Genomic DNA, 72,089 nt, shown 5'->3' with positions numbered 1-72,089 from the left:
GCCTCAGCTATACAAGGCAAGGAATCTGACATTGCTAAACCTAGGGTGACCCACAGTGGCCAGCACACATTGGTGAATGCTGAGAGGGAGTGGAGAAGCCTCCAGCACAGGAGTATCCTGTGGTTTTTGGGGGGACCCATGAAACTGCATTTCAGCACCAAAGGAACTTTTCCCATATAGCGAATAAAAGACAACTTTGGTCAATCCAGCAAACGACAAGAATTTCATGAAAGATTGTGGGATACGGATAATGACCTGGGAGTAAATTTTACTGGATCTTGTGTAATTGAACAGCAGAGCTCTTCAAAAAGTGAGGGTGAATGCTGGAACACTGTAGATGCAAGCAGCATGGAAGAACGGGATACAAGCAAAGAAGACAGAAAAGGCAAAAGAATGAAAATACTGCCTCCAAAGGGAGACAGTCCTCCCCTTCCATGAAACCTCTATATGTTCCCGGAAGTCTTCAGGCTGAGAAAGACAAAGACTGCAAAGAGGACAAAAACAAAAGCACTGCAGAGGGAGAACAGGCTAGCACTGTCACCAGAAACACAACTTCAGACTTGTAGTGAACCAGCCCCGGGAACTAACCACGCTGGTGAACACTAAATTTAAAGAAGCCACAGAAAGGTTGTGCACTTGCTTGTCTCTTGTTCTCAGATTTGATAGGAACCAACACGGTCCTTGTCGTCTCTGACTTAACCCCAGTTGCTATGGACTGATTAAGGTAGCCCTTCCGTGTTTTAAGAATGGGAAAAAAAAAAAAAAAAAAAACATTTTTAACCCCTGTTTAAGTCATTGATATCGGGCAGATGTGTGGGGCAGGCCTCTATTTTCCAGGCCCGCTGCACCCCGTGCATGCCCTGTGCCCACCCGGAATTCCCTCTTTCCCTTTCATCAACCAGCATTTTCGGAGCAACCAAGGATGACCTGGAAGGGGAGCAATCTGCATGGCGAGTCCACAGCTTTGGCAGTACTGGGCAGGTGATCGGGTCCTTGCGAAGTTAAGCGCTACCCGCACTGCCCAGCACACATTGGTGAATGCCCAGAGGGAGCTGAGAAGCCTCCAGCAAAGGAGTATCCTGTGTTCTTTTTTGGGACCCATGAATCTGCATTCCTGGACCCTTTTCCCATATAGCAAATAAAAAGACAACTTGGGAAAGTCCAGCAAACGAAAAGGATTTAATGAAGGATTGTGGGAAAGAGAAAATAACCCATCACCCTGGGCACACTCTGTGCCCACCTGGCATTCCCTCTTTCATCGGGGTCTGACAGCGTCTTTGGGGCGACCAAGGATGACCTGCATAGCTACCCACACTGGCCAACACACATTGGTGAACTCCCAGAGGGAACTGAGTAGCCTCTAGCAAAGGAGAATCTTATGTTCTTTTTTGGGACCCATGACTCTGCATTTCTGCACCAAAATTCCTGGAAACATACAATCTTCCAAAACTCAACCAAAAAGTAGCTGTGTTTTCCCTCTTAAGAGGACAGGGTTGAGAAGAGTTTTCCACTTGGTTGAACAGCAAGGAACACAACACAGCCAGAAACTGTTTCAGAGTGGGACATGTGTAAAATGATTTTATTTGGTGCAAAATTTCACCAGCACGAGGAGCAGCAAGTGAAAGAGAAGGCTTTCATAAAAGGTGTGGATAGGGTCTCACTTGCAAAGGGCTACAGTTTCAGTGTCCCAGAAGTGTTTTACCTGTGGTGCAGTTGCGGAGTATGGCCTTATCAGCTCAGAACATATCTAACAATAGGCTACTCATACTAGGGACAGGACAGATGAAGTCTTGATGTCTGGGATGACTTTTCAGAGGGCAAAATGTTATTACACTAGGAGAGAATGTAAGAAAGTTGTTGGCTGCAACCAGCATTTCTGGCCTCCATTATCATCAGAGTCCATTAATGCAATGAATGTGGGAAATCTTTTATCAGGAATTATGACCTTTATTGTCATCACAGAGTTCACACTGGAGAAAGGCCTTAGAAGTGCAATGAATGTGGAAATTCCTTTACCAGTAGTAGTAGCCTTCTTAATCACCAGAGAGTTCACACTGGAGAAAGGCCTTAGAAGTGCAATGAATGTGGAAATTCCTTTACCAGTAGTAGTAGCCTTCTTAATCACCAGAGAGTTCACACTGGAGAAAGGCCTTAGAAGTGCAATGAATGTGGAAATTCCTTTACCAGTAGTAGTAGCCTTCTTAATCACCAGAGAGTTCACACTGGAGAAAGGCCTTAGAAGTGCAATGAATGTGGAAATTCCTTTACCAGTAGTAGTAGCCTTCTTAATCACCAGAGAGTTCACACTGGAGAAAGGCCTTAGAAGTGCAATGAATGTGGAAATTCCTTTACCAGTAGTAGTAGCCTTCTTAATCACCAGAGAGTTCACACTGGAGAAAGGCCTTAGAAGTGCAATGAATGTGGAAATTCCTTTACCAGTAGTAGTAGCCTTCTTAATCACCAGAGAGTTCACACTGGAGAAAGGCCTTAGAAGTGCAATGAATGTGGAATTCCTTTACCAGTAGTAGTAGCCTTCTTAATCACCAGAGAGTTCACACTGGAGAAAGGCCTTAGAAGTGCAATGAATGTGGAAATTCCTTTACCAGTAGTAGTAGCCTTCTTAATCACCAGAGAGTTCACACTGGAGAAAGGCCTTAGAAGTGCAATGAATGTGGAAATTCCTTTACCAGTAGTAGTAGCCTTCTTAATCACCAGAGAGTTCACACTGGAGAAAGGCCTTAGAAGTGCAATGAATGTGGAATTCCTTTACCAGTAGTAGTAGCCTTCTTAATCACCAGAGAGTTCACACTGGAGAAAGGCCTTAGAAGTGCAATGAATGTGGAAATTCCTTTACCAGTAGTAGTAGCCTTCTTAATCACCAGAGAGTTCACACTGGAGAAAGGCCTTAGAAGTGCAATGAATGTGGAAATTCCTTTACCAGTAGTAGTAGCCTTCATAATCATCAGAGAGATCATGCAGGAGAAAGACCTTAGAAGTGCAATGAATGTGGGAAACACTTTACCCAAATAATTCAGAAAAAAACAGAGTAATAAACAAGTTTAGCTGGAGAGAGCCCTAATACCAAAGATGAAAAATGGGGACCATAGAGATTGATAGGAAGGGCAGAGGTGCAAGAAGGCTGACCAGGCTCTTCCTGACAGCAGATAAAGTTCCGAAGGGATATCTAAGCTGCAGGGGGTTCCCACTGAGAACTCTGGGGTCTAAACACCAAGCTAGGTTCCACAACACAGAGCACCAGAACTGAGAACGATGCCAATATAACATCTGGCTTTGAAAAGCAGCAGAGTTTGTCTGTCAGGGAGAAGCAGCTAGAAAAGCAGATACCCTCTTAAAGGACCAATGCATAAAATTTTGTGTGCAGCCACTCACTTTGGGCTCCAGCAGAGGTGAGTACTGTTTGAGTAGAATTCAGGATTGGGGGCTCTGTGGATACAGCTCAGAGGGCCTTCAACCTGGTATCCTAGGCTGATACCCCACCCCCTCCATACCTCAGATCCAAGCACCCAGCGTGCTCCCCCTCTGCTGCCTTGGAGAGCCAGGCACTCTAGCCTCATGTCCTGGTGAAGAATTATGCAATCAAGTTCAACTCCAGGCAGATGGCAGGGCCCGACTGTTCTGTCCTTCCTGACCTTACTATCATCCAGCACCTTACCCTGAATAAATGGAGCCAAGGACACTGTCAGATCAAAGACAGTGTCATCTCACTGATGAACCCTGCAATTCTCCTGCCTGACCCCTACCTGGATGCCCCACTACATGACTACGCCAGGATCTTGGAACAGGTGCATGGACTCCGGAAGGACCTGACAGACCGGCCCCTCTCAGGTGCAGAGGCCACATGGTTCACCCACGGGAGCAGCTTCATGAGAACCGGAAACAGGTACGTGGGCGCGGCAGTAGTAACTGAGACTGACACCTTATGAGTAGAGGCTCTGCCATCTGGAACGTCAGCCCAGCGGGCAGAACTCATCGCTCTAACAAAGGCATTGACGCTAGGGGCCGGGAAACGACTCAACATCTTTACAGAGCCGATACGCGTTTGCTACGGCTCACATTCATGGGGCAATCTATCAGGAGAGGGTGCTGTTGACTGCAGAAGAAAAGACTATAAAAAATAAAAATAAAAAACTCGACTTGCTAGCTGCCTTATGGCTCCCAGCCAAGTTAGCCATCATCCATTGCCCAGGACACCAGAAAGCCAACAATCCTGTAGCCAGGGGCAACCAGAGGGCTGACCAGGTGTCCAAGGAAGTAGCCCTCACTGCAGTCCCCGCACTGGCCCTGCAATTGCCAGACCCAGAGAACCCAGTTCTGCCGGATCAGCCCGGATACTCCCAGGAAGAATTACAGCGAATCAAAAGCCACCCCACGAACAAGGAAGTCAGAGGCTGGTGGTATGCTCCGGACAGGAAGCTCCTGCTACCAGACCAGCTAAGGATCCCTATGAAGAAACACATACCGTATTCCGGCGTATAAGACGACTTTTGAAACGAAAAAAAGTCAACCAAAAATCAGGCTCGTCTTATACGCCAAGTATATCCCGAAAAACGTCTTGATATGCCGCTAAACGAATTTTCCAACTCGATCCCGAAAATCGTCTGGATATGCCCCTAAACGAATTTTCCAACTCGATCACGCACCAATCACTGCAAGGCTGCTCGGACCGCCTCTCTAACTCAGCCAATCCAAGCAGGCTTTTTATGCATGCAAATTATACATGTTCTGTACCCGAAGCTACACTGTGTTCTAGTAAAAAGCCTGCTCAGATTGGCCAGAGTCAGAGAGGCGGTCTATTATAACCTTTGAACCTTTGCTTGTTGTGATTGGTTCACCGTGGTACATACAGTTGCAGCAAGGAACGTTCTGTGTAGCCAAAGCTGCTGTATCAGGACACATGCAGCGAGTTAAAAGGTACCGTAATAGAACATTCTGTGTGTAGCTGAAGCTACAGTACTGTATAACCCCGGCCTAAAAGATTAGTGGGTGTACAACAAATGGCTGGTAGAAAAGAACCCATCATGGCTCCAGCAAGAAGAAGGAAATTTGAAGCCAGTTTCAAACTGAAAGTTGTAAACTTTGCCAAGGAACACAATAACTGTGCTGCGGCAAGACAATATGGAGTAACAGAAAAGATGGTCCGAGACTGGAAAGCAAATGAAGATGCATTAAAGAGTATGCCAAGGAGTAAGTGTGCATTAAGAAGAGGCACCCCTTATTGGCCAGAACTCGAAAAGCATGTAGCAGACATGGTTTTTGAGCATCGTCAAAATGGTTATGTAGTGACACGAAACAAAATACGTATGTTTGCACTTCAGTGGGCCAAATCTAACCCAGATAACAGCAAAGGATTGAAGGCCACTGTATCCTGGAGTACTAGGTTCTTGGAAAGGCACAATCTGGTACTGAGGCAAAAGACCAAAACTGCACAAAAATTACCTGCAGATCTTGACAGCAAAGTAAGTCTTTTCCATCAATATGTAATACAACAGCGCAAAAAACATGGCTATGCATTAAGTCAGATCAGAAATATGGATGAAACTCCTATGAATTTCGATATGGTTGGAAATAAAACTGTTAATCCAAAAGATGCAAAAACAGTGTTAATTAAAACAACAGGACATGAGAAATCCAGTTTTACAGTGGTACTAGCATGTACAGCTGATGGTGCCAAACTAAGACCAATGATTATTTTTAAAAGAAAAACAAAATCAAGTTCCCTGTTGGAGTTTTTGTACATGTGAATGAAAAAGGATGGATGGATGAAGAAGGGGTAAAGCTATGGCTTGATAATGTATGGAGTAGGCGACAGGTGGACTTCGTCAAGAACATAGCCTACTGGTCTGGGATATGTTCAGGGCTCATTCAACTACCAGCACAAAGAACAGGCTGGCAAGAATAAACACAGATGCGGCAGTTATTCCTGGAGGATTGACATCATTGGTACAGCCACTGGATGTGTGCTTAAACAAGCCATTTAAAGATCGCATTAGAGAACAGTGGAATGAGTGGATGGTTAGCGGCGAAAAGTTATTCACAAAAGGAGGAAATATGCGTGCGCCACAATTGGATGTTTTGTGTAACTTTGTCATAAAAGCCTGGAATGATATTACTGAAGAAACAGTAATCAGGTCTTTCAAGAAGTGTGGCATATCAAATTCTTTGGACGGAATGGAGGATGACTTCTTGTGGCAAGATGAAGGGGAAGCCGGAGCTGAAGCTACACCATCTGATTCGGAATTTGATCCATATGATGACTGTCTTACAAATGTACCACAAGAGGTCATTGATGAACTTATGATGTCAGAAGAACATGATGAGCATTTTAAAGGATTTTAAGCTCACAATGGTCCTCTGCCTAGAAAAACCTCTTATAATCCCAGTCAGTCACAAACAAGCGTTTTCTGCAAGTTCTTCATGTAATTTTCTTTCCAGATGATGCCATCATTGTTAATGTTCTCTTTTGGATTTCTTGTTTCTCTGTCAAGTTCATGGCATTGCCATTTGTGAAGAGACCTTCCATTTATCATATCAATGTACGGTATATTACGGTATGTTCGAAAAATGTCATTCATTAAAAATTTAATTTAAAATGAACTGGTGTTGCCTCGGAAGTGGGGGGTAGTCTTATACAGCGAATATAGGCCTAAACCTATGTTTTAACTGTAAAATTAGGGGGTCGTCTTATACGCCGGAAAATACGGTACACCAATCGACTCACCTAGGGCCCAGGAAACTAAAGTATCTGGTCCGGCATGCTAAGATCAAAATTCACCAGCTGGATGCCAGAATAGATCAAATTGTATCAGCCTGTAAAACTTGCCAGCTTACAAATGCAAGGGCCGGGTCAAGTGAAAAAGGAACCCGGCTCAGAGGAACTAAGCCAGGGGTGCACTGGGAGATTGACTTCACTGAGGTAAGACAGGGAAAGTATGGCTATAAATATCTTCCAGTTTTTGTAGACACCTTTTCTGGATGGGTAGAAGCATACCCAACTAAACATGAAACAGCCCAGACGGTCGCTAAGAAGCTACTGGAGGACATTCTACCCAGGTACGGTTTCCCAGCTATGATAGGATCGGACAACGGCCCGGCTTTCATCTCACAGGTAACACAGGCAGTAGCCAAGGCTATGGGGCAAATTGGAAATTACATTGTGCGTATAGGCCCCAGAACTCAGGACAGGTAGAAAGAATGAACAGAACATTAAAAGAGACCCTTTCTAAATTAACCATGGAGACTGGCGGGGACTGGGTGGCTCTCCTTCCCTATGCTCTTTACCAGGTAAGGAATTCACCCTATACACTAGGCTTCACTCCCTATGAAATTATTGATATGTTTGGTAGGCCCCTGCCTATCATCCCCAATTTTAAGGCAGAACTGCTAACTGAATTTGAAAACCAAGAAATACCTTTTTCTTTAAGAAGGCTCCAGAGGGCGCACGAGGACATTTGGCCATGCCTACAGGCCATCTATGAGGCCGGAGACTGGGTCTTTGTCAAAAGACAACGCCGGGAGACTGTTGAACCACGTTGGAAAGGACCATACATCATGGTGCTGACTAGGCCCACCGCCCTCAAAGTGGACAGCATTACGACCTGGGTCCACCACACCATGTTCGGCCAGCTGACTCCTCTGCGATCCGGGAAGACTTCACCAACCGATGGAGCATCGACCAGGACCGAGACAACCCCCTCAAGCTCAAGCTATGGAGTACTCAACCTGCCTGATACTGGAAATTCTGTTTGCGGCCGCTCCGGCTGCTGGGGGTCCCCACACTCCATACACTGGTTCGGAAGGAAAGACTCACTTCTGCATGTGCCCTGGATGCTCCCGACCCCGCCATGTAGTCTTGTGTCTCCACTGGACACATCTGGTGGACTCCCCCAAAATGTCAGATCAGGGTACCGGGAAGAAGGGACTTTATTCACCCTTCAGAAGTGCAAACGGTTCCATGATTGGGCCCATAAGTCTCAAGACAAGGGGGAAATGAGAGGGCAGGGCGGGGCTAACTCCTGACTCCATTTTGTACTGTGAGGCAGGGCAGGGCTAACTCCTGATCCTCCATTTTGTATATCACCGTGTAAGTGGACCCTAGCCCTTACCCAACATATTGGGGTCAGCCAAAGCAGTGATATCACCACCCCTCCCCCAGACCTCTATAACACTCTTTAATCTGTTGAAGCTCGATCTCTTCCGCCATGCCGCTGTTAGTGTAAGTGGGACAGAGCTCGGACTGGTCCGAATACAGGCTTTTTGCTATTGCATCGGACTCGGCTACCTGGTGGTCTTTGGGGATCACGAAATCTGGGCATAACACCACCAATGCTGGGTAGGTCTACAGGCATCTTTCTCTGTCCTGTCTGCCTCCACCACTGCCCTGGTCAGAACTTCAAGAGAACTTCAATTATGTCACATGACTGATATTAAGCAGATTCCCACCATGAGGAGAAAAAGAAAAAGGCAAGATAAACCCCAGTGTAAGAAGCACCAAGAGCTTCTGACCCCGTTCTGTGAGAAGGACCTGGAACAGCTGTGTCCCCAGTACAGGGTCTCATCAGACCATCAGGATCAGCCCGATACCCACTGAAGAAGCTGCAGCTACTCACAGGAGGAAGCTCAAAAGGTACATTGAGCTCCTGATGATATACCTTAAAGATAATGAAATGGTATATGAAAACCAAATTGTAAAATCTTTGAAAGTGAAGAGAAATATGGAAAAATGGTGGGAGTAATTGGATTATGAACATAAAGTGTTCCTTGGAAACAGAGAGACATGAAATTAATGGCAATCTACTTTATAGAAGAGAAGGATGTTGGAAAAAATCTAACTGAAAATGAAAGGCAAATTTCATACTATATGTTCAGGCTCAACAATCTGTTAAGGCAAATAACAAAGAAGTATTTGCAGACAGATGTGGATTTACTCACAGGTACTAAATGTGGAGAGTGGCTACAGAGTTTGGACAGGTTCAAGCCACGAACTGATGACAGGGCACGGTCCTCTTGTGGCAAAGCCACATACAAATCCCAGTGTGGAGGCCTCCCAGCACAATTACAGACAAAACCTATGGTTATATGTAAGCTTGATCTTATAGTATGACCTTGTAGTCCTAAGTGGCTGAGGGATGTGGGCTCCGGGAGGTGCAGCAAGCGCTGCCAAACTAGAGTTCAGAGAATTGCAACAACAGGAAAGAAGTAGACTTGAAACTGGTAAGAACATTGTACCTACTGGTGTGTTGTTGCCATGGTAATCCTGCTCAGTCCCAGAGGAACAGCAGGTTCAGACATTTGGTGTGTGTGCTTGGCTGGGGAGCCAATGGGGCGAAGCTACCGTCTGTGGCAGGGGTCTTCAAACTACGGCCCGTGGGCCACATGCGGCCCGCAGAGGAGTCTGATCCGGCCCGCCAGGTTTTTTGGGCAGTGAGCGCAGCCGAGGTGTTACAGTTCGGCCGCCAGGACCTGCATATACACTTTCACTGCACGGCCGCTCTGACCCCTCTGCCTCTTTAAGAGCACAGTGCCTGCTGAGGCTCATTGCGTGCGACGTGCCGCCGCACAGGCACGTCTGTGCTGTGCTGCGCGGCAATGATGTAAAAAGGCGCCCGCTTCACCCCCAGGCAACGTGGTGTCTGTGTGCTGTGCCTGCCTGTCAGTGAGGTTCTCCTCCTCTCCCTCCACTGCCTTCACCAAAGGTCGGTCGAAAGTGCCATAGAAAGAAATTTTTGCCAGATGGGGGGTTTCTGCCCGATTGGGGGGTGGGGGGTTGGTGACTCATATGAAAATTCCCCTTTGGGGGGGGAGGTGGTGGGGTGTTCGGTGCTGAAATCAAAATTCTGCCAGTTGGGGGGTGGGCGGTGGGGGGTGGTTGGGAGGTCAGGGCTTCGGTGCTGAATTGCCCATATGGAAAATTCTGCCAGTTTTGGGGGGAAGGTGTTCGGTGCTGATATGAGAAATCAAAATTCTGCCAGGTGGGGGGGGACGGGGGGGGGGGGGGACTTGGACCAAGTCTCTTTGTGGAAGAATTGAGACTGACAGCATGCCGCCCCAGCCAACAGCCTTTTTTTTTCCATGAGGCAACCCTGATCGCATCTTCCTACTAATATAGCCAGGCCCATTCCAAACCAGAAAGTCAACTCCAGTGTAAAAAGACGATTAAAGCCTTTTAAAGGGGTTTACATTAAAAATTTTATATGCATTTTGCATTTCCTTTTCAGTGTTCACATGCTGATTCCGAACATATCAATTTGGCCGTTATATAGGGAGATATAACCGAACCCCATCAGGGACTGAGCTGGTCTGCTTAGAAAAGCCTGCAAGAGGTAAGTGTCCACATCGGGGGCAGAGACCTACTAATGGGAGTTCATACACTGTGTGTGTGTGCATATATATATATATATATATATATATATATATATACACACACACACACACACATATTAGTATTTTACTAATAGCAATTTGGAATCCCTAGGAAACAATGATGTCAAGAAAAAGAAAAATGGACTCCGAGTGTAGGATATTCAAAGAACAGTGGACTTATGATTACTTTTTCACGCGGTACAAAGAAAAAGCTGTGTGTCTGATATGCCAGAATATAGTTGCTGTGTTCAAAGAATACAATTTGCGACGCCACTATCAAACTCAACATAAAGATAAATATGATTGTTTGGTAGGAGAAGTGAGAAAAGATAAAATATTAAAACTGAAACATACACTGACAACTCAGCAAAACACTTTTGTGGAGCAGAAGCAGCTAAATATTTCATCACTGCGGGCAAGTTTTCAAGTTGCCAAGCTAATAGCGCGCAATGGCAGACCATTTGTGGAGGGAGAATTTGTTAAAGAATGCCTTCTTTCTGTTGCCAAAGAGATGTGTCCAGAGAAGGCCGATTTATTTAGTACAGTGAGTCTTTCAGGAGCTACAATGACACGAAGGATTGAAGAAATGGGAGACAATTTGCAGCACCATTTGCAAAACTCTGCAAAAAAAACTTTGCTATTTTTCCTTGGCACTCGACGAAAGCAATGATGTTCGTGATTCTGCCCAACTTCTCATTTTTATGCGTGGGACAAATGAGTATTTTGAAGTCACAGAAGAGCTTGCTGCACTGCAAAGTATCAAAGGTACAACCACAGGAGTGGATATATATGAAAAGGTTTGCCAAACTGTGAATGGTTTGGAGCTGGACTGGGCTAAACTAGCCAGTGTGACAACTGATGGTGCTCCTAGCATGGTGGGGTCTAAGAGAGGAGTAATTGCTCACATTAAACAAGAGATGGACAAACATAACCATCCTCATCCAATTGCCATACACTGCCTCATCCACCAACAAGCGCTGTGTTTTAAATCACTGAAGTGGGACTCTGTTATGAAAATTGTGGTATCTTGTGTTAATTTCATTAGAGTTCATGCACTAAACCACAGACAATTTCAGGAATTTCTGTCTGAGCTAAATGTTGCCTATGAGGATGTTCTGTACTACACAGAAGTCCGTTGGCTGAGTAGAGGGAGAGCTTTGAAATGTTTCTATGACTTACTTCCGCAGATTACAGCTTTTCTACTTTCAAAAAACAAAGCAGTACCAGAGCTCAATGATGCAGAATGGAAATGGCACCTTGCCTTTCTGACAGATATAACAGAGCTACTCAACAGTTTCAATCTGCAACTTCAAGGAAAGGGGAAGCTCATCTGTGATATGGCATCGCATGTGAAAGCATTTGAAGTAAAATTAGGCCTTCTCATCAAACAAGTAAAGGAGGAAAACTTCAGCCATCTCCCAACAATTCAAAACCTGTCAGCGGACAAACCATTGGTTGCATTCCCAAAGAAAACATGTGTGGATTCACTGGAATTGTTGCAAAAGGAGTTTCAATTTAGATTCAAAGAGCTTCATCTCCATGAACAGGACATACAGCTTTTTCGTAACCCATTTTCTGTTGAGATTGAAAATGTCCTTATAATTTACCAAATGGAACTGGCTGAACTGCAGAATTGTGACTCTCTGAAAGACGCATTCAAGTAGCCTTCTGAATTTCTATGCATCTCTCCCCTCTGAGACATATCCAAATATCAGGAACCATGCACTCAAAATGGTAACCATCTTTGGTAGCACTTATGTCTGTGAACAGACTTTTTCAAGAATGAAACATCGGTAATCTCCAACCAGATCAAGATTAACTGATGCCCATTTGCATCACTTGTTACGACTAGCAGTGACAAATATGGAACCGGACATTGACCATCTCATTAGCCAAAAGCAGGCCCACAGTTCCCATTGAAATACTGGTAAGTGATCTGTTTATTTATAAATGTTCTTCATTTTATTTATATTGTATTTGTTACCTTTTTGCGAAATAAGATATGTGCAGTGTGGGTAGGAATTAGTAGTTCATATATTCCGGCCCTCCAGCTCTCTGAGGGACCGTGATCTGGCCCCCACTTTAAAAAGTTTGAGGACCCCTGGTCTGTGGGATTATGACTGAGAGTCTCCAAGTCAGAATCCCAACCCGGCGGAACTATAAGGCAGCGCTGCAGGCCTCCATTGGCCTCACTGGCCTTGGATAGCCAGCCTCCCACGGTCCACGCTGGCGGAGAGCGTCACTGATTGGGTGGCACAGCGCACATGCAGGAATTGGGGCCTCTGCCTAGCCACGTCCCAGCAGAAATTGCACTCTTGCAGCAACAAGGGGCCGGGAATGTCCACTGCTTTAGGTCAACAACTTTTCACAGATCGTTTTCCTGGCAAATCACCAAAGGATACTGGAGTGTGGGCAAAACTACCAACTGTGGGATTCTGAATGAATGCCTCTAAGTTAGAATCGCGCCATGGCAGAACTACAATATAAGGCAGCACCATTGACCTTGGCTAGCTGGTCCCCCTCCCGCATCTCCGCTGCGAGTCTCTGACCTGGGAAATGGGGTGCGGATGGAAAGGGGGCCACCCCATCTTTCATGCAACACACGTTTGTGGGGAACCTGGTGCTAAAACATTCATAGACGACCTGCTTCTGGGTCAGGGTTTCGTATGTAGCAGAGCAGCTCCCTTGCTGCAATCTATTGAAAGTCAACACTCGACACAAGAGTTTGTGTAAAAAACAAACAAATAAAAACATTGTAAACATCTTGACTACTCCCTTGTTTTGCTGTGTGTAATCTGACTATAAAATAAAGATTCAGCTTACAGGCTGTGTTGCTATGTCCTCATCCAGGTGCAGTGATCCACCTGGTCCCAATTATATTTTGTTGGAGGTTTTCCTTCATCCTTTTCCGCCCCTCCTGAGGTTCACCGATGGCTGTGCTGGATGCGATTCATGTGGGACCCAATGTGGGGCTTGAGTACAGGGGAACTACAATTATCAAGCGAAAGGATGCGCCAGTGAAACGCGCAGAAAGCGAAAGTAAGGTAAGGAGCAAAATTTTAATAGCAGATGGGTGTAAAACATGGGTTATTCAGGATTGCAGGAAAAGAACTTATACGTATCTATGCTTAAGGTTATGCTCCGAACGCAGGGCAGTTCTATAAGGCATCACCAGCTTCTTGGTTTGGTAGATTGTAAATAAAACTTGTCCATGGGTTACTGAGGAGGGGACAGTAAATGTGGAGACATGGGAGAAGGTAGGGAAGCAACTAACAGATCGTTATATAGCTGGAGTTCCAGAGAAAATTCCTATCCCTGCTTTCAGTCTGTGGTCCCTGGTTCGGGACTGCCTAGAGCTCACTCCCGGAAGGGAGTGGGTGAATGTGACCAGGGAACTAAGACAGATAGTGGAGGGTTACCAGAGGCTTGCGACCATCGACCATCAGTGCCTCCGCCACCTCCTCCGGTCCCTGGGGCTACAGCTTCTGTGGGGGAGAGTCCTCCGGACAATGTGCTTCCTCCCAAATATGCACGAGCGTTGGAGGAGGAGGCCGCAAGGGAACAACTTTGGCAGGATTGGAATGGTGGGGGTCTGATGCAAGCATTCGGCGGGTTTAACTGTTTCTCATAAGCCTCTCCAATTAACCAAGCAGAGACAAGAACTGTACCTTTGTCCCCACTCCAGCAGACTCTGTATAAGGCTAGGCAGGCTAGGGAAGATACCTCAGGATTCAGTCTATACTCTATATTTGAGCAGCCTGATCTTCAGAATCCAGGTCAGATGCTCCGTGGTCATCAGTCTATACCTTTTTTAGACTTTAAAGGAGTTGGAAACTTCTTGTTCTACATATGGACCAATTTCCCCTTTTGTGCTGGGGTTACCAGATAGAGTATCAGAGGAAGCTATGGCTCCCAGTGACTACTGTTGCAAAGGCTTGTCTCTCACCTGGAGATTACTTATAATGAAAGTCTATTTGGGCAGAACTTAGTGTGGAACTCAGGAGGTACCCATTATATTTGATATGCTCATGGGCACCGGACCTCCTGGGGCTTCGCAGGCTCAGTATACCCCATGCAAGCTTACCGACAAATAAATATCTGTGCCACCAAAGCCTGGAGGCAGCTGCCAACAAAAGGGGGAAAGTCTTTAGACATAAGTAAAATTAGTCGGGGCCCTGAGGAGCCACGTCAGGATGTTGTGGCTCACTTGCTGCAAGCCCTCAGCAGGCTTGTGGCAGACCCTGAGGCTGGAATGGAACTCATGAAAGAATTAGCTATTGAGAATGCAAATAGAATATGTCAAGAGGCTTTACGACTCTACAGGAAGATCGGTACTGTACATGCTTTTATCTGTGTTTGTGGTGACATTGGACCAGTTTACGTGCAAGGAGTGACATTAGCTACCGCATTTAAAGGAGTTATTGCTTGTTGATCATCGGAAAAAGAGGGATGTTTTAGCTGTGGTAAACTAGGGCATTTTTCTAAGGACTGTCAAGTTAAAAATGGAAGTCAAAAGGCTACAGGGAATGCAAACAAGCTACCTGGACTATGTCCAAAATGCAGGAGATGAAAGCATTGGGCAGGCGAATGCCACTCCAAGTCTGATGTTTATGATAATCCATTGACCCCTAGGCAGGGCAACTCCGAGCCGGGCCAGCCCCAGCCCCACCAAACAGTAGGGGCCTTATCCTTGACCCCCCACTGCAGTCTTTCCAGCCTGCTCAGGTCCAAAGCCAACAGTCCAAGACCTCTAGCACGCCACCCCAGGAAACGTGAAGCGCAGGATTGGACCTCTGTCCCACCTCCCTATAAGTACTAACCCCAAAGATGGGCCTCAGGCTGCTGCCATAGGAGTGTATGGTACTAATTTTAGGGAGGAGCAGTTTAACACTGAAAGGGTTTCGAGTTCTCCCCGGGTGATAGATCAGGACTATACTGGAGAGACTAAAGTAATGGCACAATTAATACTATAATTCAGGTCTTACCAGAACCAAAAATAGCACAAATTCTCCTTCTGCCCTACTATCCAGAAGGCGACCTTTGACTATTCAGCCCCGAGGTGCAGCGGGTGTTGGGTCCAGCAGTGGACAAAAAGAGTCAAAAGGGCCAGCCTGAGTTAGAAATAAGAATTAATGGGAAGCCTTTTGAAGGGGTTATAGATACCAGAGCTGATGTGTCAGTCTCTGCCTTCAGACAGTGGTAACAGGCCTGACCCTAAAACCCCACGACTTCAGAATTGCAAGGCATGGGGCATGTTGCTCAACCCTTGCAGAGTGCTCAATTCCTTCAATGGGAAGATCCAGATAGCAGTATAAGCTATTTTCAACCTTATGGGTTACAACATCTACCTGCTGACTTATGGGGTCGGGATATGCTAGAGCTGATGAAGGTATTAATAACAAGTCCCAGATCCATTGTTACTTCTCAAACGCTTAATTTATAAATCAAACGCCCTTTTCCAATATAATGTCTGAAAAGACAGCTTTGGAAAGTCAAGCAAACGAAAAGGATTTAATGAAGTATGTGGGGAACAGAAAACAGCCAGGCACCCTTGGCACACTCGGCTCCCAGCTGTCATTTCCTCTATTCCCGCCATCAGAAAGCGTCTTTGGGGTGACCTAAAATGACCTGGAAGGCAGTGGCCTGCATGGCTAGTCCAGGGCCTCAGCAGTACAAGGCAGGTCGTCCGGTTGTGGCTGAACATAGGGTGACCCACACTGGCCAGCACACAGTGGTGAATGCTCAGGGGGAGTGGAGAAACCTCCAGCACAGGAGTATGCAGTCTTCTTCTTTGGGACACATGAATATGCACTCTGAACGAAATGCCCTTTTCCCACATAATGTCCGAAAAGACAGCTTTGGAAAGTCAGGCAAACGAAAAGGATTTAATGAAGTATGTGGAGAACAGAAAAAATCATGCACCCCGGGCACACTCTACACCCCAAAGTCATTTCCTCTATTCCCTGGTAAGGAAAGCGTCTTAGTGGCAACCAAAAATGACCTGGAAAGGGGCAGCCTACATGGCTAGCCAAGGGCCTCAGCAGTACAAGGCAGGATATCTGGTCATTGTTACACCTAGGGTGCCCCACAGTGGCCAGCACACAGTGGTGAATGATCAGAGGGAGTGGAGAAGCTTCCAGCACACGAGTATCCAAGTATTCTTCTTTGGGACACATGAATCTGCACTCTGGACCAAATGCCCTTTTCCCACATAACGTCAGAAAAGACAGCTTTGGAAAGTCAAGCAAACGAAAAGGATTTAATGAAGTATGTGGGGAACAGAAAGTAGCCAGGCACGAGGGCACACTCTGTGCCCAGCTGTCATTTCCTTTATTCCCCGGGCGAGGAAGCATCATTGGGCAACCAAAAATGACCTGAAGGGGACGGCCTGAATGGCTACTCCAGGGCCTCAGCTGTACAAGACAAGTAACCTGTCATTGCTAAACATAGGGTGACCCACAGTGGCCAGCACACATTGCTGAATGCTCAGACAGAGTGGAGAAGCCTCCAGCACAGGAGTATCCCGTTTTCTTTTTGGGGAAACCTGACTCTTAATTTATGGATCAAACGCCCTTTTACAATATAATGTCTAAAAAGACACCTTTGGAAAGTCAAGCAAACGAAAAGGATTTAGTGAAGTATGTGGGAAACACGAAGTAGCCAGGCGCCCTGGGCACACACGGCTCCCAGGTGACATTTCCTTTTTTCCCGGGATCAGAAAGCGTCTCTGGGGTGACCAAAAATGTCCTGGAAGGCAGTGGCCTGCATGGCTAATCCAGGGCCTCAGCAGTGCAAGGCAGGTCTTCTTGTTGTTTGTAAACCTAGGGGGACCCCCAGTGGCGAGAGCACATTGGTGAACGCTCAGAAGGAATGGAGAAGCCTCCCACAAAGGAGTACCCTGTGTTCAATTTTGGGAAACCTGATTTAATTTATGCATCAAATACTATTTTCCCACAAAATGTCTGAAAAGCTAGCTTTTGAAAGTCAAGCAAACCAAAAGGACTTAATGAAACAGAAAGTAGCCAGATACCCCGGCCACAATCCTGGCCCAGCTGTCATTTCCTTTATTCCCTGGGCAAGGAAGCATCATTGGGCAACCAAAAATGACCTGAAGGGGACGGCCTGAATGGCTCGCCAAGGGCCTCAGCAGTACAAGGCAGGTCATTGTAAACCTAGGGTGACCCACAGTGGCCAGCACACATTGGTGAATGCTCAGAGGGAGTGGAGAAGCCTCCAGCACAGGAGAATCCTGTGTTCTTTTTTGAGAAACCTCTTAATTTATGGATCAAACGCCCTTTTACAATATAATGTCTGAAAAGACAGCTTTGGAAAGTCAAGCAAACATAAAGGATTTAGTGAAGTATGTGGGAAACACAAAATAGCCAGGCGCCCTGGGCACACTCAGCTCCCAGCTGACATTTCCTCTATTCCCGCCATCAGAAAGGGTCTTTAGGGTGACCGAAAATGACCTGGAAGGCGGTGGCCTGCATGGCTAGTCCAGGGCCTCAGCAGTACAAGGCAGGTCGTCTGGTTGTGGCTAAACATACGGTGACCCACATTGGCCAGCACACATTAGTGAATGCTCAGAGGGAGTGGAGAAGCCTCAAGCGCAGGAGTATCAAGATATTCTTTTTCGGGACTCACGTACCTGCACTCTGGACCAAATGCCCTTTTCCCACATAACGTCAGAAAAGACAGCTTTGGAAAGTCAAGCAAACGAAAAGGATTTAATGAAGTATGTGGGGAACAGAAAGTAGCCAGGCACCCAGGCACACTCTGTGCCCAGCTGTCATTTCCTTTATTCCCCGGGCGAGGAAGCATCATTGGGCAACCAAAAATGACCTGGAAGTGGGCGGCCTGAATGGCTAGCCAAGGGCCTCAGCAGTACAAGGCAGGATATCTGGTCATTGCAAACCTAGGGTGACCCACAGTGGCCAGCACACATTGGTGAATGCTCAGAGGGAGTGGAGAAGCCTCCAGCAAAGGAGTATCCTGTGTGCTTTTTTTGAGAAACCTCTTAATTTATGGATCAAACTCTCTTTTGCAATATAATGTCTAAAAAGACAGCTTTGGAAAGTCAAGCAAACGAAAAGGATTTCATGAAGTATGTGGGAAACACAAAATAGCCAGTCACCCTGGGCACAATCAGCTCCCAGCTGTCATTTCCTATTTTCCCGCCATCAGAAAGCGTCTTTAGGGTGACCGAAAATGACCTGGAAGGCAGTGGCCTGCATGGCTAGTCCAGGGCCTCAGCAGTACAAGGCAGGTCGTCTGGTTGTTACTAAACGTAGGGGGAGCAACAAGGCACACTTTGGTGAATGCTCAGAGGGAGTGGAGAAGCCTCCAGCACAGGAGTATCCAGGTATTCTTTTTCGGGACACCTGAATCTGCACTCTGCACCAAATGCCCTTTTCCCACATAATGTCTGAAAAGACAGGTTTGGAAAGTCAAGCAAACGAAAAGGATTTAATGAAGTATGTGGGGAACAGAAAGTAGCCAGGCACGAGGGCACACTCTGTGCCCAGCTGTCATTTCCTTTATTCCCCGGGCAAGGAAGCATCATTGGGCAACCAAAAATGACCTGAAGGGGACAGCCAGCATGGCTACTACAGGGCTTCAGCTGTACAAGACAAGTAACCTGTCATTGCTAAACATAGGGTGACCCACAGGGGCCAGCACACATTAGTGAATGCTCAGAGGGAGTGGAGAAGCCTCCTGCACAGAAGTATCCAAGTTTTCTTCTTTGGGATACACGAATCTGCACTCTGGACCAAATGCCCTTTTCCCACATAATGTCTGAAAAGACAGCTTTGGAAAGTCAAGCAAACGAAAAGGATTTCATTAAGTTTGTGGGCACCCCTGGCACACTAGTGGCCCTTCTGTCATTTCCTCTTTTCCCTGCATCAGAAAGCGTCATTCGGGCGCCCAAAAATGACCTGGAAGGGCGGGGGGGGGGGGGCCCTAGATGGCTAGTCCAGGGCCTCAGCAGTACAAGGCAGGATATCTGGTCATTGTTAATCCTAGGGTGACCCACAGTGGACAGCACACTTTGCTAAACAGTCAGAGGGAGTGGAGAAGCCTCCAGCAAAGGAGTATTTTGTGTTCTTTTTTGAGAAACCTCTTAATTTATGGATCAAATGCCCTTTTGCAATATAATGTTTAAAAAGACAACTTTTGAAAGTCAAGCAAACGAAAAGGATTTAATGAAGTATGTGGGAAACAGAAAGTAGCCAGGCACCGGGCACACTCTGTTCCCAGCTGTCATTTCCTCCATTCCCCTGGTAAGGAAGCAGCATTGGGCAAACAAAAATGACCTGGATGGGGCCAGACTGCAGGGCTAGTCCGGGGCCTCAGTTGTATAAGGCAAGTAATCTGTCATTGCTAAACCTAAGGTGAACCATAGTGGCCAGCACACATTGGTGAATGCTCAGAGGGAGTGGAGAAGGCTCCCGCAAATAGTATACTGTGTTCAATTTTGGGAAACCTGACTCTTAATCAAGGATTTCACCGCCTAAAAGGTCTGGGGAAGAAATCAGCAAAGGAGGCATTCGTCTATCCCAATGTCCAATCAAAAGGCAGGCATGGATTAGTTTATCAGAATTTTCAAGAGGGGTCTTGATCATGTCTCCGACCCAGCGTACAGCAGCTAAAATGACCAGGCTTGCAGATATCCCTGTCTGAGTTAATCAATGGCCCCTATTAGAAGAGAAGTTAAAAGCTGCAGAAGAATTGGTGTGAGTACAACTTGAAGCGCATATTGAACCTACTCACAGTCCATGCAATACACCCATATTTGTAATATAGAAGAAATCTGGTAAATGGAGACTATTATAAGACCTGAGAAAAATTAATAAAACCATGAAGGTTACGAGGCCCCTTTAGTCGGGGTTACCATTGAAATATCACTTATAGGTATTAGAGATCTTAAGGCAAAAGTCCTTCAAAACCCTTATATTTCTTGCAATAAGAAATGCAAGATCTTATTTATTCTTTGACTGATTTTGCTATGGATCCCATCAACCTATACAGTGATAGTGCTTATGTGGTAGGTATGGCAAAAATTATTAAAACAGCTACTACAGGGCACACTAATATGGAGGAACTCTTTCATTTATTTTTTCAGCCTTCAAAAGGCCATTAGAGAACAATTTCCCTACTTTATCGGTCATATCTGATCCCACTCAGGTCTCCCTGTTCCGTCAGCTATAGGGAATGAGGATACTGATCGCCTCCTTGCAAGAGGCTACCACATGTTTGCTTGACCAGTGCTTCCATGTTTTGCATCAAAATGCTGCTGCCTTGCACAAACAGTTCCATATTTCTCCTGAGCAAGGTCTCAAATTGTTAAGAAGTGCCCTCAGTGTGTGGCTCACTGCCCAGTACGATCTTTAGGGCCTAATCCTAGGGGTGTTAAAGCTAAATAAGTCTGACAAATTGATATCCTTGCTTAGCCGCATTTGATTACTAGGACTGCCTTAGAGCTAAAAACAAATAATGGACCCGCATATGACAGAAACCAGTTCCAGCATGTCATAATTTCAAGAGTTTCATCAAAAGGTTGATGGAATATGGGGACTCAACAAGGGCTGAGTCACATATGTTGTCTCCTGCTGGAAAGGCTAAAAGACCCCCAATGCCTTTCAAAATTATCTTTTTGTTTCTGGACTCCAACGTAATCTACGCACAGCCTTTCTACAGATTGCCAAACAAGAATAGATAGGATGATTGTTTGCTGCCAGACATCTCAGGGCATCTTAATCTACAAATTATTGCCTCCTGCTGGCCAAACACTGCAACAGCCATAGGCTATTCCTCAATATGACAATGCTTCTGTGCTCTACCCTTTGAAGTGTATTATCTCCAACTTGCCTTAGGACAAATTGTGTTAATAAAAAGCAAGGGTACTTAGAAAAGGAGAATTTAGCTCATTTAGCTAAAGCTCCTCTGACCCCCAATGCCTTTCAAAATTATCTTTTGTCTCTGGACTCCAATGTAATCTACACACAGCCTTTCTACAGATTGCTGAAACTTTCTTAATGCTAGAAAAAGAAGCCCCAGGCAGACATATAGTAGTTCTGCTTTTCAGCACTTTTGTCAGCAATATTAAATTTGTCACAAAACTGGTATCCCTTATAACACTCAAGGTCAAGCAATAGTTGAAAGAGCTTATCCTACTCTTAAAATGCAATAAAAAAAGGGGGGGAGAGAAAGATGTTAGGTGTCACCTCAAAAAAAAACAAACAAACAAAAAAAAACTCAGTCATACTCTTCATACTTTAAATTTTTTCCAGAGGGCCATACAGCGGAAAATAAGGTTATAGTATCCATAATATACAAAGAACTCTTAAAAGTTCCACAATCAAAAGACCACCATATTAACTCTAACTTGTGTGGCTTGGGTGGCTATACACTAAAGGGTTGCTGGTTCAATTCCCAGTCAGGGCACAAGCCTGGTTGCAGGCTTGATCCCTGGTAGTGGGCATGCAGGAAGCAGCCCATTGATGTTTCTCTCTCCCCCTCTCCCTTCCTCTCTCTAAAAGTCAATTAATAATCTTTTTTTAAAAGACAACCAAATTAAATAATGGAAAACATGAATAGACATTTCTCCCAAGAAGATATACAAATGGCCAAAATGCACATGAAAAAGATGCTCAAAAGGTGCTAAACATCATCAGTTATTAAACAAATGCAAATCAAAACCACAATGAGATACCACTGCATAACCACCAGGACATTAACAAGTGTTGCAGAGGGTTTGGAGAAATCAGAATCCTTGTACATCGCCAGCATGTAATGGTGCAGCTGCTGTGGCAAACACTTTGACAAGCCCTCAAAATGTCAAGCATAGTTACCTTGTGATCCAGAAATTCCAGTATAGGTATATATACCCAAGAGAACTGAAAACATATGTTCACATAAAAACTTATCTCCAAAGGTTCATAGGAGCATTATTCATAACAACAAACTAGACGCCCAAATATCCATCAGCTCATAAATGGGTAAACAAAATGCAGTATAGCATTACAGTGGAATATTATGCACCTACAAAAAAGAATGCAGGCAGAGTACAGAAGATTTTTAGTGTAGTAAAAGCATTCTGTATGATATTATAATGATGGATATAGAGGGTGGGGGGAAAGTAGGTTCACATTTATGGTATGCAAAACAGTTTATTCTTGTATTATTTTTTGTTAACTATTGTTTTCTCAAAGGAACAACTGTAAACCTACTTTTGCCCAACGCTGAATGCCAGTATATATTCATCCAAACTTATTCCCACAATATCAAAAGTGAACCCTAAGGTAAACCATGGACTTTGGGTGACAATGATGTGCCAATGTAGGTTCATCTCTGGTTAAAAATGTACCCCTCTGGTTAGTGATGCCGACAATGAAAGAGGCTATGCATATGTGAGGGCAGCAGGATATGTGAGGTCTCTATACCTTCCTCTAGATTTTGATATAAACCTAGAAATGTTTTTAAAAGGAGTCTTTCTTTTACAGGAATAAGTAACTGACCTGTCCTGCAACACAGATAAACCTTGAAAACATTGTGATATCTAAAAGAAGTCATTCAAAAAAAAACCACATATTGTTCCTGGCTGGTGTGGCTCAGTGGTTGAGTGTCTACCCAGGACCCAGGAGGTCATGTCTCCATTCCTAGTTGGGGCACTGCCTAGTTTTCAGGCTTGATCCCCAGTTGGGAACATGCAGGAGGCAGCCGATCAATGATTCTTTCTCATCACTGATGTTTCTAGCTCTCTCTCCCTCTCCCTTCTTCTCTCTGAAATCAATAAAAATGTATTTTTTAAAAACCACATGTTCTGTTTCCATTTATAGCATATGTCATCAATAAACAAATCCTTACAGTCAGAGAGTAAATTAACAGTTGCTAGGTGATGGACAGTAGAGAGAAATAAGGGTGACTACTACAAGGCATGGCATATCATTTTGAGGGGATGGAAATATTCTGGAATCAGACAGTGGCAATGGTCGTATAACAAGGAATGTGCTAAATATCACTGAACTGTACACTCTAACATGCTGACAGTTATGTATATGAATTGTGTTTCAAAAAAAAACCTTCAAAATTAGGCGGTAACGAACATTTTCAAACTCACTGTTCGTGTGGGTCATGAATTCAAGAAGAAGGGAGCTCGTTGGCTCAGGCCCAGGATGTCACGTGAGGCTTCAGCTGAGATGTCACTGGGGCTGCAGTCATCAGACCTGACTGGAGCTGCAGGATCCGGTTCAAAGAGGTGCAGTCACAACAAGGCTGGCGAGCTGGTGCTGGCACTTCCTGGGAGAACTCAGTGTCTTCCCACCGGGGCTTCTCCAGGAGCAGCTTAGGTGTCCTTATGACTTGGGAGAGGACTGCTAGAATGAGAGACAAATGTTGCTACCTCAAGCACATGACAAAAAGCTTTCAGAAAGCTGTGTCTCCTTGTAGGTTGAGGATCACAGGAACTAGCATTTGACTCACAAAAGTCAAGTCTACAGACTGGAGTTGGAACTGTCTGTGGCAGAAGGGACAATAAAATGATAGCCTTAGATGGAAACTGAACTGCCAGAAAATGCAGAAAAATATGTGTTTCTGGTGAATAGGTAAGGACCCCGCAAAAAACAGTAGGCTGAGATTGTCATAAAAGGAAAGACAGCCAAGCAGGCCACCAAGGGAAGCAGATGAACCTTGTACAGGGGTGGGTCACAAAAGGCCTAGGGACTGGGAGATGGGGGAGTATGATGACCACTGCGAGGGCCTAAAAGCATACGTTCACACAAAAACTTGTATAAAAACTCAGGCATAAAGAATCAGAAAACCTGAATAGGCTGAAAACAATTGATGAAACTGAAGCAGTAACCACAAAACTCCAAGCAGACCAAAGTCCTGATCCCAATGGCTTCATGGGGGACTTTTACCAACCATTCAAAAGAGAAGTAATACAGGAAATTCCAGAGGAAGAAACACTTCCAAGCTCTTTTCCCAGGCTAGCATTATCCTAATTCTAAAACCAGAAGACATTACAAAGAAATGGAATTATGGTAAAGGCCATATCCCTGATGAGCATAGATGCAAAAATCCTCATCAAAATATTAGCAAATCAGATCCAGCAATATATTAAAAAGATCATACACCATGACCAAGTGGGATTTATTCCACGGATGCAAGGCTGGCACAATATTTGCAAATCAATAAATGTGACACATCACATAAACAAACTGAAAAAACAAAACACATGATAATATCAATAGACCCAGAAAAACATTCGACAAAATGCAACATCCATGTTTCATTTAAAAAGAAGTTCTCAGTGCCCTGACCGGTTTGGCTCAGTGGATACAGAGTCAACCTGCACACTGAAGGGTCCCAGGTCGATTCCGGTCAAGGGCATGTACCTTGATTGGGGGATCATTCCCACAGGGGGGTGCAGGAGGCAGCTGTTTCTCTCTCATCGATGTTTCTAACTCTTTATCCCTCTCCTTTCCTCTCTTTAAAAAAATCAATAAAATATATATATATTTTTAAACTGTTTAAAATCCTACCTAATAAAGAAGGAATATGCTAATTGCCCATCATTCCATCCAAAAGATGGCTGCGCTCACAGCTGAGGCCAAAGTCCCATAGGAGCCTTAAAGAGCAATCAGCAGAGACCTGAAGCCACACCCTCCCCCACCCCGTGGGGCTTGAAGGTGGACCTCAGGCCATGACCTCACCCAGCAGGGCTTGACGGGGGCCTCAAGATGTGCTTCCCACCCTAGCCAGTTAGGCTCAATGGATAGAGCATTGACTTGGGAACTGAAAGATCCCAGGTTCGATTCCGGTCAAGGGCATGTGCCTGGGTTGTGGTCTAGGTCGCATGAAGGCACCCATCAGACTCATGAAACAAGCAATCAAGTCCTGTGAACAATGCAAAGGCCCTCACACATTTAAATCTCTTACACATACCCCCCATGCAGAAGGGCTTGACAGAGGACCTCAGGCCGCACCCCCCACACCAGCACCAGGCCAGGGGACCTCAGGCCGTGCCCCCCACTCATGGGGCTTGATGGGAGACCTAAAGCTGTGCTCCCTCCCGGTGCTGGGCCGGGGGACCTGAGGCTCTGCCCCCCTCGCCTGGCCCAGTATGGTCTGACAGGGGATCTCAGGCTGTGTCCCTCACCTAGCAGGGCTTGATGGAGGATCTCAAGGCACGCCCCTGGTCTAGACTGGGGGGACTCAGGCCATGCCTCACGTCCTGGCGCTGGGCCGAGGGATCTGAGGCTATGCCCCCTGCCTGGCAGGACTTGACAAGGGTTGGACTGGCCGGATCTGGATCTAGCCCAATGGGGAGGATGGCCCAGCCAGGTCTGGGTCTCACACAATTTTGAGGTGTATGTGGGTGGGCAGGGACTTGACTCTGGGTCCCGTGATGAGCCCCAGACTCTGACAGGAGAAAGGTTTTCATATACATTTTATTAATATTATTTCATCTCTGACACTTCTATTATAGAGAAAGGGCAAATAGCAACATTAAATTATTTCCTCTAATTAATCCCCTTTTAATTTGCATGAATTTCATGCACTGGGTCACTATGCATAATATAAAAGCTTAGCCTAGGCTCGTTTGGCTCAGTAGATACAGTACCAGCCTGTGGCCTGAAAGGTCCCAGGTTCAATACTGGCCAAAGGCATGCGCCTGGATTACAGGCTGGATCCCCAGTATGGGTCGTGCAGGAGACAGCTCATCTATGATTCTCTCTCATCACTGATGTTTCTCTCTCTCTCCCTCTCCCTTCCTCTCTAAAATCAATAAAGAATATACACATTTAAAAATAATGTTTCCTTTTAAAAGAACAACCCAAAAAAACAAACAAACCTTTAAACTTATGTGGAAGAACACATACACAAAAGGACAAACATTGTATGATTCTACTTATAAGAGCACCCAGAGTAGTAAAATTCAGAGACAAAAAAGTACAATGGTGGTTTTCACGGGTAGAGAGGAGGGGTGAATGGGGAGTTAATTGTTTAGAGGCAATAGTTTTTTTTACAAAAGATGAAAAAATCTGTGGAAAGATGATGCTGATAAGTGCACATTAATATGAATGTACTTAATGCCACTTAACTACATACTTCACAATGGCTAAAATAGTATTATGTATATTTTCACAATAAAAAGAATGAAGTCCCAATATATACTACAACATAATGAACTTTGCAAACATTATAGTTAAATGAAAGAAGCCAGATACAATAAGACACACATTGTATTATTCCATTTATATGAAATGTCCACAATAGACAAATCTATACATAAAAAGAGGTAATATGCTAATTGCCCATTAGGGTGTCCCAGTAATGACCAATTTGCATATTCACAGGCCAGCAGGAGGATGTGTGCACAGCAGGTGGCGGGCAGCTGTAACCAAGTTCCAGGGAGTCTGAGGAGAGTATCTGACTACAAAGAAGTGGCATACAGTGGCCATGGGGAGCTCTTCCAATCCCTATGCACAGACACCCTACCCCAGCCCCGTACCTCCAGGAGGACAGATGGACATCCTACCGCAGACCCCGTACTCCCAGGAGGAAGAGGAGGCTGACCAGAAGGGAGAAGACTCACCCTTGGGGATATCTGCAGCCCACACCTCTGACCCAATCTCTTCCCCCGCCCACAACAATAGCAAGCCAGTGACCACCCGTCAGTGCCCCAGAAGCATCTGGGGCCCCTGGCCGAATGTTGCCAGGCCCCCCCTGCTGGGGACAAGCATGCATCTCCTCCCTACAACTCCAGACCCAGGGGGAGGCAGGTCTGAGAGGCCCCCCAGGGTAAGACCTTCCCCCACCCAACACAGCAGTTCCATCTCCACAGCGCAAGCGCTCTGAACATCCATGGGGGCATCGCTATACCCGCCCTCCTAGCCTGCCTGGTTCGTCATGGCTAAGACACCACTGCGCTGCAGGAGATTGGAGCCCTGCCCTGAGCAGGTACAGCTCCAAAACAGCTGCATACAATTTAAAGAATGGCGCCAAGTCGAAGGTATGCAGTTACTCCCCCTTTGGCCTTGCCACCCTCTTAGTGCCCCCCAACACTCCACCCCCCACCAGTGCCTCCAAGCATAACCTCTGATACAGGGCTGCTGGCCAGAGCCCACCCCTCCAAGGCCTGTAGAACCCTCTGCAAAGCTTCCATAGCTACAGCCCCAGGGAATAATCATGCCCTCCGCCCCCAATCAGAACCTGCTACCCGCCAGGGTACCTGTGGGCTGGAAAATAGCAATCCCATCCCATTTAGACATTGCTTACTTGATGAAACATTTCTAGGTTTATCAGCTCAGAACCTCCTCATGACAACCCAGAGAGGTAGGGGAGGAGAGATGACAGTTCCCATGGAATATGCCTATGTATTCAGAAATGCAGCTCAGAGAGGAGGTGTCAAGCCCAGGGGATCCCAAGGTACAGCACACGCCCCACAGGGGTGCAAATGGATTTTAAGTGGGGCAATTTGAGAATGAGTTAACAGTGAACTTTTTTAATTTCTTATGGTTCTAGGAGACTCATCTGCAGCATATATCCTGCATAATGGAGGATAATATATAAATAACCAAATGGAGGAATGACAGGTCACTATGATAAAAACTGACCAACAGGGGGCAGTCAGTCAACGCAGAAACTGCCCTCCCTGGGGGTCAGTGTGCTCCCACTGGGGGAGGGCCACTCAGCCAGAAGCCGGGCTCACTGCTGGCCAGCACAGGGGCAGTGGTGGGATCCTCTCCCCGTCCCTGGCAGAGCTGAGGATGTCCCACTGATGGCTTAGTCCCACTAAACCATCAGTCCAACATCCCGAGGCTGGGAGAGAGTGCAGGCCAGGCTGAAGGGCACCGGACCTCTAGTCCGTACATAAAGAAAGCAGATTGGTCTTTGCCAGGGGCTTGGGGAAAGAGGAATTCACTGTTGGTCTGCATGAGGTTTCTCTTTGGAGGAGATAGAAACGTCTGGCATTAGACAGCAGTGAGCACAAAACAGAACAATATGACTACCCCAACAACCACTGAATTATACATTTTGTAAGGATAAATCATGTTTTCTGAATTTCATCTCAAAAAATGTGTGGACAAAAGTAATCTACCTGCAAGACAGACAGAAACCATCTTTTTATGATCTGGCCTCAGAAGGCACAAAGCATTCCTCCCATCGGGTGCAACAACGTCAGTCCCTCAGTCGGCCCACATTCCCAGTTAGGTTTTACACTATATCACCAACACATTAGCCTCTCAGTGTCACAGGGGAAGGTATGACGTCAGTCACCCATCACAGAGGAGGCTCGGGCTCAGAGAGCTCCAATACCTGCCCAAGGCCACAGGGACAAGGGGCCCCGGAACTCACACTGGAACTACAACCAGCTGACCCCAAACCTGTGCTGTTAACCTCCATCAGGGGTGGGTTTTCACCCCACACATCTTTGGGAACCATGGACACTTGGGACCACCCCTCCCGGAACTTGTACATCATTTCTGGGGCTGGTTCCATACACCTGAGCGTTTTCATCTCCCCAGATGTTTCCCAGGTGCACTCTGTATAGAGAACCACCCCTAGGTGCCTGATGGCTGCATGCTATTCCCATGGCTAACTGGCTCCAGCTGGCTGGTGGGTGATTGGGGCAGTGCCCCTGCCCAGCTCCCTGTGACTGCCTGCCACTGTGACAGCACAATGCCTGCCTGAGGAGGAGGCCCTCGGGAAACACCATTGGACACAAGGACTCACAGCAAACTGCCACTCAGAACCTCAGCTGCCCAAGGATTCCACTGGAACTCAGGGGCGCACAGTTGGCTGGCGCTGGGAGCTGGCCTGTCTGGCCTCTCCAGTGGCAGGAAGTCCCGGGTCCACTTGGTGGGCACCCCTGCTGCCGACTGGGCACCTCAGCTCGGCCCAGAGCACAGTCGGTAGGAGAGAACTCTCTACCCAACTCCCTCTCCCAGTTCCCAAACTCAGAGGCCCAGCACAGGGCCTAGAACCACTGAGGCTGCATGGCTGGGGATTCACCATGGATCACCGAAGCCGATCTCACAGCAGACGCCTGGGCCCAACCCATCGCACTCGGTCCCGAACCCCCAGAGCCCCGTTCCCCTGGCATGTGGAACTGAGGGTCAGAGAAAGAGCAGGACCGGAGCGGCAAGAGCCCCCCAGGCAGAGGACTGCAGTCCACACGCCCCCGGAAAGGGAGGAGCTGCCAGACAACGTGATGGGTAAGGACCAGCTCTCCCCTTCTCACAGAAGGGGGGTGGCTTCCTATCTTTCTTCCTGTTCCCACAGAAGACAGGGTCAGGGAGCACAAAGCAAACCTATCATGGACAGGCTGGGGTGGGGGTGAGTTGGAAAGGGCAGGTTCCTGTGGGCCTCAAAGGGCTGTCACAGGAGCCAAGCTACAATGTGTGAAAGTCACTTGTAACCCAGACAGGCTGGTGGTGGTGTTTACAAAGCCAAGTACTTACAATAGCAACTTCCATGAGGAGGAGCCTTGGGAAACAGATGAGTTTGACATGGACTTCCACCCCAGGTAGCTGACAGTCTAAAGGAGAAAAGGCAGACAGTTAGGGGAGCTTCTGAGGGATTCGGAAGGAGGATGAGGGCTTAGGAAGATGGGAGGGTCCTGGGGACACAGAGACTGCCAATGGCTCCCGCCATTGGGTGTGGGCTGGGTCTCACCTCTCCTGCCCTGCCCCAGCCTCACCTGCCATTCCAGCCAAAGATTGAGGAATGGCGATTGTCAGAGAGGGAACCACACTGAGCTGGGAGAAGAGGTAGGTTCTGGGAACTCACCCAGTGCTGATTTAAAACATAAGACATACCTTAAGGCAGACAGGGTGAGGTCACCAAGCTGTGACTTCCCAGCAGGAAACGGTCCTTTCCTGCTGGAAGAGAATACAGGGTCTTCAGATCCTGCTTCTCAGGTTAGACTTTTATTCTCCAGTTTTCCCAGGACTAAAAAGAGCTAAGGAAATGCGGGAAGTCAGGGCCCTGTTCACCCTGCTCAGCGCAAGGAAAAGGAAAAAAAAACGTTAATGGTATAGAAGGCTGCATTTCAGGGGCAGAGGGTTCATGTCACCTTTGGGGAGGAGGCAGGATGGTGTGGTGCAGAGAGGCTTTTAGGCGCGGGGTGGGGAAAGGTGAGAAGGATGTAACACAGGCTGCGTGCGAAGACCCCTCATCTGTGATGGCGGCAGGACCGGCTCCTGTAATGGAAATGTCCAAAAATCAAGACTTTTTTAAAACGCCACGGGACGCCTGACAAATTATTAAAAAATGGGACTGTCCCGCCAAAAGCGGGACGTCTGGTCACCTTACTGTAATGGCCACAAACGTGACAGGCCCGGCTCCCATAATGGCGGCAGGCCCCGCTCCTGTAATGGCGGCAGGCCCACCTGCTGTAATGGCGGCAGGCCAGGCTCCCGTATGGCCGCAGGCCAACAGTCGAGTAGCAAAGGCGGGCGCTTTTGCGAAGAGATGGGCCTAGAAGGACAAGCCGGGCCTCACACAATGCTGAGAGCCGGCAGAAGGGAGGGCAGGGGAGCGGGAACCCGGCACAGTGGACGCCATCACTGGGCCTCCCACCGGTTATGCTTCCCTGTGGCCGCGGACTGGGCATGCGCCTTCTGGCCTGCCCCCAGGGCGCATGCGCCAGCGGCCGTGAGGGCGGGGCACAGCGGGCGGGGCCAGGAGGGACACGTGTGAACAGGGCGGGTGTCCTGTCTGCCTCGAAAGGCTGTCGCAGGTGTAAGGATAGAATGCGTGAAAACAGCTTGAAACTGAGCCAGCAGAGGGGAGAATTGGGCGTTGCCTATAAAACCAGGTGCTCACAGTGGCACATGCGTGCACAGGTGCCGGGAAACACAGATGAATTCCACACCCACTTAGATCGCAGCCAGCTGGCAGGCTGATAGCCTTCTGCGGGACTCAGAAATAAGACAAGAGCTCCCAGGAGGATAAAGGGATTCTGGCCCCTACAATGGGATGGCATAATTGGCATCACATGGAATGATTTGCTGGGAGGAAGTCTGGTTTTCTGGGAACTTTTCAAGTCTTGGTAAGAAAAATAGAAGAAGAAAAGATACCTTGAGACAGGCTTAGGTGACCTAAGTGCCTGGCTGCCCTTGCTTGCTGGAGAATAAATGATTAGACCAGTGGTCGGCAAACTCATTAGTCAACAGAGCGGCAAACACGTCTCCAGAGCCGCATGTGGTTCTCGAGCCATAATTTGCCCACCACTGGATTAGACAGACCTTTCTTCTCCCAAGTTTCTCGGGACTTGAAAGATCTGCAACTAGCCAGGTAGTCATGGCACTGTTCACACAGATCACTCACTTCAAGGAAAACGCTGTTACAAGCATAAAATGCAGGCGGATCAGAGGCAGACAGGTTAGTGACAGTTCCTTAAGGGGTATGGTGGGCGGTGTGGAGGCTTTGGGGAAGAGATGGCCGGGGAACCATGCAGAGGATGAAGCCTTAAGGCCAGGCCAGTCACTGGCCTCTCCACAAACAGCTTTCTCTAAGGTTGGGCTGAACGCCAGGCCGGTCCTCCTCAAGGCGCAGGCGCAAAAGTGGGCAGCGGCCAGCAAGTCACGTGGCAGGGCTTAGGGTTGTGGAGGGGGGTTTGCAGAGGTTGCAGTGGGAGTCTGTCAGCCTGGAATCCAGAGAACAGACCTCTGGGAGCTGGGACTGGGGAGGGGGCAAAGGGGGAGAACAGGGCATCTCTTCCCAGGTAGAGCATGGGCGGGGGGGGGGGGGGGGGGGGGTCTAGCGCACCACTGTAGGTGCCTGGTGGCAGCAGTACAGCTCACACAAAAGAATGTGTCTGTGGTCATGGAGGCGCCTGTGCACAACATGAAGGCTCCCCACAATGACAGACCTACTTTGACTGGGTGCCTCAAGCTGCAGTGACATCCACAGCCTACAAATACCAAGACTTTTCATGTGGCTTTTAAATATACAAAACAGCCTGACTCAGAAAAGCCCAGGGCTAAATAGCCTTGAAATTGCAGGATCATCATACATAAGAAATTCCAATATATAAATTCTAAGAACAAGGTGGAGGGCTAGAGAGAAATGAAAGCAGGCCCAGAGGTGGAAGGTCTGCCTTCTCCCAGATGAGAAAAGTCACTGGCTTTTCCCCACTTTGCCCCCTCACAGCTTCCTGGCATTCTTCCCCATCTCCTCTTCCCGCATATTCTCTCCTCTTTTCTCCACTTCACTCCAGAAATCCTCTTTCTCTGTTTTTCACCACTTCCATTTTCACTCATGCTGTCCAGTTATATTTATGAAGTGTGCGGTGCTTCTCTGACTTGGTTCAAGACCCCAATCCTACAGGGAAGGCGGCTGTGCCACGTGGACAAAAAGGAGGCACATGCTAACCTGACTAGCTCAGGGAGGGCCTGCATGGCGGACTTGCAAACGCAGGGACCTAAAGCCACCACAGAGGAATGTCTGGAATGAAAATGTCTTTAAGAGCAGTTAATGGTGAGTAGTCATGTCCTAGGCCAGTATTTCCCCTGACAAAGGTCAATCTTTACCTCAACTGAGTCTGTTTTTACAGCTATGATAACATAGCATTGGAATTTCAAAGTACTTTTCCGTTTTACACACCCTCAAAGCATAGGAACCACTCTACAGAGACCACAATTCTCTCAATGTTATTCAGTTAACTGTTAACCATCCTATACCAACCTGTGTAAAGGAAGTTTATGTCTACCATTTCACTTTTTATCCCAGATGTTTGCGCGCTTTATTTCTCCTACCTCCCTACCTATCACCAATAGATTTCATGTAACCTACAACTGTCTCCTCTTCTGACTATAAGGTGTAATAAAATAATGTACAGCCCTAACCGGTGTGTCTCATTGGATAGACCCTCAGCCTGAAGACTAAAGGGTCCCAGATACAATTCTGGTCAAGGGCATGTACCTTGGTTGCAGGCACATCCCAGTAGGGGGTGTGCAGGAGGCAGCTAATCTATGTATCTCTCTCATCATTGTTTCTAACTATCTATCCCTCTACCTTCCTCTCTGTAAAAAAAAATCAATAAAATTATATTTTAAAAAATTTTATACATATAAAAATTATATATTAATGGAAAATATATTTTTTTAAAAAAAATTAAGGTACAAAACTGACATGTTCTGGAGTATTATCTCAGTTCATTGAGATTTTGCTTCCTGGCAACTATGGACAGTTTTGGGTTACATTAATTCACAAAAATTCTTCACAGGTTTGGATGTCTCTTATGTAGACAGGAGTTTCAGCTCCAGAATGCTACTAAAGCTTCATATTTATCATCTCATTTCATCTCATACGTAGTGAGGGTCATGAAATATCTCCATATACCAAAGAAGATAGGCTCAGAGAGAAACTAAGATTAAATACTTCACCTGTTGACACAGGGCCTATAAACAGTGGGTATCAACTGAAAGGAGAAAATGTTCAATATTCAGGAGTGGGGTTATATGACTCCTCTAGATTGGGTTTCTAATTTCTTGGAAGTGATCCCAGGATAGGTTCTTTAAGAGCAACCATAAAACTATGAAAACTTCCTGAGATTGCTTCCCATACATAGGAAGAACAGAAACCTAAGCCACTTTGTATATATGAAAACAGAACTTTCTCTTTATGCCCCTGAAGGCAAGCTCAGCAATCACACCATAGCAGACACAGTCAACAAATCCCCATCGGAATGCAAAGGAAAGCAAACTTGGGCCATCTTAGCAAGGACCGCAGGAGGCCGTCCACTCTGGACCATCTGAGAGCCAACAAAGGAGGAGGTGGTGACACACGGTCACTTCTCAGCTGGAACAGGGCTAGTGTGCTAGCAGCTTTCATTAAACACTGGAAATGTGAAGGTGGGAGCTCATGAGCTGGGCTGGGTTCACTGTCCTTCCTGCTGCCGGGCACTGGCCCCTGAGGCAGCACCCTCGGGCCCCTGCCCAGAAACAGCCACTGAGCCTATGGCTCCAGAGCGGCAGAAAAGATGGAAAACAAAATTGCTGCCATTGTCTTCTTCTCACAAGGTTACTTCAAAAACAAGTTGAAAAAAGAAGCAGGTGAGAGGTGTGCTGAGAAATTGACTCTAACACTGCAATAAAAATATATACAAGGGTCCTGTGCCAAAATGGGCTGCATCTGGCAGATGTACTGGGTCCCAGGAGAGCAATGCTGGAGCCTGGGGTTGAGAACTGCTGGCAGGGTCGCCTAAGACCATCAGAAAACTCAGATATTTACATTAAGATTCATAACTAACAAAGTTACAGTTATGAAGTAGCAACAAAAGTAATTTTATGGCTGGGGGTCACCACAACATGAGGAGCTGTATTAAAGGGTCAAGGCCTTAAATAGGTTGAGAACAATTGGTTTAGTACCCAAAGTGTGGTATGCATACCCTCAGGCTATGAGAAGAGTTTGTTGGAGGTACGCGTTGCACCGGAGTTTGGTGGGGATATGCACTGCACCGTGCTTAGCTGCGCCTAATTCTACATTCTCATGAGTACGAGGGGTACTCAACGTTACGAAAATTATAGAAGGGGTACACATATGTCAGAAGTTTGGGAAACATTGGTTTAGACCATATAACAGCCTTTACTGTAACAGTAGAAGCATTGAACAAACCAAAGGCAGAACTCATGGAAATAAGTGAAGATAAAACTAAACTCCACACATCTCCAGACAAACCCTTCCTGAAGTTATTGGTGATTATAAACATGATGTAAAAGGATCTGTTTAAGAAAAAAGAAAGCCGGTACTGGTTTGGCTCAATGGATAGAGTGTCGGCTTGGGGACTGAAGGGTCCCGGGTTCGATTCCAGTCAAGGGCATGTACCTTGGTTCCGGGCATATCCCCAGTAGGGGGTGTGCAAGAGGCAGCTGATCGATGACTCTCTATCATCGATGTTTCTAACTCTCTATCTCCCTTCCTCTCTGTATAAAATCAATAATATATATTTTTTTTAAAATAATTTAAATAATATATATTATTTAAAAAATATTATTTTTTAAAAAAGGAAAAAATATTTTTAAAGGCTTCCCTACTGATGCAACACTTAATGACATAAATAGTTGGAAGTTACAGGACAAGTACTAAATATTCAGATGAGAAGAACAGGGCACAGAGCATTGAATGATCAATGTCTGCTGTGCTTGGCAGCACTGAACCGGCTAAACAGCTTATGGAGACCCCTCAACAAAGGTAAACTACATAGGTCTGCTAACAATTTTCAAGGAAGATTACTTTGCAAGAAGTAATAAAGAAAGCAAAATAAAATGGAAGCTAAACTACAAGCTAAACAAGAGCAAGAAGAAAAACAAAAGTTAGCAGAAAATGCTGAAATGAAATATCTGGAAGAAAAGATTTTCCTTTCTGAAATTGTCAGGGAACCTAGAAGATCACACCTGCAGAGGAGATTTGCACATCCTTTTCTCAAATCATGGTGAATTAAAATGGAAAGACTAACAAAAAAAAAAAAGGAAAGACTGTCAGAGAAACAAGGGGGAATAATCCTATCTACAGAAAAAGCTAAGGAAGCACTAGATGAAGCCAAAGATGCAAATAACGGTAACCTACAATTAAGGAACACAGTGACAGGGAAGTACTAGACAAAGATTTAGAAAAAGAAACATTGAAGAAAGTGGTAGAAGGTGCAACTCTACAGTTCCCTCTGCTCAGATAGTGCCTGCTGCCTCCTCCTTGGCCGCCTGTACATGCCTGGGCCATGGCTGGGAGGTTGCAGGCATCTTCCTGTGAGAGGAAGAGCAGATCCAGCAGGAGGAGCTGCAGAGATCCACTGATGAGATGAAATGGTTGGAGGAAATGTTTCAGAGCCCTGAAGCATATCTGTCTACACAGATAATTAATTAATTGGGGCATAATTGGGACAATTGGCGTAATTGGCAAAATTTCAAAACAAATTTCTCTGCAGCCCAGGGGAATAAGTATTTAAATTTACCAAAAACACTCAGGTTTCGGTCGGTGTATTAAGGAAACAACCACCGAGTGTAAAGGGGATGAATCTGGCACCCACCAAAAGCAAACTAGGCTCTGAGGACACGGGTCAGTGGCCGTCCACCATGAGGCATGCCCAGGAGGGGCTGTCTCCTGAAGGGAATGCTGGAGGGTCCCAGCAGCCTCTCTGTCCCAGCGGAGCCCAGTTGGCGGATTAGACCAACCGACCTATTCCCAATCCGGAGACTGGACACCGGAGCATAACCGGGTCACCTAGGTTGTCCAAAATAGAAACTCCTCTTCAAATTCAAGGAATTAAATTAAGGGAACCTAAAGGAAAGGAAAATGAAGCTTTTTCAAGAATAAATTCACAGCAGAGTCAAACTTATGAACAAAATGTTGAACAAGCTAGCTAAAACTCTAATTTTCTAAAAACAAACAAAAACTAACAACTCTCCATCTAGAAACCACATACTGCAATAGGAACACACTGCATACACAAGGATTCTGTCCCTTTGGTAGGTACGGACCAAGACTCCATCTCACTCAACACCATGCAGAAAAAGATAAAAACTGGTTTAACAAGCTTTTCAAAAGAAATAACCCTAATAAGCCTAACATACCATCATAAAGCAAATGGAGAATGGTAGAGGAAGGCCTGGGGGACAAATATAAAATCCAGACAGCCTCAGGCCTCAACCAAAACAATGTACCGTATTTTTCAGACCATAAGACGCACTTTTTTCCCCCCAGAAATGGGGGGGAAAAGTCCCTGCGTCTTATGGTCCAAATATAGCCTACACATATACTTTTAAAAAAAAGTTTTTTAACTTGCCCGGCTCTGTGTGGTCTCTGTGTGCTTGCCCGGCTCTGTGTGCTTGCTGCAGCCACTGTCCATTCCTCCGTGCCCAGAGTGTCTGCCCCGCTCTGTAAACCCCGAGTGGTAGAGGAGTTCCCATGTATGGTAGTCAGCCTCCATGCCCTGGCTGCAGCCATATCTCCATGTCAGCCCAGGTGCGGTGTACGGTAACTGCGTAATCCAAACCGTAATCATCGCCTGTACCCCTTGCTGGCCCGTACTCCGTGCCCGGAAGAATGCCGCGTCTATTCCCCCAATCATTCCTCTCTGCCCTCTGTTGCCGTGCTTGACTACTGGGTAGGCGTACTGTAGATCTCAGCAGAACCTTTACCATAAATCTTCAACTTTATTCTAATTTATTATTGAAGTCTCTCGTTATTGTGTTTTACAGTACATTTTGTCTTTTGCTGACTGTATTTGATATGGTTCTAAATTAGGGGTGTCGAACTCAATCAGAGAAGGGGCCAAAATCTAAAATCCAGCCTAAATCGCGGGCCGAACGGTTTACTGAACAGTCATAAACTGACAATGTCATAAACTGACAGCGGAGTGCAGTGATGACAGCGCGGTGCGGGCCACATTGCAAGGCCTGGCAGGCTGGATTTGGCCCGCGGGCCTTGTGTTTGACACATGTGTTCTAAATGGTTCTAAATGCTGCTGTTTACTTTACAGGGTTGATTACATCTGTTTATGATTGTGATGTTGGGTTTTAATGCACATAAAATATTTTAGGACACTATTTGTTTCAGAATCTTTTTTTCTTCATTTCCCTTCTCTAAAAACTGGTGCGTCTTATGGTCCGGTGCGTCTTATGGTCCGAAAAATACGGTAGATCCTAACAATCTGATAACAATAATAGGAAGAGCGCCTCCACAGGAGATAGGAGGAATATTACTACAGACATCCATCCCCTGCAGGAGGACACTGACAAGGGAAGATCACTGGCACTGAAGGTAGTTGCAAAATACTCCACCAAGCCAGAGTAGTAAAAAGTAGGGTAATAAATTGGAAAAATGAAGGGACTGAGGAAACAGTAGAAGTCACCTCATTTTCAAGGCAGGAACTAACAGAAATTAGAAAACTAATGATTAAAGGAGAATTAACAGACGTAGAGTGGCTTGTAAAAAAATATGAACTTTGAGGCCACACGTCCATGTTGAGTGCAGATGAACTCGGAGCAGTGAGAGATGCAACAGAATTAGCCAAATTAAACACAGCACTAAGGGAAACTGCAGACCAACACTCACATACAGTAAGGTCCTCATGGAGCTGGATAGGAGACGCTTGGAGAAGAGCATTCCCAACAGTGGGCCTGTCTCAGGACCGTTTTCAGAACACTGGGAATCTCTTACAGTACAGACCCAATTAAGGGAACTGGTGATCCTAACTAGCCTCTATAAACCACATCTGAGCTCACCATGGGAAAGTTCAGATGTAGAAAGGATACTCAACGTACTAACAAAAAATGCTCCAGATGGCTACAAAATGCAGCTTCACCACCTTATCGTAGGGTCCAGCACTGCAGAGGATATTAAAAGGAAAATCCAACTGCAACAGAATCTGTTAGCAGAAAAAAATTCGCCTTCACGGCAAAAGAATCAAAGAAATATTCCCTTCCCATGCAACAGTATCGAGGACCTCTAAGCCCTTACAAACACCCCAAACCAACCAAAACAGGCAGAATGACCAATACACACAAGGACAAGCTTATTATTGGAGGAGGAACAATCCGTTCTTCAAGGACAATAATAAATTCAGAAGTAATAACGATGATAATAACAACACATTTAGAAATAACCCATTTAGACGTAATAACAACCCATTCAACAGAAGCCCACCAACCCAACCACAAAATCAAAGAAACCCCTTCAGGGCAGATATTGGAGACAACAACCATTTCAAAATAGTCAAAACCCCTTCAGACAGGATCAGGGAAGCTGGAGGGGCCCCCGGCGACCACAGCAAGTTGGGCAATAGGGGGCCATACCAGACACCGATGCCAGAACATCACTTCTACACTGCAGACCCTGAAGAAATCCCAACTACAATGCCTATATCCAGCCACACCCCATTAGTTAGAGACACATCACTCAACACAACAAATGACAACAGACCCCACATGTCCCTCCAAATCTCCCTGGGAAGCATCCATTACAATATAAAATCCTTTTATTGGAAATGGCTGGCAGGTCTCCCTGCTAAAAGAAACCCACCGCTTACAAAAAGATTTCAATACAGACCCAAAGAAAGCACCTACAGTACATATGGAAGGAGTCACAGGAAATGTGACCCAGCCAAGCCAACACGAGGAGAAATACTATACGAAGGCAAACAAATCCCAATCCCATTCCTACTCTCACCCCAGGTTCAAAACATATTAGGTATGGCCATCCTACCAACATTATTTTGTCACATTTCCCACACACCCAGGCTACATAAAATCAAAACTTTCCTCACTGCACTACAAACACCTCCATTGACATTACCAGAACCAAATACAAATTCATTCACACCTCAATGCCCTCCAAAAGGAGAACATGAGGATGTAATCAAAGCACTTAAACTTTTGGAGTCAAAATCGGTTTGGCTCAGTGGGTAGTAAGCCTGCGAACTGAAAGGTTGTGGGTTCGATTCCAGACAAGGGCATATACCTTGGTTATGGGCACATCCCCAGTAGGGGGTGTGCAAGAGGCAGCTGATCCATGATTCGCTCTCATTTATGTTTCTAATTCTCTATCCCTCTCTCTTCCTCTCTGTAAAAAAAAAAATCAATAAAATATACTTTAAAAAAATTTTTTGGAAGAAGATATAATAGAACCAAGAAGATGACACATTTATAATAGCCCAATCTGGCCTGTAAAAAAGCCTAACGACACATACAGGATCACAACTGACTATGGCAGGGGTCTTCAAACTACGGCCCGCGGGCCACATGCGGCCCGCAGAGGAGTCTGATCCGGCCCGCCAGGTTTTTTGGGCAGTGAGCGCAGCCGAGGTGTTGCAGTAGGAATTAGTAGTTCATATAATCCGGCCCTCCAGCTCTCTGAGGGACCGTGATCTGGCCCCCACTTTAAAAAGTTTGAGGACCCCTGGCTATGGCAACCTGAAAAAGGCCTTCCTCACCAAAAACAGATGGCTCCTGCCTGATGCACAAGAAGGAATCTATATTATCCCTAGAGTTATGGCAGCAATTGATCTCTCAGACATGTTCTCTGCAATACCTATAGCAGAAAATTCCAGACCCATTACCACATTTACATGGCAAGGCAAACAATACCAATTCAAAAGACTCCCACAAGGATACAAAAACTCTCCCAAAATCGCACACAACCTATTTGCTAACATTGACCCCACAAATACAAACCCACAATCATACAATACATAGGTGACATTCTACTCTATAGCAATGACAAAGAGATTCTACAATCTGGTCTAGAGTCACTAGTAACACACCTACAATCACTAGGTTGGACAATTAATCCTGACAAAATCCAGCCCCAAGACACCAAAACAACATTTTCAGGCATCCTTAGAGCTCTGAAGGTAAAACATACCAAACAAAGTAATAAACAAATTACTAAACTTAAAAACCCCAAACAACAAAAAAGAAACCCAACAATTAACGTAACTTTTCAAGTACTGGGGACAACACATACCATACCTAGCAGACATTGTAAAACCCATATACAAAGTCACCAGGAAGGCAGTAGATTTCATATGGACCCAAGAACAGGAAGAAGCATTTAAACCATTAAAGGACTTCATGGACCACTTTTAATCCCTACAAAGTATCAAGCCAGGAGAAAAAATAGTACTAGACATTAGTTTCATGGCAAAACTTGGCAGCTGGGGACTACACAAAAGAGGAACAGAAGACAAAAGCTAATCCCTTTGGATTCTGGACTCAGAGATTCCCTTACTCTTACCACAGATTCTCTCATGTTGAGAAGCTAATCTGGACACTGTATGTGGCACTGTTGCATGTAGAGCCGCTGACCACACTTAACCCAATAACCCTGCGCAGCACATTGCCCTGAAGGCATGGCTCAGAATATCAGCTGAAGAATTGGCAGGTTCCCAAATTGAAGAAAAGACTCTCGCGTGGAAGTGGTGCATTCACACAAGAAACCTCTGGCTAAGGAGAGCCAGCCCTCCTCACCCAGGAGGTCAACCAACTTGAGGTAGAACCATCTACCTGTGCCAACAAGTTTGTCCAAGCACCTGATCCAATCGGTGTGGAAGGGCCACAATAAAGCCCTAAGCTTAAAGACGCCCGGTTTACAGAAGGATCAGCCTCTGTAACCAGTGACCAGTACGAATGGAGAGCAGCAGCCTTCAACCCAGTGACCTCCAGGGCGCTAAGGGCGACCGCTAAGTCCAAAGCTGCTCAGCATGGTGAACATACAGCTACATATTTAGCCATGAAGGACTCAACTGACAATCATTCCAAAATTTACATCTTTTCCGACTCATGGGTAGTTTGTAAAGGAATCACTGAATGGCCAGGCAAATGACAACAGTCTTGTTAATTAGTGGCAAAAGTTATGGTCACAAGACGGTTGGATAAAACTCCACCACCTCACCAAACAAATTAAAATATACATTACACATATCAATGCTCATGCTAAACACAAAACACCCACAACACTGCACAACACAATAGCAGACACATTAGCAAAAGGAATTATACCAAGGATAACATCACCATCACGGACAATTCAAAATTATTAGCAATTAATCTAAAATTAGTAAGAAATGAAAATAATGACTGGTCCATCGGCCCTCTTCAAAAACTTACATTAAAAAAGGAAGGAGGCAGCTGGGACCGGTTTGGCTCAGTGGATAGAGCATCGGCCTGCGCATTGAAAGGTCCCGGGTTCGATTCCGGTCAAGGGCATGTACCTTGGTTGCGGGCACATCCCAGTAGGGGGTGTGTAAGGGGCAGCTGATTGATAATTCTCTCTCATCGATGTTTCTAACTCTCTATCCCTCTCTCCTCCTCTCTGTGAAAAATCAATAAAATATATTTTTTTTTTTAAAAAAAAAGGAAGGAGGCAAATACAAATTATCCTCACCAAGCACAGATCTTACCTTCACACCACAATTTACACAGCAGATACATACAACATTGGGATATTTAGGGCACTCCTCTCTTGCCCACTGGTTCCTTAAAAGAAACCGGAAGGCGCCCATCAAACTCATTAAACAAGCAATCAAGTCCTGTGAACAATGCAGAGGCACTCACACATGTAAATATTACACTACCCAGACTGACTACAGCATTTGTGCCTAATCAAGTCTTACAAACTGACTTTATTGGCCCACTTCATGTACCCTTTGCAGATAAACATGCATGCACTGTTGTTGACACAACACCTGGAATGCTTTGTGCTTACACCTCAAGACATCCAAATGCAAAAACCACCATGAAAGCACTCTCAACATGGTTCTCATTCTATGGTCCCCCACAAATCACTGAACCAGACCAAGGCACATACTTCACAGCAGCATCAATCCAACAACAAGCACAAGACTCAGACATTGATTGGAAATTCCACCTGCCTTATAACCCACAAGCGGCTGGACAAATAGAAAGACACAATGGCCTCCTCAAATACAAAATATAAATACTACTCATGGACAGGTCATTCACACACTAGGACAATTACTAGACACAGCATGTCTACAACTAAACTCCAGGCCTAGGGTAAATAGACTCTCCCCAATAGAAGAGTTACTCCAGCCACACATTCTGAATTATCCCTTTGTGGATCATAAACCACCCCCCAATATCACGAAAAAATTACCCTATAAAATCCTGACTAAATCCACTAAGGACGGCTCCTTATCCCCACAGGAAATGATCACCCACTCTGGATCATCGCTCTTCTGGACTGCAAACAGTCTAGGACACCTACAACAAACCAAAATACAGAACTCTACCCCTCTGGCATGATCCAACTGCTCACTCAAAAACTCCTATATTGCTCCATACCTCCTCTCAGTCCCTTCTCAATCCTTACCACACTAGTTCTAGTTTTGACCCTCAAATACCTCCTCAACAATGAGCTTGAGGATCCTCTGCATCTCCCTCTTTGGACTCCTCCTCCTTCTAGCACTCCTAGCAACCCCATGGACACTCCATTGGACGTGGTGTCCGTATCGCTCGTGTAACAATACCAACACCACCGAGCCCACCACTACCATCCACGCGACCCTAGAAGCCTTAAAAAACCCTGCTCTGCTTTTTATAATCATACCCTCTGCATCCTACACAAATAATAGCCCTCTCTTTTTCAGTGATCAGACACTGGAAACCTGGGAACAACAACTAAATGCATTTCTAGAAGAAATCTCAGCACCCCCAGGACCCCCACAACCCATACCAAACCAACCCCCCATTTCCCCTACTCCTCCCTCCACCCCACTTCCAATTAACCCTCCTGTGGAACCAGCCCCAGCCCCAACAATTCCTTTTTACCCTAGGATTGCTCTTGACAATTATCGCATAAGACTTCACTCCCAGATATGTAATGATCTTTGGGACTCCTGGATACCCCCACCCGACTCTTATTCTGAATATCCAGCACACATACAGACCGGCCTCACAGGCCCCCTGAGACAAAGTCTCCAGAACCTGCTGGATGACATTGAAGCATTTGCTGACTATCTCCCAGGGCAAAGTGCTATTGATTACCTCCACCTCTACAGCATTTTACTCGATTGGTGGAGGTAGCCATCTACTCTCCTAATAGAGACCCACATCCTATCCCAGCTCTCTCATTAGCCACCCCCTTCATTGCCTTTTACACTCCAATCACTATCCATCCCCACCCGTTCCCCTTGCGCCGCCAACATGGGAATGCATACCCAGCATCACTCAAGAAGAAATCCACCACGCTCTGTTAGCACAGCGCATCATTCAGGAGCTAGAACAGAGAGACATGGAACTGGATTTCCTCTGCTACTGCTGGTCTTTACACTCTCCCTTATGACTGCTGCCTCTGCTAATATGGCCACTTCTATTGCTACCTCCAATGCCCAGACCTCTGTGATTACTGCTTCTGCCTCTAACCCTACCTCTGCTCCCTCTACTCCCACAATGACAATCCCTTCATTTACCCTTCTTACACATCCTACCCACATACCTATCCTGAAAAAATCGGAAAAACATTGTGTGTACCCACCTGTACACATAGTCACAAACAATAATTCTTTATTCTCATACTCTATAGGACACTTTGATTTTCATACCTCTATCCACTATTATAGCACCGATAAACTCTGCCCTGCATACCTTTCTGCACTCACTTCCTAAACCCTTGCATTAAATTCTGAGCAAACGACCCTTAGAGCTCACTACCACACCCAACTAAATAACTGCATACCACTTCAATGGTTTCAAGATGCTCTCACCACTAGATCTGTATCAATCATAGACACCCAACATTATGAGCCATCAACTACAACATATGAAATCACTAACAAATCCTCTTACTCTCAACCCATTCAAAGCATAGATCCCTTGGTTACTCATGAAAACCTGACATGAATACAAAGAGCGAATCTCAATGTCATTCCCTTTATGGAAAGATTAGTGCATTTCTGGAACAGATTCTGAAGATTATGAGTCCAAGGATGAAAACAACTGTGAGGATGAGGATGACCCCTCAGATGACTCCTCAAATGCTTCCCCCACATCCACAGTAACGCCAATACTCAACAGACATCCATTCTTTTCACCACTAACAACCCAATTCTTCCACTAGGATTCAATAGGACAAAACATTTTAACAAGACTCATGTAGTCACAGGAAATGGTATTACATATTGTCAATACTATCGCACAGGCTTTCCCAACTTTCCCAGTTTTGGCAACTTCTGCACTGACTCCTGTATCATGCCTCAGGAGTCACCAACTATTGCAGCACCCTCACAACACCACTAGAGGGCGCTCTGACCCCTCAGGAATTTTTAACCTCAGATTAAAAAATTTCTGACCATACACACATATTCCACAAGTTCTTACAGATCTCATTACATCACCTGTATTTGAAAATTTCAACAATCATTTACTTCAAATTAATAACAACCCTAAATTTGGTAAAATAGCTCGCATATACTTCATTGCATTTATCCTGAATGGCACCCAGTCTAACATAGAAAATTTATTTACACAGAAAATAAAAGATGAATTTGTTTTTGTTTTGTTTGTTTGTTTTTTAAACATTCATCTCAGGATTTATGACAACACAATTTTCCCAAATACAAAAGAGGGGACAAGAAGGGAGCAGAGCGTGTGGCCACACTGGGGAGGGTCCCGGGCAGCCCAGTCCAGAGAGACTGGAGCCGTGCAGTGGGGGGAACCTGCCACCTCTCCTCCACTGGACTTCCCAGCAAATAATAGGAGGTGGCAGATCCATTCTGGGGCCACCCCAAAACCAGAGCATGGGGTGGGGGTGGGCACGAGGGTAGAGAGCTAAAGGAGATTTGGAGAGGACTGAGGCCCACCCCTCCCTGCCCGGGACAGGGAGTAGAAATGACCGGGGAGGGGTCCCTAGCACATAAAGGGGACTTCTGGTTGCAGGTGCTCCTTTTGGGGTGACCAGTGCCTCAAGAGCAAGAGCACCCCTGCCTGCCCCCCATGGGACCTGCCTCCAGAGTGCTGGGCCATGAGTGACCCAGACAACTGTCTCCTGGACAGCAATCCACCTGGTGTCACCTCAGAAACCCAACACAACAGGCAAACAGAATTAATGATTGAAGCATACGCTGAGCTTCTTACTGTTCTCCATTGTTTCAATGCCACAGAAAAAAATCCCTCCTCAAGTCTTATGGCTCCTCCAGGCACACACTGTCAAACAATATCAATCTATTCAATGAAAAATGTCCCAACCCGAATTGTTGGGATTTTGGAAAACAAACCTCACAACACCACATTTCCCAGGAGTCATATCCAATACACACTTAAAGACAAACCTGTCTACTTCTAAAATGGATCTCACCTCTGTAACACTACATCATCCAGACACAGAGCATGCATTCTTGCAAATCTCAACAACATACCCCTATCGTCCAACTTTCAAAACATATACCCTAGACTCCCCATTGTGAAACTTCCTAATGTAACACACAATACTATATACAATAGCCTCAGAGACACTCTCTTCTACACCCTTGATGGAGACCCTTACACATGGAGAAACGTTTCATGGTCAAGAAGAAACTACAAATTTCCAGTCTTCCTCCTTAACAGGACTACGCTCCTGTATAACCTTACAGGTGGCTGTGTCTCTAACCCCCAATTCACAGGATTCAAACTACCCTTCCTACTGCAGACATATCAAACCTATGCTTCTTCATTCAATTCTCTTGCCACCAATCCATACTCTTATGGCCCATTCCCCATCACCTCCTGGACCAACCTTCCTATTCCTTTCCAATTCATCACTGGCAATGTCCTAGACACCGCCGATTCACCCAGTAGCTCCACCACATACATGTACCAATACCCTAAAACAGTAATCAGACCTAGTATCATCTCTAACCCTGACCTGGAAAACCATTCATGTTTAAATATTCAGGACCACCTTGTAAACCTTACATATAACACCTCATGTGGTCTGAAACCTATTGCATGGTTCCACAATTTTGGAGCAAACATTAATCCAACAAACACACACAGACTTTCAGGAACCCTATCACAGGGATACCAACAATACATGCTCCACTGTATGGATGGCGCATGAAACAAATTAAAACCTGAGGCCACGCCCCCCCACCCTGCCTCCAGGCCAGGGAACCTCTGACTGCACCCCCCATCCAGGGGGACTTGACAGAGGATCTCAGGATGTGCCCCTCCATCCCCGCACTGGGCCAGGGGACCTGGGGCAGCATCTACCTGCTTGACAGGGGACCTCAGGCCATGCCCCCACCCAGCGGGGCTTGACGAGGGACCTCAAAGTGCTTCCAAGGGCTGGGTTGCAAAAAAGGACAAACATTGTATGGTTCTACTTATAAGAGCACCTAGGGTAGTAAAATTCAGCGACACAAAGTACAATGGCGGTTTCCACATGCAGGGAGGAGGGGAGAATGGGAAGTTGTTTAGAGGCACTGATTTCATTTTGGAAATATGAAAACTTCTGGGGAAAGATGATGCTGAGGAGGACACAATAATGTGAATGTACTTAACGCCACTTAACTACATAATAGTAGCTAAAATAGTATTATATTTTTCACATTAAAAAGAAGTCCCAATACATATTACAACATAAATGAATGTTGCAAACATTAACTTAAGTGAAAGAAACCAGCTACAATAGGACACACATTGTATGATTCCACTTATATGAAATGTCCACAATAGGCAAATCTATACACATAAAGAGGTAATATCCTAATTGTCTGTTACTGTGTCACAGTAACAACCAACTTGCATATTCACAGACCAGCAGGAGGATGTGGGTGCAGCAGGGAGCCCTCGGCTGCATCCAAATTCCCCCGGGTTTGAGGAGAGTGTCTGAGAGGAGCCCAGACTGCAAAGAAGGAAGTCCAGCGGCCACGGGGAGCTCTTCCAATCCCTGTGCACAGACACCCTACCCCAGCCCTCACACATCTGAGAGGACAGACTGACACCCAACCAGCCCCTGCACCCCCAGGGAGACAAGGAGGCTGACCAGACAGGAGAAGACCCACCCTCTGGGGTAGCTGCAGCCCGCACCTGTGACTTCTGATCTCTTCCCCCGCCAGCACCGCCCACAACAATAACAGGCCAGCAACCATGGCTCAGTGCCCCAGAGGCACCTGGGGCCCTGGCCCACCACTGTCAGGCCCCCTCTGCTGGGGCCGGGCACACCTCTCCTCCCTACAACTCCAGACCTGGGTGGAGGCAGGCCTGAGTAGCCCCCCAGGGCCAGATCCTTCCGACCCCCCAAAGCAGAAGCTCCATCTCCCCAGCGGGAGTGCTCTGAACCTCGCTGGGGGCATGGCTAAACCCACCCTCCTAGCCTGCCTGGCTCACCATGACTGGGCCCCACCTCACTCCAGGAGATTGGAGCCCTGCCCTGAGCAGGTACAGCCTCTGAACAGACACTACAATTTAAAGAATGGCGCCAAGTGGGAAGGTTTGACAGTTACTCCCCCTTTGGCCTCCCTAACCATTAGTGCCCCCCTAACACCCCACTGCCCACCAGTGCCTCCAAGGATAACCACTGATACAGAGCTGCTGGCCAGAGCCCACCCCTCCAAGGCCTGTAGAACCCTCTGCAAAGCTTCCATAGCTACAGCCCCAGGGAATAATCATGCCCTCCGCCCCCAATCAGAACCTGCTACCCGCCAGGGTACCTGTGGGCTGGAAAATAGCAATCCCATCCCATTTAGACATCACTTACTTGATGAAACATTTCTAGGTTTATCAGCTCAGAACCTCCTCATGACAACCCAGAGAGGTAGGGGAGGAGAGATGACAGTCCCCATGGAATATGCGCATGTATTCAGAAATGCAGCTCAGAGAGGAAGTGCCAAGGCCAGTGGTTCCTAAGGTGCAGCACACGCCCCACAGGGCGGGGGGGGGGGGCAATCTGATTTTAGGTGCGGCAATTTGAGAATACGTAACAGTGAACTTTTTGCATTTCTTGTGGTTCTAGGGGACTCATCTACAGCATATACCCTGCATAATGCAGGCTAATGTACAAATGTCCAAATGGTGCACGCTGACCACCAGGGAGCAGTCACTCAATGCAGAAACATCTGCTGGTGGTCAGTGTGCTCCCACAGGGGGAGGGCCACTCAGCCAGAAGCCGGGCTCACTGCTGGCCAGCACAGGGGCAGTGGTGGGAGCCTCTCCCCGTCCCTGGCCGAGCTGAGGATGTCCCACTGATGGCTTAGTCCCACTAAACCATCAGTCCAACATCCCCATTGGTATTCCTGACTGGGAGAGGGTGCAGGCCAGGCTGAAGGGCACCAGGCCTCTAGTCCGTACATAAAGAAAGCAGATTGGTCTTTGCCAGGGGCTTGGGGAAAGAGGAATTCACTGTTGGTCTGCATGAGGTTTCTTTTTGGAGGAGATAGAAACGCCTGGCATTAGACAGCATTGAGCACAAAACAGAACAATATGACTACACAAAAAACCACTGAATTATACATTTTGTAAGGATAATTCATGTTTTCTGAATTTCATCTCAAAAAATGTGTGGACAAAAGTAATCTACCTGCAAGACAGACAGAAACCATCTTTTTATGATCTGGCCTCAGAAGGCACAAAGCATTCCTCCCATCGGGTGCAACAAAGTCAGTCCCTCAGTCTGGCCGACATTCCCAGTTAGGTTTTACACTATATCACCAACACATTAGCCTTTCAGTGTCACAGGGGAAGGTATGACGTCAGTCACCCATCACAGAGGCGGCTCTGGCTCAGAGAGCTCCAATACCTGCCCAAGGCCACAGGGACAAGGGGCCCCGGAACTCACACTGGAACTACAACCAGCTGACCCCAAACCTGTGCTGTTAACCTCCATCAGGGGTGGGTTTTCACCCCACACATCTTTGGGAACCATGGACACTTGGGACCACCCCTCCCGGAACTTGTACATCATTTCTGGGGCTGGTTCCATACACCTGAGCGTTTTCATCTCCCCAGATGTTTCCCAGGTGCACTCTGTATAGAGAACCACCCCTAGGTGCCTGATGGCTGCATGCTATTCCCATGGCTAACTGGCTCCAGCTGGCTGGTGGGTGATTGGGGCAGTGCCCCTGCCCAGCTCCCTGTGACTGCCTGCCACTGTGACAGCACAATGCCTGCCTGAGGAGGAGGCCCTCGGGAAACACCATTGGACACAAGGACTCACAGCAAACTGCCACTCAGAACCTCAGCTGCCCAAGGGTTCCGCTGGAACTCAGGGGCGCACAGTTGGCTGGCGCTGGGAGCTGGTCTGTCTGGCCTCTCCAGTGGCAGGAGGTTCCCGGGTCCACTTGGTGGGCACCCCTGCTGCCCACTAAGCACCTCAGCTCGGCCCAGAGCACAGTCGGTAGGAGAGAACTCTCTACCCAACTCCCTCTCCCAGTTCCCAAACTCAGAGGCCCAGCACAGGGCCTAGAACCACTGAGGCTGCGTGGCTGGGGATTCACCATGGATCACCGAAGCCGATCTCAGAGCAGACGCCTGGGCCCAACCCGTCGCACTCGGTCCCGAACCCCCAGAGCCCCGTTTCCCTGGCATGTGGAACTGAGGGTCAGAGAAAGAGCAGGACCGGAGCGGCGAGAGCCCCCCAGGCAGAGGACTGCAGTCCACACGCCCCCGGAAAGGGAGGAGCTGCCAGACAACGTGATGGGTAAGGATCAGCTCTCCCCTTCTCACAAAAGGGGGGTGGCTTCCTATCTTCCTTCCTGTTCCCACAGGAGACAGGGTCAGGGAGCACAAAGCAAACCTATCATGGACAGGCTGGGGTGGGGGTGAGTTGGAAAGGGCAGGTTCCTGTGGGCCTCAAAGGGTTGTCACAGGAATGAAGATACAACGTGTGAAAGTCACTTGTAACCCAGACAGGCTGGTGGTGGTGTTTACAAAGCCAAGTACTTACAATAGCAACTTCCATGAGGAGGGGCCTTGGGAAACAGATGAGTTTGACATGGACTTCCACCCCAGGTAGCTGATAATCTAAAGGAGAAAAGGCAGACAGTTAGGGGAGCTTCTGAGGGATTCGGAAGGAGGACGAGGGCTCAGGAAGATGGGAGGGTCCTGGGGACACAGAGACTGCCAATGGCTCCCGCCATTGGGTTTGGGCTGGGTCTCACCTCTCCTGCCCTGCCCCAGCCTCACCTGCCATTCCAGGCAAAGATTGAGGAATGGTGGAATGTCAGAGAGGGAACCACACTGAGCTGGGAGAAGAGGTAGGTTCTGGGAACTCACCCAGTGCTGATTTAAAACATAAGACATACCTTAAGGCAGACAGGGTGAGGTCACCACGCTGTGACTTCCCAGCAGGAAACGGTCCTTTCCTGCTGGAAGAGAATACAGGGTCTTCAGATCCTGCTTCTCAGTTTAGACTTTTATTCTCCAGTTTTCCCAGGACTAAAAAGGGCTAAGGAAATGCGGGAAGTCAGGGCACTGTTCACCCTGCTCAGCGCAAGGAAAAGGAAAATAAACGTTAAAGGTATAAAAGGCTGCATTTCAGGGGCAGAGGGTTCATGTCACCTTTGGGGAGGAGGCAGGATGGTGTGGTGCAGAGAGGCTTTTAGGCGCGGGGTGGGGAAGGGTGAGAAGGATGTAACACAGGCTGCGTGCGAAGACCCCTCATCTGTGATGGTTGCAGGCCCGGCTCCCGTAATGGCGGCAGGACCGGCTCCTGTAAGGTCCAAAAATCAGGACATTTTTAAAACGCCACGGGACACCTGACAAATTGTTAAAAATTGGAACTGTCCCGCGAAAAGCGGGACGTCTGGTCACCTTACTGTAATGGCCTCAAGCGTGACAGGCCCGGCTCCCATAATGGCGGCAGGACCGGCTCCTGTAATGGCGGCAGGCCCACCTGCTGTAATGGCGGCAGGCCAGGCTCCCGTATGGCCGCAGGCCAACAGTCGAGTAGCAAAGGCGGGCGCTTTTGGGAAGAGATGGGCCTAGAAGGACAAGCCGGGCCTCACACAATGCTGAGAGCCGGCAGAAGGGAAGGCAGGGGAGCGGAGACCCGGCACAGTAGACGCCATCACTGGGCCTCCCACCGGTTAGGCTTCCGGGTGGCCGCGGACTGGGCATGCGCCTTCTGGCCTGCCTCCAGGGCGCATGCGCCAGCGGCCGTGAGGGCGGGGCACAGCGGGCAGGGCCAGGAGGGACACGTGTGAACAGGGCGGGTGTCTGGTCTGCCTCGAAGCGCCGTCGCAGGTGTAAGGATAGGTGCCTGGGAGACAAAGATGAATTCCACACCCACTTGGATCCCAGGGAGCTGGCAGGCTGATAGCCTTCTGCGGGATTCAGAAATAAGACAGGAGCTCCCAGGAGGATAAAGGGATTCTGGCCCCTATAATGTGATAGGATAATTGTCATCAAATGGAACAATAATGTCCTGGGAGAAAGTCTCAGAATTTTTCAAGTCTTGATGGGAAAAACAGAAGATAGCTTGAGGCAGGCTTAGGTCACCTAAGTGCCTGGCTGCCCTTGCTTGCTGGAGAATAAATGATTAGACCAGTGGCATGCAAACTCATTAGTTAGCAGAGTGGCAAACCAAGGCTCGCCAGCCACATCTGGTTCGCGAGCCATAATTTGCCGACCACTGGATTAGACAGACCTTTCTTCTCCCAAGTTTCTCGGGACTTGAAAGATCTGCAACTAGCGGGGGTAGCCATGGCACTGTTCACGGATCACTACAAGGAAAACGCTGTTACAAGCATAAAATGCATGCGGATCAGAGGCAGACAGGTTAGTTTCAGTTCGTTAAGGGGTATGGTGGGCAGTGTGGAGGCTTTTGGGAAGAGATGGCAGGGGAACCGTACAGAGGACGGAACCTTAAGGCTAGGCAAGTCACTGGCCTCTCCACAAACAGCTTTCGCTGAGGGGCTGCGCGCCAGACAGGTCTTCCCCAAGGCGCAGGCGCAAAAGCGGGCCGCGGCCAGCAGGCCACGTGGCAGGGCTCAGGGTTGGGGGGGTGGTGAGGGGATTGCGATGGGAGTGGGGGCAGCCTGGAATCTGGCGAGCGGAACGCCGGGAGGGGGCGCAGGGGGCGGGGGGAGGGCGGGGCAGCTCTCGCGAGGCCGCGCAGGCTCGCGGCGTGACCAGCGCTCGATCGGCGCTGCCTGGCGGCGGGAGAAGTAGCGCTCGCGCCAAAGAACGTGCGTCTGCGCTCGCGTGGTCATGGAGGCGCCGGGGTTGCCGCCAGCCGCGAAGACTCCAGCCGCCAGCCGGAGCCTCAAGCTGCTGCTGCTGCCGCTGCTGCTGTTCCTGCTGCTGGCCCAGACCCTGCGGGGCTCGGAGGCGGAGGAGAGGCCCCGAACCCGGGAAGAGGAATGCCACTTCTACGCGGGGGGACAAGTGTACCCGGGGGAGGCGTCCCGAGTGTCGGCCGCCGACCACTCCCTGCACCTCAGCAAAGCCAAGAGTAGGTGGTGCCCCGCCGAGGGGGGGTGAGCGGTGGCTGAGGGAGGCGGGAAGTTGGGAGGACCGGGAGACACGTGTGTCCTGCTTAGGCTGCCGGGGAGCCTGACTGGGGCGGCGCTCCCCACCCCCACCCCCACCCCCCGGCCCCGGCCTGACTCTGGTCCCCGGGCGGGCCTGGCTCTTTGGGAGCGGGGCAAGGATGGAGGGTTCCTGCTGTGAGAAAGGGATTGTTTCCATTAATCAGATTTTGTAAGTAGTGGTTACCCCAAAAGCCGCAGAAAAAGCAAAGAGGGTGGTCCAGGTCCCGGGCTTGCAGGCATCGGAGGATGTTGTGCAAACTGAAACACTTCCTCAAACATTGCAAAGCGGCTGCAGCCGATCGCGTCTATTTCCAAGTCCTAGTCCAGGGAAGACTGGGTTAAGTTGAATAATGATTCATAGAAAGTTTGGTTAAACAGAAAATTGGCTAAACAAAATGTTCAGGAGAGCAAACGTCACCTTTTTCTTTGTTTTCATCGTATAAAGACTATGAAAAGCCCTTCCCCAAAGCCTATAATAAATGGGTATTCTTTGTGTCTCTTAGAAGTGAAGAACTTCTTACAGGGTGTGTTTTGAAGGCTCTTTGTAAGGAAAGGAAGAGAAAGGAGGTTCAACGTAATGTGTTTTGGTTGATGATAAACCTCCTGGCAAATTTGTGTCCTGCCCGTTTGGCTTTTGATTATTTACATTTCTGTCCAGTGTACACAGGTAATGGCCACTTTCAGGAAGGACACGTCAGGCTGAGATACTGAGAAAGCTATCGCCTGCTGCCTCTAGGTGTTAAGATTAGCCAAAAAGAAGTGGGCAGGGACTAAAGGATAAAGACTGCCCCTTGCTTGCTTTTAAGTAACCTGCTTTTCCTACCGCATTCTGAAGATGTGTATTGTGGTTCAATTACACCATTTCTATGCCCATATTCAGTGAAAAGAGTGCGCTTCACAGTTACCAATCCCCAGTGTTAAGTGGGATGTTATAACTTAGCACAGAGTGGGAATAAATAAATGAGAAAAACTGTTTTGCCTTCTTAAACATGAAAGTTAACTGCTCTTGGATTTTGTGTTTGTAAGAAACCAGTCTCGCGCTGTTGTGTTTTTTTTTTTTAAACGTGTATTATTTCGCAGGAGGCTTTAGCTGGGTTCTCTGCTCAGGATCTTAACCAAGTGCAGTCAAGATGTTGGCTGGGCTGCATTCCTTTCTGGAGCTCAGCATCCTCTTCCCAACCCACATGGTGGTTGGCAGAATTCAGTTCTTGAGGTTAAGGACAGGGTCCCTGTTTTCTTCCTGGCTGTGACCTGGTGCCACGCTTAATTCCTAGGAACCAGCTGCTTGCAGTTTCTTTTCTTTTTTTTCTTTTCTTTTTTTTAAATATATTTTATTGGTTTCTTACAGAGAGGAAGAGAGAGGGATAGAGAGTCAGAAACATCGATGAGAGAGAATCATCGATCAGCTGCCACCTGCACACCCCGCTCTGGGGATGTGCCCGCAACCAAGGTACATGCCCTTGCCCGGAATCGAACCTGGGACCTTCCAGTCCGCAGGCCGACGCTCTATCCATTGAGCCAAACCGGTTTCGGCTGCTTGCAATTTCTTTATTCTCAGGCCCTCTCACCGCATGGCAGCTTATTTTGTCAAGGCCAGCAGGAGAATCTTTGAGTCCCAGTCTTGCGCGTTTAAAATCACAGTATTTCAAAGTGTCGTTTGTTTCACTTACCTGGGAAGATCTTTTGAACTGTGTCAGGCATTGCATATTTCCCATAAGAAACAAATCCCATCCAAGTCTGCTCATAAAAGCAAAAAACAGTGGTAATAGATTTCCCTTGACCAGAGAACGTCTTCACATGTTAGATATTTGCTACATCTCTGTGTCGTGTAGGTTCATCTAGAATTAAAGATACAAGGACTTTTATTCATAAAGTGGAATATTATTAAGGTCATACTTTAAAATAATTTTTAGTGACATGAAAACTGCAAATGATTTACTGTTGGTTTTTTTTAAAGGGGTGCAACAAGATCCAAATTTGTGTTTAAAGGAAAGACATCAGAACATTAACAGTAGTTAAATTAATGGGGTTATGGGAAGAGGAGGTTTAAATATCCTTTAAACTGCTTTGCATTTGCCGGAATCTGTTGCATGATTTATATTCAAGATTTTAATACACACAAGGGGTTGCTTTGGGAATTCCATTTATAGATCGTAGCAAAGTTAACTGCATTCTTTTTTTGCTCCACAAATTGATGACAGTTTTTTTTCTTTGAATTAACTTTGTAATTCTTAAGAACCCAAAATTGTCAAACTCAGAATTTTGAGAACAAAATTTATTTCTCAGACTTGGTTGTCCTCATATGCTAGCATCATTGAGGAATAACAGGTCATTTATTATTCCTACCACAAATTTACTTAACATATCCTGTTAACCAACCCCATTGAGTAACATTTTCAGTAATGTATATAAAGCATGTATAGTTCAGTACCCTTCTACCAACTTAATCCCCCCCTTGGCCTTTACCTAATCAGATCAGGATATTTATATGAGGTAGGCTGCTGACTCAAGACAAGTAATCACATGCTATATATTCACTTCACAGAGAAATTCATCTTAAGTTTATGTCTCTTTTCAGAGTGACCAAAAATGCTGGCTATTATGAGCCTTACTTTCTAGGAACCATAGTCAGACTTGGAAGCAAGGATTGACTTCCATATGTGTAATGGTTCTGAAAGTTCAAGTGTTATCTGAATGTAACAGAAGGTATATTCTCAAAGCATGTTGGCTAGAATTGCAGCATGCCCTTACAAGAGAGCAGCACCAACTATTCAATTTGCATTAGGTCACTTGAAACCTGTTCCAGGGGGTGTCTTCTTTCAAAGCCCTCCAGGAAAAGAATCCCATGGTCTGGGATTGTGCACTTCCGGCCTGATGTATTTGCAAATTTCCTACTCTTTGAGTGTGGCTACAGGTCCTCCGTGAGTATGTGAGAAACTGGCCAAATGTTTAAATCAGTACACCTGAGCTGAAACCGGTTTGGCTCAGTGGATAGAGCGTTGGTCTGCGGACTGAAAGGTCCCAGGTTCGATTCCGGTCATGTACGTTGGTTGCGGGCACATCCCCAGTAGGAGGTGTGCAAGAGGCAGCTGGTCGATGTTTCTCTCTCATCGACGTTTCTAGTTCTCTATCCCTCTCTCTTCCTCTCTGTAAAAAATCAATTAAAAAAATTTAAAAAATAAATCAGTACACCTGAAAGACTGCCATTAGGGAAAGGCATACCTAATTATCTGAAATATATTAAGTTATTCAACTTGGAGGGGCTATAGTGAAGGATCCAGTAGAGGGTAGTGCAGGGATGGGATGTAGGGGAGGGGGGTCCTGTGAGCATGAATAGAATTAAAAGCATTGTCAGTAACCTCCAACTGAAATTGAGCATTACTTTCCATTATAAACATCAGCAACAAACCACATTAGCTTCAGTAGGACTTGCTTGTACCTGTTGTCAATAGACCCCCAGGTATTTTCATGCCATATTGTGGTTGTTGGCTGTTACAGGTATCCTGAAACATTTACACTCTTCACTATTTTTGGTAGTTAATTAGATCACTGCTAGATCTTGCATTTTTAAAGTCTCAATATAAGGGAACATGTATTACCACATCACCAATATGGGTCTGTTGTCAAATTTTGATCATTTCATTTTAATATAATTTTTCTCCTTTGTAATTCTGTATATTTTATTTTATATAATCAATAACACTATTCTGAGAAGTATGTAAGCTTCACCAGACTGCTAAAGAGGTCCAAAGGTTTAGAACCCTTGATTTTTAGTAATTTCCTAAAGCTCTCCTCCTGTCATCCCATCAGTTTTCTCAGTGTTATAAAACATCCTCTATTTTTCTTCCTTAGTTTCCAAGCCAGCACCTTATTGGGAAGGAACCGCTGTGATAAATGGAGAATTTAAGGAGCTCAAGTTAACTGATTACCACGGGAAATACCTGGTTTTTTTCTTCTACCCGCTTGATTTGTAAGTAATACATGTACACAGCAGCTAGTAAGACCTCAGTTATTACCAATCATTAATCAAGGTCAGGACTCGATCCCCAGCAGAGGGTGTGTAGGAGGCAGCTGATCAATGATTCCCATCATTGATGTCCTCTCTCCCTCTCTCTTCTCTGAAATCAATAAAAATATATATTTTAAAAATGGTTTAAAAATAGGTTCTTTACAAAAAATAAGATAGGCTAGATTTGGCCTGTGGCTGAAAGTTTGCTGACACCTAGTCTATCCAAATGGGAAGGATTCTCAAAAAAATTAGTACATGGAGATTAATACAAGTCATGAAGCTACATAATACATAACCTTTTAAATTAAGCTTGACTAGCTGAAATGTATAATCTAATTTCCAATAGAAACCAGAAGTTGAAGTCTTAATATATAAAAAGTATAGGCCTTCTAAATTCATGTTCTAAAACCAAAGTTAAAACGTATGTAAAATAAAACATTAAATCTGAATTCTGAAATTAGTCTAACATAGCAGACAAATACGCTGTCTCTCCAGTGTTATTTAAAACTCCATAATGAATAAGACATAGCTAATTATGCATGATGTTAGCAATGGTCTCCTGGCTAAGATAGCTTCTTTCTGTTGTTACTGTATAAAGTCAGACTGCGCCTGGTTAGATAAGGAAGAATTCTCAGGCATTTGCCACAGTCCATAAGGATGAAAGTCACAAACAATCCTTCAGTTTTCTGCCAGACCTTTTTCTCTGTCTTCACTAATAAGTCGGGCAAATGTGTCTCTAAATAGCATTTCTTGGGATAACAGGAAGGAAGGCAGGGCCTGACCATACCTACATTGTGGAAAATATTAAAAATACACAGTATAGCCCAGGTTCCAGGGACATAGTCTAGAACTTTCTGCTTGCATATGACAGTCCTCCACTTGAACAACTGAAACATTTGAAAAGCCTATGTTGGGGGGTGGTAGGAACTTGGCTTCTAAATCTACATTTTTTTTTTAACTTTCTTGGCCATCACACACAATAGGAAATAAATGTTTAATTGCTGCCCAATACACTTACACATACATAACGGTAACATTCAGTCTGTATGCACCAGTACAGCCATGCTATACTGAATACTGAAAAACTTCCATACCAGAGGGTAAATAGCCACTTTCTCAACCCCTTCCCCAAGTTGCTCCTCCTACCTGATCCTTTTTCGAAATCTCCAGCACTAAAGCCAATCCATATATATATATATATATATATATATATATATATATATATATATATATAAAAGGCTAAGCAATTGGCCCGTAGGCATGACATACATGCACTGACCACCAGGGGCAGATGCTCAACATAGGAGCTGCTAAGTGGCAGTAACTTTGCAGAGTGCCCTCTTGCACTCCAGGACCCCTTGGGGAATGTCAGACTGCCAGTTTTGGCCTGATCCCCACAGACCAGGCTGAGGGACCTCGCTCACTTCGCAGACACCCTTTGAGCCCTGGCGCCACCCCAGGTGTGGCCAGCCAGGGAGGGAACATGGAAGGGACCCAGTCTCACCCAGCCCTGCCCCGCCAGCCACTTTCTAATTAATTTCCTTTCAGTGTGCATGAATCCGTACACTTGGCCTCTAGTTTTGAAATAAGGTTGTTAAGTATTTTTAGTATTATTCCTGAATACACACATATATGTACATGCACTGGTATATACATGTTTCATAACTTACCCTTACTGTGAACGATATATTCTCATATTTTCTATTTCACTGTTTTAAAATGCTAATTGGAACTCAGTAAATTGACTTAATTCCTACCACAGCTTGAAAAACAATTCCCTAAGGTAATATTCTCTAAATTAGGGGTGTCGAACTCAATCAGAGAAGGGCCAAAATCTAAAATCCAGCCTAAATCGCGGGCCGAATGGTTTACTGAACAGTCATAAACTGACAGCGGAGTGCAGTGATGACAGTGCGGTGCGGGCCACATTGCAAGGCCTGGCAGGCTGGATTTGGCCCGCGGGCCTTGTGTTTGACACATGTGCTCTAAATTAATACCCTTCTGACAACGGGACTTTATAAAAAAATACAGGGGATGGGAGGGCATTTCCTCATTTCCAAAATCCAAATAGATACATCTAGCTCATAAGGCTGGTATAGGAATGTAAAAATCATGAAATGTCAGATTTGTATAGATCCTTTGAAAGCTGTAAAGCATTTTAGACTACTCAATATTGAGAGGATTCATATATAAAGTTGTTCTTAATGTGCATTTTTATATACTAAATGTGTTTGTAAAGACTTGAGTCATTTCAAACTCGCATATACGTATGTGTATTTTGAGAATACTGAGTATATTTTCTTTTTACTTTCAGCACTTTTGTGTGTCCAACTGAAATTATCGCCTTTGGTGATAGAATTGAAGAATTCAGATCCATAAACACTGAAGTGGTGGCATGCTCTGTCGATTCTCAGTTTACCCATTTGGCCTGGTCAGTATCTTACATTTACATTTGTAGAAAAAAGAATGGATTTACTTTTAAATTATTGGCAGACAACTCTTAACATTATAGGAATACAGTTATTTATCAGACAATTCAGATTTGTCTGAGTGAAACTATTTCAATGAAGTTACATAAAAATAAAATTGAGGGGGAAAGTTCAATGCAAAAGATGTCCATAACAAAAACTATTGAGTTGCATGACTATTTTATTATGACAAATTTTGGGTAGCCTTCATCTGGGAGGGAAAATGTTTAAAATACCATTTCTCTGTTATACAGTTGTATAGTATAAAGCCAAATTCAAAATAGCTTTTATAATTTTCCAGAAGCAATGATTTTTAATTTTAGAAATATTTTAATTAATTGTTTCACCTAATTAATTGCAAGTTAAAGTTTCAAAGGTGGGAAGAAACAGCATTCCCAAACACACAGGTGGTTCAGCATTTCTGGAAAATAGTTGGGTAACATGTTTCAGAATCTGAAATGTGTGTGTTGATGTGTTCTTAATCATGTCCACAATTTTTTACACAAAATGTTATGCATGATAAAGACTGTTCATTGTTTTAGCCGAAACCAGTTTGGCTCAGTGGATAGAGCGTTGGCCTGCGGACTGAAAGGTCCAAGGTTCGATTCCGGTCAAGGGCATGTACCTTGGTTGCAGGCACATCTCCAGTGGGGGAGGAGGGATGCAGGAGGCAGCTGATCGATGTTTCTTTCTCATCGATGTTTCTGACTCTCTATCCCTCTCCCTTCCTCTCTGTAAAAACTCAATAAAATATATATAAAAAATAATTATCACTATAAAAAAACTTAACATTAAATTCATAGAGTAACAAATTCAAAACAAGTTTTCCTCCATTTACAATTATGTGTACATATAAATTATATGTGCATGTATATGTATATAAAACTAAAATTTTAATTGGTTCAGGAGCCACAACTTAAATTTAATTTATATTACCTTAAGTATTACTTAACTCTCAAGTATTTTTTAAAGCAATTATGTATTTTATTTTATTTTCCTTGAGTATCCCAAAAATATAAGCAATTCTTGCAATCTAATAAATAGATGTGGTGCATCGTAAGTCCTTTTAAATTGTTTCGTTAATATTTGTAAACTGAATAAAATTTCAATTTACACATTTTAAATTGGAATCAGAAGGTATATATGTTATTCTAATATGCCAAATGCTCTTAAACATTATAAATAACTCATTATACAAATAGGTACTAATTATTTCTCAATGTAAGAATATTAAAACTATGGGTTTAATTTGCTTTATCACTTCTATAGTTAATTCTGTATCTCCATATGACTAAAACAAATCCACTAAGGGAAAACATCTATGCCATCCCAAATAATTTGGGATTGTCTTTCCAAGGAATTCTTGGGTATGCATTCTCAGCTGGATAGGTTTCATGTCAACCAGAGATTTCTACTTGGATGTCAGAACTGGGGCTGCAGACATGGGGAGCATTATTTCCCCGTTTTCTGGCTGCTATGTCAATGTCTTCCAGTTGGGGCACCAGCCCACATCCCCCAGTTTCAACTTAAAGAATACTTAAATCTCAAAACTTATGTGTCTGAGATTATAACTAACTTCCTTCACTGCTGCAAGTAGACTGCATTTCTTTGTCTCTCAGAATATTAAAATATCCCATTGTTTGCCTGACTCTCAAGGAATTGCCTGATGATCACAAGTCTAAGGTTATGCTTATGACAGTGTCTATTCTTTATGCATTAATTCTACTTTTAGAAATTAACCAGACAAGTGTATAATGTTAAGAGTACAAGGATGTGCCGAAGCTGGTTTGGCTCAGTGGATAGAGCATCGGCCTGCGGATTGAAAGGTCCTGGGTTCGATTCTGTTCAAGGGCATGTACCTTGGTTGCGGGCACATCCCCAGTATGGGGCGTGCAGGAGGCAGCTGATAGATGTTTCTCTCTCATTGATGTTTCTAACTCTCTATCTCTCTCCCTTCCTCTCTGTAAAAAAATCAATAAAATATATTTTTTTTAAAAAGAACACAAGGATGTTCCCAGCAGTGTTTATAAGAGAGAAAAAAATTGAAGCAATTTAAATGTATGTCGGTAGAGATTAGTAAAATGTGGTATGTTTATACATTAAAAATGTGATGTGTAGCTCCATATTTAGTATTTAAAGGATATGAATATATTAAGTGGGGAAAAGGGCAAGAAAATAGAATGCATATTAGCCTATCTTTTTTAGAGAAAGAATGGGTGTGTGGCGTTTGTCCATGGGTGTGCACATGCAGAGAAAAAGAGCTGTTTTCATATATGCCATTTACTTAACTCTAAGAGGTAAATGTTCTGTTTGTTACAGGATCAATACCCCTCGAAAACAAGGAGGACTTGGACCAATAAAGATTCCACTTCTTTCAGATTTGACCCATCAGATTGCAAAGGACTACGGTGTATATCTGGAAGACTCAGGCCACACTCTTAGGTACCTTTTTAGTGGTTTTGCATTATGACCAATCCAAATATATTTGTCACCCTCATTGAAACGGAGTTGGGAGAGACAAAGTTTGATCAAGAAATATTATTTGCTCTTCTTGCAAAAATGGTATAGATACTCTTTAAAATAATTAGTGCCATAGACTGTTAGAGCTGGAATATTATGTAAAGGTCTTTGACCAACCCTGTTTTTATTTTACAGATAAACAGATTCATAGAGTTCCATGAACTTAGCCAGAGAAATATAATTGGTTAATGGCAGAGTGCAGACTTGAACCCTGGTCCCCAAACTCCTTATCCATTTCTTTCTCCTCTTCTCCAAACTGACTCCAATAATGGTTTTCCTTAATACAAGTATCATAGTATTTAGCAAATCTATGTCTTTGGAGTAGGAAAAATTAAGGAAATATTTTACCCAACAGCTCTCACTTGGTTACTTGAGCTAATAAATGCTAATAGAATTCTTTGGGTGAAAGGGGGCAATTTTAGCTTAAAACAATTTATTTTGTTATAGTTGTGTTGTTCATTAGCTTTTCAATGCTAATAGTTTATTTTTTAAATGTTTTTGTGAAAGTTTCATTATTTTATAATCCTGTTTTTTAATAACAGCTTGACTGAGATATATACTATATGACTCACCCAATATAAAGCATACAATGCAATACTTTTAGTATATTGAGTTTTGCAGTGATCACCAAAATCAATTTTAGAACATTTTCATTATTCCAAAAACAAACCTCATACCCATTTTATTCCCCCTTTTCCCTAATTTTCTAGCTCCTACTACTGCCTGCCTTGTTTTAGTGACACACATCATCATAGATTCTTAGTAAAAGATCATTAGAAGGTAAAATGGACTGATGCCAAGACTGGTTTTGCTCAGTGGATAGAGCGTCAGCCTACGGACTGAAAGGTCCCGGGTTCAATTCCAGCCAAGGGCATGTACCTTGGTTGCAGGCCCATCCCCAGTAGGGGGTATGCAAGAGGCAGCTGATCGATGATTCTCTCTCATTGATGTTTCTGACTCTCTGTTCCTCTCTCTTCCTCTCTGTTAAAAAAAAAAAAATCAATAAAATATATTTTTAAAAAATCAATAAAATATATTTTTAAAAATAAAGGAAGGTAAAATGGATTGAGACCTTACATGTCAGATAATGTTTTTATTCTACTCTCAAGATGATTAATAATTTGGCTGGCTATAGAATTATAGATTGAAAGGCAATTTTCCTACATACATTTGAAAGCATTGCCCTGCTTCCTTTAGCTTCTGGGGTTGTTACTGAGATGTCTTTTGCCATTTTAATTTCAGATTTTTATACGAATGACCTGTTTCTTCTCTGTGGAAGAGACATGCATATATATTACACCAAGTGTGGCAAATGTATTAATCTCAAAGTCACCAAAGAAACAGTTCGCAAAATTAAAACAAGACAAAAGCTAGAATTTACTAGCAATGGAAAGGCAGATTTGTTTTTGTGTAGTGTGTGTTACAGAGGAAAGCTCAAAATTTTAGATCAGGCTCACTTACTTCAGAACAGACTTGATTACCATTGACAACAGTTTTCAGCTGTAAAAGCAGCTACATGAAAGAACACCCATAAAATAACTAGTGGTCCAGTGCACGAAATTTGTGCAAATTAAAAGAGGATTAATTAGAGGAAATAATTTAATATTGCTATTTGCCCTTTCTCTATAATAGAAGTGTCAGAGATGAAAGAAAATTAGTAAAATGTATATGAAAACCTTCCTCCTGTCAGAGTCTGGGGTGCACCATGGGACCCAGAGTCAAGTCCCCACCCACCCACATGCTCCTCAAAAATCGCATGAGACCCAGACCTGGCCACCCCTCCCCACTGGGCTAGATCCAGACCCATCCTGCCCTTGTCAAGCCTGGCTAGGCAGGAGGTGTAGCGTAGGTCCCCTGGCCCAGCACCAGGATGGGGGGCATGGCCTGAGGTCCCCCAGACCAGGGCAGGGGATGTGCCTTGAGGTCCCCTGTCAAGCCCTGCGGGGTGGATGTTATGTCCTGAGATCCCCCATTAAGCACCACCAGGTGGGGGGATGCAGCCTCGGGTTCCCCGTCAAGCCCCACTGGGCAGGGAGCATAGCCAGCCTGAGTTTCCCTGACCCAGCTCTGGGGGTGCACCTTGAGGTCCCCTCTCAAGTCCCACTGGGTGGGGGGCACGGCCTGAGGTCCCCTGTCAAGCCCCATGGGTGCAGGGGAGGGCGTAGCGTCAGGTCCCTGCTCATTGCTCATTAAAGCTCCTTAAGGGAACTTGGCCTCAGCTGTGGGAGCAGCCATCTTTGTGATCGAATGATGGTCAATTTGTATATTACTCTTTTATTAGATAGGATAATTAAGCAAGTTGACCTGGTCCAAGGGGAGTGAGTCCTACCGTGTTTCCCCGAAAATAAGACATCCTCCAAAAATAAGACCTAGCGCATGGAAAGATAAGACATCCCCTGAAAATAAGACCTAGCGCAACTTTGGGAGAAAAAATTAATATAAGACACTGTCTTATTTTCGGGGAAACAGGGTAGTTATTTCAGACATAAAGTTGCTTACTCAAAAAATGTATTGTGAGATAAGCACGAATACTTTAGTAATGTTTAATATAATTTGAAATAAGATATGAAATAGATATGTAATACCATGTATTTCTACTAAAAATATCTCTCATCATTCATAATACTTGTACACAGCAATTTGCCCCAGTATCTGAGATCTTTTTCCAATCTAAAGTGAGTATTAGGTTAAAATTCATATTGACATAAATAAATAAACAATAAATTCCTTGAAAAATTTTTGCTCTAGTCTACTTTAACTCTTTTTTTTAAAATATATTTTATTGATTTTTAACAGAGAGAAAGGGAGAGAGAGAGAGCTAGAAACGTCGATGAGAGCGAAACATCGACCAGCTGCCTCTTGCACACCCCCTACCGGGGATGTGCCCGCAAGCAACCTACATGCCCTTGACCGGAATCGAACCTGGGACCTTTCAGTCTGCAGACCAGACCGATGCTCTACCACTGAGCCAAACCGGCTTCGGCCTACTTTAACTCTTGCAATGCCATAACTCAGTAACAGGTCTTTTAAATCAAACTACTTCAGCCACAACCGGTTTGGCTCAGTAGATAGAGCGTCAGCCTGCGGACTGAAAGGTCCCAGGTTCGATTCCAGTCAAGGGCATGTACATTGGTTGCGGGCACATCCCCAATAGGGGGTGTGCAGGAGGCAGCTGGTCGATGTTTCTCTCTCATCGATGTTGCTAGCTCTCTATCCTTCTCCCTTCCTCTCTGTAAAAAAATCAATAAAATATATATATATATATATATATATATATATATATATATATATTTTTTTTTTTTAATAAATTAAATAAATAAATAAAACTACTTCATTACTCCCCAGGCCATAGAAGTGAGTCACACATACTTAGAGGGAAAGGTGACTTCACTTATATTGGTAACCTTTCTTTTTCCACCATTTTAAGGAAATAAAAAGACATTCCAAACAGCCAGTGAAGAGAAAGATGGATCACTCCTTCACTTCAAGGAAGACTCTGCTGTGTAGTTTCCTCATTTCATTCACAGTACAATAAAATCCCAAACCTAGTGCACGTGAAGATTAAGCTGTAAATACTACAGGACATTTCAGAGACCAAAACAAAATTTTAAAGCTAATGGGGGTGTGGGGGTTGGTAAGAGAGGTTAAAGGAGAAATGTATACCAGAAACCTGTGTCATTTCATTAACCAATGTCACCCCAATAAATTTAACTTTTTAAAAAAATTAAAGCTGCAATTTAACAATTATAATCCCAAATTATATAGTAGATATGTGTGTGTGTGTGTGTGTGTGTGTGTGTGTGTGTGTGTGTGTGTATGTGTGTGTTAGTCAAGTAGGTAGTGTGTTGATTCTTTATAACAATCCTGTGTGGATTCGCATTAACAAGTATTTGTCTTAACTGAGGTGAAATGGCCTCACCCCTACCACTTTTGTGTTTTATAGAGGTCTCTTCATTATTGATGACAAAGGGATCCTAAGACAGATTACTCTCAATGACCTTCCTGTGGGCAGATCAGTGGATGAGACACTACGTTTGGTTCAAGCATTCCAGTACACCGATAAACATGGAGAAGGTACTCTTTCCTTCCAAACATCATAGCCTTTTGATTTTTTAGTTTGAGAAGAGGTAGCAGTATAACTAGTTTGGTTTATTATCCTATAAGTACATCGGATGGTTCCAAAAGTCATCTGATTGTTTTCAAATTATTAGCTAATCTTTTTAGTAAATCAAATTATTAAAGTGATTTTAATGAAATATCACTAATATATTCTACTAACTGAATTAAAAGATCCAAAAGTATTCATTATTTGCATAGTCCTTTTGGATAAGCACAAAGAAAAGTTTCTGCTGCTGTAATATTTCAAATTATGTTTCTAAAACTTAAAATGTACCATTCTAGCAATATTTAGTAGCGTAGGTTTTATTTGCATCGGTACATTATTTGATTTAGATTTTTTCCTCAATGTAATTCAGTAATCAGCAAGGTTATTCAGGATCACACAAGTAATCTATTCATCCTTTCACTCCAAGTTTTTGCGGTACTAAATGGGAAAGGTCAGATTTTCCTAAAATTAAATATATGTTTTATATTTCTTTCAAATGTGTAACTCTGTGCCTGGGTCAAGGTATATTCCAAATAAAATCCTACTTTCTGAATAATTTTAAAGTCTCTTTTGACAAACAGCAAATCAGCTTATTTTAAGTTTATGTACGTTGAGAAATTTTTGCCATGCCCAGACCTTTCAGTTCACCACATCCCAAAAGTTTCCAACTTTCTTAGAGGAGCACTCAATTTGGTTTTTTATACTGTAAATGCAAGTAAACATAATTGGCAAAAAGGAAAATAGATTAGCTACCTACTGCTAAGCTCTGTGACCAAACCTCCATGGTGCGAGCAAGCAAGAAGCTAAGAGCCAGGTGGTCAGTGGCCTAGAAATGGTCTCATTAATAGAGGCTCCATTTTTAATTTTTTTTCATTCGGGAAAAGAAAAGCCAAGAGTTGCTGAAGAGAATTGAACTCTGTTTTTAAATTGTCTTTTACCAATTTTTGTTCCTTTTAGTCTGCCCTGCTGGCTGGAAACCTGGTAGCGATACAGTAAGTCAAATTGATTTTTCTGTTAAGGGGATGTCTGGGACCAAACAAAAATGCCAGCCTTAAGCTCATCTGTGACAGCACTGTCTGGATTTTGTAAATGACTTAAACATTGCTCAGCAAAAGTCAGAAGAGCACAGGCATTCTTTGAACTGTGGAGAGAGTAGCTGACACTGGGGAAAGCAGAAGATAGGACTTCATGCTGTGAATGTTAAAGCCTAATAACCAGCATACTATGTCATTAACATCAACAACAACAAAAGGGAGCAGCGGAAAGTTGGTAGAATCAATTCAGAGGGCTGGGAGAACATTTGCGGAATTTCTTCCTATATTGTGGGCAAAGAAAACAGTCACAAGCAAAGCTTTTCTATACATGGTAAAAAGCTTTTGGGAAAAAAAAAATCAGGCTTAGATTGAAGCAAGTACATTCATAGGGAGGCTGTATAGTTTATAGACAGTCCCTGAAGTAGTCTCTGGCCAAAATACATTAGTTAATCTTGAGAGAGAGAGGAAGGGAGAGGAATAGAGAGAGAAACATCGATGAAAGAGGAACATCATTGATCAGCTGCCTCCTGCACGGCCCCTGCTGGGGATTGAGCCCACAACCCAGGCTTGTGCCCTGAACCAGCAAACTCCTGGTTCCTGGGCCAATGCTCAACCGCTGAGCCACACCAGCCAGGCTTGAATCTTTAATGAACATGTTATCTTCTAAAAATGAAAGAGTTTTACACAAACTCCTGTTAGGAAAAATACCTAGAGAATTAGAGGAAGAAAGCATTATCTTAGGATAAAAGGAAAATATAGACTCCTAAGACTTTCTTCCTTAGCAAACAACAACAAAACAGTACCATGAGAGGTAGAAATTCACTCTGTAACCTCATTCAGGTTAGTTAAAATAACATTTCATTGATTTAAACTAGTTTCAATAAGTATGCAAAGCAGCTTTGCCCTTATGGGTCAAAGTTAATGCTACAATACAATATTCAACTCCACACAGATCCCTGATGGATTTGAAGTTAAGCATTAAAGAGACTTTGAGCACTAGGTGCTTTAAATTATAAATCAGTCATTGGGTTAATTTACAGTTATTGAGTGAGGCTCACAGGTAGAAATATGAAGCAGAAGCTACAGGTATCACCTAAGAAGCCTTAAAAAGCATCCAGCTCGGGGCACTTCCCCCCGGAGCAAGAGCAGAACCAACAGTGACCGGTGCATTAACATCACCTTGTATTGCAGACATGTGCTGAGAGAGCGGGATGAAATAAAGATGAAACATGAAACTAGTCCAAGAAATATAGCAGTGGGGGGGGGCTATATAGTTTATAGACAGTCTCTGAATAAAAAGACAGAAAGAAAGTAGATGGAAAGGAAGTAGGAAAGGGGGATATAGGATCAGAAAAGGTTTTGTGCTGGTGTTTATGATAGATGAGTTTTTCACCTCTATATTCCTCAGTTTATTCAGTCTCTCTCCAATGCATGTCATTCTTCAGACCAGAATCGCTTCTCGGCCTTTTGGCTAAGATCAAGTGCAGACCAGAACCTCATAATGGCTCACCGTCACAGGACAAAGTCCGATATTCAGGGCACAGCCTTCAAGCCTTTGCATTCTGTTCCCATCAGTTTCTCCCAGGTCATCTTCCCTGTGATTCACGCACAAATGCTGTGTTCCCGCCACATCATGACTCATCTTCCCTCCAATTAAGCCCTGTTTTGTCACACCTTTGTGACTTTGCTCAGGTCTTTCCAGAGCCTGAAATACCTGTCCCCTTCTCTAAATTCTCCTCTTTCAAGACCAAATGAAATGTCACCTCCATTCGGAGACCGTCCCTGATGCCATCTCAGCCCAACTGAGTCACACAGCCTGGGTCATACACATCAAAATAGCCACGGACACAGACATCCTTCCCACGTGCTTGTCTGAGCCTCAGAGGTGGTGACCATGGTAGCTATCCTACATTCCCATTGCCCAGTGCACTATTGGCACTAAGTTATTCCATAAGTACCTAAAAATTGAATATTAATTTCAGAGAGGTTATAAACTGACAAAAACATAATGCTCCTTGAAGTGATGCCTGAAAAACTAGGTAATGTTGATTTTATGCTAAAGAGAAATTATGAAGACGACGCATATAGCCCTAACCTGTTTGGCTCAGTGGATAGAGCATCAGCCTGCAAACTGAAAGGTCCCAGGTTCGATTCTGGTCAAGGGCATGTACCTTGGTTTTAAGCACAACCCCAGTAGGAAGTGTGCAGGAGGCAGCTGATCAATGTTTCTCTCTCATCGATGTTTCTAACTCTCTATCCCTCTTCCTTCCTCTCTGTAAAACAATAAAATATATTTTAAAAAATAAAAATAGAAGACATATAGAACTATCATAAGGCGATTACAAGAGGTTTTTATATGTAGGGATGGAAGTACTTACCTATAACTATCAAGTAAACAGGTCTAGTAGGGAGCTTTGTTGTTGTTTGGAGTATTTTTCCATTCACTAGTTGTTGAAATTAATGCTCCATAGTTGTATTTGAGTATTTTTTTTTTTTTTTTTTACCTTTGCAGTTTGAGGTTAAAAGGTTGCATTTTGGACCTCCAAAAAAATCCACTTGAACACACTGCCCCCTTTTCTGGTGGTTGGCACCCCAACACTTCACCAGCAGATGATTTCAGAGATACATTAACATCTGTAGCCATGCTCTCTTAATGTGTTTGGTTTAATTAGATCAAACCCGAAGATGCCATGAAAGCCTGGTGGCCGAGAGAAGAGCTGTAAGTAAACTCGGGGGTGCTTGAGTACAGATGTTAATTTACTGACAAATGACTCTCCTTTGGCATCGCTGAGATTAGTAGGTCGAACAAATCCAGTGTTTCCTATATACACATATATGATATCATTAGCACACAAACACAGTCTTCTTTAGTCAAGAGATGGGAAACTATTATCAGACAACTAATGATGAACGATCTGCTTTTTTCTTTCCATAGATAATCCCAGATCCAGCTGGCAAACTGAAGTATTTCGACAAACTGAACTGAAAAATTTCCTCAGGCCACGATGCTTGAATGCCTTCAATAAAAGGCGCCATGTTGTTACCACATTGCGTTACTGTAGTTACTTCTTGGAGAATATAAAACCACCATGTCAGGGTCCAAAGATATTTACTGTTGAAGTCAGACACTGATGCGAAAAGATAGGCAGTTATCCCCTCTTTCCAAACTAAGAAATGGCCGAAACCGGTTTGGCTCAATGGATAGAGCGTCGGCTTGGGGACTGAAGGGTCCTGGGTTTGATTCCGGTCAAGGGCATGTACCTTGGTTGCAGGCACATCCCCAGTAGGGGGTGTGCAAGAGGCAGCTGATCGATGACTCTCTCATCGATGTTTCTAACTCTATCTCCCTTCCTCTCTGTACAAAATCAATAAAATATATTTTTAAAAATGTCCAATGGAATGGAACTAGTAACAACAACAACTGCCATTTATGTGGTACTGCTACCTGCCAGGCATTTTATTCTACAGATGAAACTGAAGCTCAGATCAACTACTCAAAGTCACACAGCTAGATAGAAAGGTAGAAAGAGACTTTGAACCCCAGACCGTCTCCTTCCAGTTCGTGGCTCTTACCACTCATTACTGTTTTCATTCAACATACAGCATCTATCGATCGCCTACTCTACTCACTTGGTATATATAAGCAACCAAAGATAGTTTTTGGCCCTTAAGGAGCTCAGTGGCTCCCCTCTCTGTACCTTTGAGGGGGGCAGCAAAGGATAGGTTTTGAGCACAGCCATCTGCCACACTGGTAAGGGGCAGCTGAACCCAGAGCTCACTGCTCTGTACAACATGAAGCTATCTGGACACACACCCCCTTCTCTAAATTCATGTTTTCAACTTACACCAACTATATAAGTAGCAATTTACACGCTTAAATTTAGTTTAACAAAATTTGAATCTGGAAGCATATGTAGCTAGCTCTTTATATGTAATGCTGAACCCCAATGCTATGTCATCACCCCGTTTGCCACCCCAATATGGAAATGACTTTCATAAGTATCTCTACGTGTGCCATGTGAGTATGTTCTAAGTGATAGCTTACAGTTGAAATTTTAGAAGCCAACCTATTAGTAAAGTTGAAAGCTGCTAGTATTTTGGTATTCAAACCGGGTTGTAATAATCTTGTCAATACTCCCAATACAATTGGAATCTAATCTCAGATTTCCTCTTTCCAATCTGAAGCGGACAGATTTTTCACTCATGGAATAAGCCTGTCTCTTAGAGCTTTTCTAACGTTCTTTTTAGGTATGTTTATAGGGAGGACAGCTATTTTTATATCTATTCCAAAAAGCCAGTCATTACTGTTTTCATTCAACATACAGCATCTATCGATCGCCTACTCTACACACTTGGTATATATCAGCAACCAAAGATAGTTTTCTGCCCTTAAGGAGCTCAGTATTTGATTACTGAAGCAGGTGTTGATAGCATAATTTCTGGAGACCAACAAATGAGTGAAAATACATCCTGACTCACCACTTTGATACTAAATAGCCATGAATAAAACAGCAATAAATGCACTCCTGCCGAAACCGATTTGGCTCAGAGGATAGAGCGTCGGTCTGCGGACTGAAAGGTCCCGGGTTCAATT

The 72,089-nt window shown here is 45.1% G+C and overlaps 1 protein-coding gene across 2 annotated transcripts; it reads left to right on the top strand.

Annotated features, from left to right (window-relative positions):
• The first annotated feature begins 52,824 nt into the window (after nucleotides 1–52,824).
• Nucleotides 52,825–70,541, top strand: PRDX4 (peroxiredoxin 4). 2 transcript variants are annotated; one of them, XM_084869749.1, is made up of 8 exons: nucleotides 52,917–53,280; nucleotides 57,212–57,329; nucleotides 59,683–59,799; nucleotides 62,156–62,278; nucleotides 66,300–66,430; nucleotides 67,419–67,453; nucleotides 70,168–70,214; nucleotides 70,431–70,541. In XM_084869749.1, the coding sequence occupies exons 1-8, from the start codon at nucleotides 53,037–53,039 to the stop codon at nucleotides 70,432–70,434; spliced, it is 819 nt and encodes a 272-aa protein (XP_084725875.1). In that variant the 5' UTR covers nucleotides 52,917–53,036; the 3' UTR covers nucleotides 70,435–70,541. The 2 variants fall into 2 exon arrangements, with proteins under 2 accessions (XP_084725874.1, XP_084725875.1); XM_084869748.1 differs by lacking the exon at nucleotides 70,168–70,214 and having other exon boundaries at nucleotides 52,825–53,280.
• Nucleotides 70,542–72,089: the final 1,548 nt, after the last annotated feature.

This window comes from Pipistrellus hanaki (genome assembly GCF_964339955.1).
Source record: "Pipistrellus hanaki genome assembly, chromosome: X".
Lineage (NCBI taxonomy): Eukaryota > Metazoa > Chordata > Mammalia > Chiroptera > Vespertilionidae > Pipistrellus > Pipistrellus hanaki.
The sequence above is the reverse complement of the archived record's forward strand: the minus strand, read 5'-3'. Positions and strand labels throughout refer to the sequence as shown.

Coding starts and splice junctions, on each gene's coding strand:
- PRDX4 (XM_084869748.1), top strand. CDS start 53,037: ATGGAGGCGCCGGGGTTGCCGCCAGCCGCGAAGACTCCAGCCGCCAGC. Junction 57,330..59,682: donor TTCTTCTACCCGCTTGATTT/GTAAGTAATACA, acceptor TTTTACTTTCAG/CACTTTTGTGTGTCCAACTG. Junction 62,279..66,299: donor GACTCAGGCCACACTCTTAG/GTACCTTTTTAG, acceptor TGTGTTTTATAG/AGGTCTCTTCATTATTGATG.